Genomic DNA, 72,089 nt, shown 5'->3' with positions numbered 1-72,089 from the left:
TAAAATGAAGAGGGCAGTAGCACAGCGTTTTTGAAAAAGAGAGATTTGCTAACTTCATATCTTTTAAAAGTTAGGAAGTCTTTTTTGGGTTTGTTTGTCTGCAGAGAAATGCAAACGATAAATATTTCAGACCAGAAGAGAATAGAAGCTTTAGAAATGTGATGCTACAGAAGAATACTGAGCATTAGTTGAGTAGATCATGTAACGAATGAGGAGGTATTGAATAGAACTGGGGAGGTGCTGAACTGACTTGTGTCAAAAGCAAAATTTGTGGCACAACTTGAATAAAAGTATCTATTGATGGGACATATTATGGGACATCCAGGGACTGTCAAATTGCTAATGGAGGGAAGTGTCGGGGTTAAAAATTTTCTAAAGGAAGACCAAGAGATGAAAACAGTAAGTAGACTCCAAAGGATGTAGGTTGCAGTATCAGCTCTTCGAACACAAAGAGGCTTACACAGGCTAGCTTGGAGTGCTGTATCAAACCAGTCTTTTGACTGAAGGTCAAAATGACAACATCAATACAGATGACACTCCTGTGGACAATGAAGTACAGCATTTTGGTGGTGTAAAGGTGGGGTTAAATACGTCATGGTTGCAAAATACTAACATAAATTTTTTACAGAAGAATTGAAAAACTGGTAGAAGCCAACCTCGGAGAAGGTGATTCTGGAGAAATGTAGGAACACAGGTGAGGCAGTACTCGTCCTATGACTTATCTTAGAAGATAGATTAAGGTGTGGCGTCGATCCACGGATCGATAGCCCAGAACATCATATGTGTATTATGTCTTCAAGTTGATCTTTGTTTTGTATAATGCCGGCCTAGCCTTCGGCCTGTACATGTGTTGTGCAATAAAAGTATTGATGATTAGAAGAGAGAACCGAACCGTGGTCATTACCTTACCACCTTGATATCTCCTTCAGTCGTGACCCCGAAGTTCGAATAATCCGTCGATACGAGTACAAAGTGAGTACCTCGCCGGCTTCCGCGTTCCGCATGGATCTTCGTCCACTACACAATGGCCTTCTACAACACGCCACCGCCGCCCGGTTTTCACCAGCAACAGCAACTAAATTCAAGCACGCCAGCTGTAGTCGGTGCCCGACGTGAATTTCCGGAGTCCTATAGCCTCGAGAACCCAGGGACCTCGTCAGGTCCAGCGGTCTCCGACTCCGGCTTTGTTAGCCCCGAAGTGCTTCAGTTTTCGACGCACAGCAGTACAAGAAACCACTACACACTGATACCGAACTTTAATACAAGTACGGTAAGTAGTGGGGAGCATAGTTTTCATAATGTGCCACAACAGGACGCCTTTTTGAATGTGCAAGCTCCACGTGAGTATCACTCCGCACCAGTTGCACACTACTTGAATGACATTCGCCATCCTGTTACTCCGAGTGTTCATCAGTGCAGTAATTTGAGTGTGTCAGGTTCCACCAAGCTCATCAGTGACTCTGTGATGGAAAATTTCGATGCAGATGTGGAGGACCAATTGCATAGTAACCTGTCGAGCAACCGCCGTAACCAGTGTGACCTTCCGCCGCAACAACCGGTCCCGCTTCACTCCACGCCGGGCTTCCTGCAAACGGATTTCGCTTCCCCTCCAGCTACTATGAACACAGCCGGCACGTCTGCTTCCTCTAGACCGCCCTCTCGATGCAGAGTTAACTTTGACTTGCCTACTCCTGCGTTCGCGAGCGGCTGCCCACATTCGTCGACCGCCAGTTCGTCGAATCTAGCAAAACGTCGGGCATTCCAACCTGCCCACCCGGAATTCTGGTTCAACCTCGTCGAGCAAACTTTCAGTGTCTGTGCACTTGATGACAACGCCCCTTTCACATGCCTCATGAACCACCTCCACGGCCGTGTCGACTTAATTTGTGACCTGGTTAAGTCACCTCCTCCAAACCAGAAGTACGCTATGGCTAAAGAAGCAATACTGGAACGTGTCTCCAAGACAAGAAGAGAAAACGTTCGACGCCTCAGTGACAGATCTCCGTCCCAGCTCTGGCGATGCCTTCGACTTCTCGTCGGTGAGTACGACATGCCAGACGCCAGGCTCACCGAGATTTGGTCGAAAAGCTGCCTCTGTCTGTCCAAACGGCCATCTCCACCTACGAAGATAGACCAAATAGCGAACGCTTGCGCGCCGCCGACCGAGCTTACTTCGCCCTACTACGTGAACGCCGTGCCCAGCAGACCGGCAGCTACGCCATTTTCCAACCATAACCAGGGCCCCAACGTGGACGCCCCACTAAACCTAAGTCTGTCAAGCTCGCTGCACTACCGGCACCTTCACGTCCGCACAACAGCAGCACATCTGACTCCGCAGAAGATTCTGGGCCGCCGCCGCCGTCTGACCACTTGCAGGAGCAGACGTCCGCCCATAAATCTGTTTCTTCTATGCAAAATTCGGGGAACAAGCACGCAATTGTAAACCGCCGTGCTCCTACCCAAACTTTAACCACAGGTAGGCAGCGGCGCCACCTCCTGCGACGTAAACAACAGGCGCCGTCCCACGCTCCATTCTGTGTCCAACACTAATACTTCGAATGGACGAGTCCACGTCCGCGACTTGAACTCTGGCACAAACTTTCTCATCGACATGGACGCAGATGTTTCCCTACTTCCATCTCGGCTTGCTACCTAAAATAGCTGTCCTACGTGCTGTAAACTCATCTAGTTTGTCATGCTTAGGTCCTGCTTCATATGCAGTGTCCCTCTCGCCTGAGTGCAACCTGAAGTGGTCCTCCCTGGTATCTGACATCGACGATCCCACTTTGGGCATCGACTTTCTATGACACCACAAACTGTGGCCTGGCCTCGTCAAGAATACAGTGGTCTACCAACCTACGTAGGAACACATCCCATGTGCTTCGTCGAGTGTCAATAGTACTGCTAAACAGGTCCACCTGGTTAATAAGTGTAATAACCCCTCCTCCGAGCTCTTGTCATGGAACAATCACTGGCTCAGGGAGCGTGTCGAGTCTACACGCCTGCGCTTGGAACAACTTGAGCTACGCCGTCGCCTCGACGACTTAAGTAACGAGTTATCTTCGGCACGGCAACAGCTCGCAGCAGACGACGCCTCAGCAGCACACGAGGTTAGTCGGTGCCACTACAGTGTTCTCGCGCCCGAGTACATTTGTGACCGAGTGCCACATAAACTGTACAGTGTCCGCACTCCCGCCAGGTCTAACTGTGTTAATTCGAGCGCACATTCATCCCCCTCCTCGCTTGGGCAGCTAACTTTCTAGGCACAGGTTAATGTTTTTGATTTACTGCCATCAGCTGTTCATTCGCGCCCGCCACCGCCACCAAGCTCGACAGCGGCGCCTTTGGTTACTACTAAACAGTGTGCCAACCTTGTTTCGCGTAGCTCACTTGTTTGTCACTCCCAACCACCCAACAGTTGGCACATATGCAAACTTTCCCCGTCCGCGCCACAACCCAGCCTAGCGGCCGCCGCGCACACTATTATACCACAGACAGTCGCCTCGTGTACCGCGTCGCGCGTTTCCGTGGTTTCAGACGGCACCGCCCACAAACTTCGCTTGCAAGACGGACCGCGTATCTCTTGCTGACCACGCTATCTCAAGCCAGAACTCATGAAAGTGGCTCGCGAGCAAACAGACGATCTCTTAACAGCCGGCGTCATCTAGCCATCTGCAGGATGCTGGGCCTCGCCAATCCACTTCGTCACAAAAAGCGGCGGCACCTGGCCTATGGTTGGCGACTATACTAAGTTGAACTCTCGTACTATCATAGACAAGTACCCGGTTCCTATCGTCGTGGATTTTACCCATGCTCTTGCAGGCGCCAAATATTTCTCGGTAGTGGACTGTAGGGGGGCCTATCATCAAATTCCGATGGCACCAGAGGATATTGGAAAGACAGCTGTTACAACACCTTTCGGCCTTTTCCAGTACCGGTTGATGCCCTTTGGCCTCTGCAACGCTGCACAAACTTGGCAGAGATTCATAAACAAGGTATTGTTTCATCTGGATTTTTGTTTCGTTTACTTGGACGACATTCTTATTTTCAGTCCTATTTTGCAAAAAAAGAAGGAACATTTGCAGGTTGTTAAAGACACTCTTACCGCTGCTGGTGTTGAACTGAATAATAAGAAGCTCCAGTTGCACCAGACTTCAGTAAGATTCTTAGGCTACATCGTGTCAGCTAAGGACCTCACTCCTCCCGAGGATAAAATCAAACCTGTTTTGGATTTGCCACGCCCTCACTCGTTTAAGGAGCTGCGCAGGTTCATCGGAACAGTTAACTATTAGAGGAAGCACTTGCCTGTCGCAGCCGAGGTTCAGGCTCCCCGCAAAGACGCCCTTGCTGGCAAAAATACGACCGGTATTCGCCCGGTCCCCTGGACCCCTGCCATGGAACAAGCTTTTGACAAACTGAAGCACCTACTAGCAAACACAGCGACTATTGGCCACCCACATGCGGACGCTACGTTTTTTTATTACCACGGTTGCCAGTGATACCACAATAGGTGCTGTCCTCAGCCAAACCATCGGAGATACTACCTCTCCTTTGCAGTTCTTTTCTAAGCAGCTCAACGGCGCCCAAAAAAGTACTCAGCCTTTGAGAGGGAGCTCTTGGCAGTTTGCTAGGCTGTGAAATACTTTCGCGCCGAGGCTGAGGGTAGGGACTTCTACATTTTAACCTCCCATAAACCTTTGGTTGCTGCTCTAAAGAACCCCCCCACTGACCCTCCACCTAGACACTTCCGTCATTTCGACCTTATATTGCAATTTACCTCTGACATACGATACATCAAGGGTGCAGATAATGTGGTCGCAGATTTTTTGTCTCGTGTCGGCGCTCTCACAACTCTGACAGGCCTCTCTAACTTGCTTCAGCTGCAGCCTGCCGACACGGACACTATGGACCTTATTTCCGATCATAGCTCGTCACTCAAACCTGTGCGATCCACCTTTCACGGTGTCATATGCGAGGTTTGATGTGACGAATCAACTGTGTCCCTTCATACCAAAACCTCTACAGAGACAAGTGTTCGGCAAATTACACAACCTAGCTCGGCCAGGCGTGAGAGCCTCTACCAGACTTATTTCAGAGCACTTCGTCTGTCGCGACATGAGTCGCGACTGCCAAGCCTGGGCCCGTGCCTGCATTCTGTCCCAACAAAATAAAGTTTTGCATCTCACATCGACCCCACTAGGCAGCTTCACCGGTCCTCCCAGTCACTTCCAGCACATTCACATCGACTTGGTGGGCCCCCTCACCCCCTCTGAGGGTTACAGATACGTGCTATCTATTATAGACAAAACCTCTCGTTGGATGGAAGCAGCTCCACTGCCAAATATTACATCAAAATCAGTGGCACAATCCTATATAGACACTTGGATTTCACGCTTTGGCTGCCCTGTTTACTTGACGACCGACCAAGGCTTTCAATTTGAGTCTGCCTTGTTTTCTGAACTATGTAGGCTGTGCGGCTTCAAGAAAATTCATTCAACAGCATACCACCCCCCAAAGCAACGGCCTCGTGGAACGTTGGCATAGGACGCTTAAGATGGCCCTACGTTGCCATGACCTCCTTTGGACAGAAGCCCTGCCACTTTCGAGGAAGACCTTAAAGGCTCAGTGGCCGAGTTCGACTACGGCCAGTCCCTTACACTGCCAGGCGAACTTGTTGCTCCTACTCCAGTCGCCAAACCGTCCAAACTGCCGTCCTTGGTAGAACAGGTGAGGTTACACTGTAAGAACCTTCAACCATTGCCCCCTTTCAGCCACACTCTGCCCCACACATACACTCCTGGAAATTGAAATAAGAACACCGTGAATTCATTGTCCCAGGAAGGGGAAACTTTATTGACACATTCCTGGGGTCAGATACATCACATGATCACACTGACAGAACCACAGGCACATAGACACAGGCAACAGAGCATGCACAATGTCGGCACTAGTACAGTGTATATCCACCTTTCGCAGCAATGCAGGCTGCTATTCTCCCATGGAGACGATCGTAGAGATGCTGGATGTAGTCCTGTGGAACGGCTTGCCATGCCATTTCCACCTGGCCCCTCAGTTGGACCAGCGTTCGTGCTGGACGTGCAGACCGCGTGAGACGACGCTTCATCCAGTCCCAAACATGCTCAATGGGGGACAGATCCGGAGATCTTGCTGGCCAGGGTAGTTGACTTACACCTTCTAGAGCACGTTGGGTGGCACGGGATACATGCGGACGTGCATTGTCCTGTTGGAACAGCAAGTTCCCTTGCCGGTCTAGGAATGGTAGAACGATGGGTTCGATGATGGTTTGGATGTACCGTGCACTATTCAGTGTCCCCTCGACGATCACCAGTGGTGTACGGCCAGTGTAGGAGATCGCTCCCCACACCATGATGCCGGGTGTTGGCCCTGTGTGCCTCGGTCGTATGCAGTCCTGACTGTGGCGCTCACCTGCACGGCACCAAACACGCATACGACCATCATTGGCACCAAGGCAGAAGCGACTCTCATCGCTGAAGACGACACGTCTCCATTCGGCCCTCCATTCACGCCTGTCGCGACACCACTGGAGGTGGGCTGCACGATGTTGGGGCGTGAGCGGAAGACGGCCTAACGGTGTGCGGGACCGTAGCCCAGCTTCATGGAGACGGTTACGAATGGTCCTCGCCGATACCCCAGGAGCAACAGTGTCCCTAATTTGCTGGGAAGTGGCGGTGCGGTCCCCTACGGCACTGCGTAGGATCCTACGGTCTTGGCGTGCATCCGTGCGTCGCTGCGGTCCGGTCCCAGGTCGACGGGCACGTGCAACTTCCGTCGACCACTGGCGACAACATCGATGTACTGTGGAGACCTCACGCCCCACGTGTTGAGCAATTCGGCGGTACGTCCACCCGGCCTCCCGCATGCCCACTATACGCCCTCGCTCAAAGTCCGTCAACTGCACATACGCTTCACGTCCACGATGTCGCGGCATGCTACCAGTGTTAAAGACTGCGATGGAGCTCCGTATGCCACGGCAAACTGGCTGACACTGACGGCGGCGGTGCACAAATGCTGCGCAGCTAGCGCCATTCGACGGCCAACACCGCGGTTCCTGGTGTGTCCGCTGTGCCGTGCGTGTGATCATTGCTTGTACAGCCCTGTCGCAGTGTCCGGAGCAAGTATGGTGGGTCTGACACACCGGTGTCAATGTGTTCTTTTTTCCATTTCCAGGAGTGTATGTTCCCAAGGCACTCGACAGTTGCGAATTTATGTTCCTTCGCGACGACACTGTAAATGCCCTGTTACAGCCCCCTTACACAGGCCCATACAGAGTTGTCAAACGAACCAGTAACACAATGGACATCGTAATTAAGGGCTCCCTCAACAGGCTTAAACCTGCTCACATCGAGATTTCTCCTAACTCACCCACCGTTGAAGAGACCACGCTCTCTGGCCACCCTCGGCCTTCTTCCTCTGCTCATGATTCGAGTAAACTCACGCCTACACTGGCCCCGTCAACAAGCCCACATTAATTCCGGGGTTTTCCGCCTGCCGGCTCTCATAGCAGAGGCCCTAGCTCCCAGGGCTCTAATATAACAGTTCCATCTTCGTGCAACAGCATACCGCGCCGCTCTTCAAACCGTTGCAGCCCGCAGGTTCCTGCCACACCCACTCAGACCTCACCGTCTGACACTCACCCCTCTACCCGCAGAGCACACCGCCCTCACCGTGCTACGTTTTCCCCACCCCACCGGCTCAGCATACCTCTCCATTAGCAGGCGCCACTTACAAGCTCTCTACCCACGTTCATCCTAATGACATTTGTGGTTTATCTGCCATCGCTAGTGGTGATACCGCATTAGTGCTGCTTGCGTGTGACTATTTGTGTGACTCGTTAGGTGCTGTGTCACAACGTGTAGCGAAGCGTTTCAAAATCTCTCGAAGTGGTACGTGAGGCAACCTACGTGCCTACGTTAGGCCAAGTGGAAAGGTAATCATTAGGTTCCTTGCCGACGACACCCTTCCACACCAGTGCTCCTGCACCGACTGACGACTACGACTGCCGATGTCGCTTCAGCATCAGCATTCCAGGATTTGCTCCACGCTCTCCTCCCACATAGCCCATGCCGTTAGATGCAGAGGAACTCACTGTAACCCACTTAAAATCTCGCCAACCTCTCCCCCCCTCCTCACCTCCTGGTACGTACTCCATACTGCAGGGGGGAGGGAGCTATGTGGCTTCAATCCACGGATTGATAGGCCAGAACATCATTTGTGTATTATGTTCAAATGGCTCTGAGCACTATGGGACTCAACTGCTGAGGTCATCAGTCCCCTAGAACTTAGAACTAGTTAAACCTAACTAACCTAAGGACATCACAAACATCCATGCCCGAGGCAGGATTCGAACCTGCGACCGTAGCAGTCTTGCGGTTCCAGACTGCAGCGCCTTTAACCGCACGGCCACTTCGGTCAGCGTGTATTATGTCTTCGAGAGAATCTTTCTTTTGTATACTTCTGGCACCTCAGTTCCTGCCTAGTCTTCGACCTGTACATTGGTCGTGTATTAATTAATGATTAGAAGAGAGAACCATAGTCATTACCTTACCACCTTGATATCTCCTTCAAGGTTAAGTATTGACGGTTTGACAACATTCTCTATTCAGATGTTGACAGAGCTTCACGTATTGACCACTTGGCATTAGTTTTCTTTGTTTGATTTCAATTCGCCTTTGTTCATACCACACCTAAAATTCAATTTTTGTAGTGATATTTTAACATAGAACAATTTTAATAGACTGATGCGATTGTAATCACTGTATAAACCACTTTAGGATGGTAACTGGATGATTGATTCTCTATGTCACTGCTTACCTTAGTATAGTACAGGTTGATGAATTACATAGCAGTTCGAAAAAGCCCTTTCTGTTACAAAAATACGTCATATATCTGAAATGACTCGTAAGACATCCGCGAAAAGAATACCAGTTTCACCAAATTATTAATAAACGTAAAAAAAAGTTTTATGTCTGTTGCCTTGACGTATACTTGCTAGGCAGATATAATTGCTTCACAAGTTTCCCTAAAATTTTAGTAATTATCTTTGCTGGTACTACAGAACTACTCTCTGAGCATTCGAATGACCTACATGTCGCCAGAAATCACTTTGTTACTCGTAATTTCTCGTCATCTGAGACTGACTCTCTCGTTAACGTATGTTGCTTCTCTGGTTTATCTCGTCTCAACATTAGTAACTTGTTGTGTCGGTACGGTGCAGTACTCAACGGAGAAAAAACTTCTGGGTGCATGGTTCTGATTATCTGTAACTTAACACGGGGCCAGTCAGTCCTTTTTTCAACTATTCTTACACCCATTTCGTCTTTTTAATCTGTCATCCATTGCTTGCGAGCTGTAGCTAATACACTCCTGGAAATGGAAAAAAGAACACATTGACACCGGTGTGTCAGACCCACCATACTTGCTCCGGACACTGCGACAGGGCTGTACAAGCAATGATCACACGCACGGCACAGCGGACACACCAGGAACCGCGGTGTTGGCCGTCGAATGGCGCTAGCTGCGCAGCATTTGTGCACCGCCGCCGTCAGTGTCAGCCAGTTTGCCGTGGCATACGGAGCTCCATCGCAGTCTTTAACACTGGTAGCATGCCGCGACAGCGTGGACGTGAACCGTATGTGCAGTTGACGGACTTTGAGTGAGGGCGTATAGTGGGCATGCGGGAGGCCGGGTGGACGTACCGCCGAATCGCTCAACACGTCGGACGTGAGGTCTCCACAGTACATCGATGTTGTCGCCAGAGGTCGGCGGAAGGTGCACGTGCCCGTCGACCTGGGACCGGACCGCAGCGACGCACGGATGCACGCCAAGACTGTAGGATCCTACGCAGTGCCGTAGGGGACCGCACCGCCACTTCCCAGCAAATTAGGGACACTGTTGCTCCTGGGGTATCGGCGAGGACCATTCGCAACCGTCTCCATGAAGCTGGGCTACGGTCCCGCACACCGTTAGGCCGTCTTCCGCTCACGCCCCAACATCGTGCAGCCCGCCTCCAGTGGTGTCGCGACAGGCGTGAATGGAGGGACGAATGGAGACGTGTCGTCTTCAGCGATGAGAGTCGCTTCTGCCTTGGTGCCTATGACGGTCGTATGCGTGTTTGGCGCCGTGCAGGTGAGCGCCACAATCAGGACTGCATACGACCGAGGCACACAGGGCCAACACCCGGCATCATGGTGTGGGGAGCGATCTCCTACACTGGCCGTACACCACTGGTGATCGTCGAGGGGACACTGAATAGTGCACGGTACATCCAAACCGTCATCGAACCCATCGTTCTACCATTCCTAGACCGGCAAGGGAACTTGCTGTTCCAACAGGACAATGCACGTCCGCATGTATCCCGTGCCACCCAACGTGCTCTAGAAGGTGTAAGTCAACTACCCTGGCCAGCAAGATCTCCCGATCTGTCCCCCATTGAGCATGTTTGGGACTGGATGAAGCGTCGTCTCACGCAGTCTGCACGTCCAGCACGAACGCTGGTCCAACTGAGGCGCCAGGTGGAAATGGCATGGCAAGCCGTTCCACAGGACTACATCCAGCATCTCTACGATCGTCTCCATGGGAGAATAGCAGCCTGCACTGCTGCGAAAGGTGGATATACACTGTACTAGTGCCGACATTGTGCATGCTCTGTTGCCTGTGTCTATGTGCCTGTGGTTCTGTCAGTGTGATCATGTGATGTATCTAACCCCAGGAATGTGTCAATAAAGTTTCCCCTTCCTGGGACAATGAATTCACGGTGTTCTTATTTCAATTTCCAGGAGTGTATAACTGCAACACACACACTTCCTTTCTCGTATTTGACATCTTAGCCTGTAAAAACAGGTTGTCAACTGAGGATTTTTCTAAGTATTATTGATGATGTGAGGTCACTTCAGTATATTGCAGGTTTGACAAACTACTATTATCAATAAATATTGAGCACGTGCAGGCCCCTAACAGATGGCTACACTATGCTGCCGGCATATAGTTTAAAAATACTTGCATCATCGGGGTAAGAGTATGATAGTAAGTTCCAAAGTATACCCGAAATTCAGTTACAACATGACTAAAGTAACATACAACAACGAATTGACGAAGCTCAAAACCAGCTACGATTGAGTTATATTTATAATAACTGAAGATGATGAGTGGCGAAAGAAAATAAACAAGAGATTGAAAATGATTTGGGTTGCTGACCTGTAAAGTCAGGGGACATACAAAACTAAACTTCCGACTTGTCCAAAATAGAAGGTATATGAACAGTGCAACTAGGAGGTTGACTTTTATCAACGCAGTATTGCGGTGCTCGTTAAATGGGGGAACAGGAAAGCACATCATTGGGTCAGGGAACAAGCTGGGGTGGTAGACGTTATGAGGCGTGTTGGACGTAGGTTGGTCCAAACCCAGGAGGATGGCTTACATAAACGTACTGTACATCGAACAAAGGAGTTCCCTTTTGCATCCGAGGAAATATGAAGCACTTTATATTTTAACACAAGACGAGCTGTAACTAATTTAACGTTTGTCATGGCAACAAACTAACATACAGTACAGCGCATTACATTTTGCAACAATTGCATTGCATCGATGTACTGCGAACTGTTTGGATGGGTTTCTGAACTTTTATTGAGTGAATCAAAGCATGCCAAAATAAGAGTTGTGTATGGCACTGGCAATTCAAGTAAATTGCACATACAACATCTGAGCAAAAGCGGCAAAAGAAGTTTAAAGTAACTTTTAAATCAAATATACTCCAGGTTGAATGTATCTCTGATAAATGACTAAATGACAGACATTAGTCGTACAGCTGTATCGAGGTACTGAAGTATGAAACGGCACAATTATTGTTTTGGTGGTTGTATTAACATGGAATAGCTGTAAAAGATTTATACTACCTTTCTTTTAAAACATGCGAAAGTGTATAATTGCCACCAATAAAAAGATAAACGAATTAAATATTTTACTGTATTTCACTTGTAGGGTATACATTATTCATTGCCATTATTTACTTGATTTATGTGCTCAAGTTAATGTAATTTTATTACCTGTAGTTTGACGACTTCCCACCTTATTAGTACTATTCTGTCTGGTACCTATCAAGTTCTGTTTGTGACATTGTGAAATCTGTATTGCTGTCTGGTGTTCAAAGTTGGCAACATGTTCTCCTTCAAGCACATCTACAGTTATTATTACTGTGGCAGCTGTAACTTCATTAAGACAATGCGACAAGGGCAGAACTTTTTTGCATGTGCCTTCGTTCATTCCCAATTTTATTATTTATTTCCGTGTCTGGCTATTGTTTCAGCTGTGTTTCTGTAATCGAGGTGGATGTTTGGCATCGCCAAAAAGGAAAGGATGTAGAATGATCTGTAAATTCTACAGTCAAATTTTCTGGATTTCGGACAGATTTATATTGTAGTCTCTCTGCTCATATTTTGCATTGGAAATGATATATATCTCGTGTGAAATGTTCCATTTTGTGACCTAAACGAGTGAGGTGGCGCAATGGTTAGCATATTGGACTCACATTTGGGAGGACGATGGTTCAAATCCGCGTCCAGCCATCCTGATTTAGGTTTTCCGTGATTTGCCTAAATCGTTTCAAGCAAATCCCAGGATGGTTCCTTCGAAAGGGCATGGCTGACTTCCTTCCCCATCCTTCCGTAATCCGATGGGACTGATGACAAAGCTGTTTGGTCTCCTCCCTCAAATCAACCAACCAACCTAACTGCCTACACGACCGCACAGCATTCCAATATCAGTTGTACAGTTCCTCATGCTGTACTTCTGCATTGTGCAGGCTGGGACACAGGGGGCACTATTGGCTGTGGTGCTGTCCAGCAGAGCTCCTGAATGGTGGCTACTGTGGCAGTCCCTGCAGGTGCTCTGCTGAAAAGAGGCCAGGATGAGAGAAATCACTGAAGATCAATAGAAGGTGAAATGTAAAGTGACAATTTGCTGTCGCATCCTGCAGTATCAGAGATAAGATACACGCTACCTGCCAGCACATTTCATATTAGCAGCATTACAGCTCTCTGGGAACCACTCAATTGGAATGTCAACTGATAACCCGATTCCAGATGATAAGCACATAATGCATTGTGAATATTACTACTAATGTCAGATTATAATAAAAGACAAGAAGTACTGCACCACGTTTGCTGCGGATGTACAAGTAATTGCAGTCTGAAATCAGTGTGGAAAATTCTATCCCTAGAGATCATTCCTCATTAATCTGGGTGTGGTGCGATTATCAGTGGTTTCACGTACACAAAATGATCAAAAGTATCCGGACACCACCAAAAACAGATGTTTTTCATATTAAGTACATTGTGCTGCCACCTACTGCCAGGTACTCCATATCAGGGACCTCAGTAGTCATTAGAAATCGTAAGAGAGCAGAATGGGGGAGGAACTCACGGTCTTCGAACGTCGTCAGGTGACTGGGTGTCAATTGTGTCATACGTCTGTATGCGACATTCCCACAATCATGAACATCTCTAGATCCACTGTTTCCTATGTGATAGTGAAGTGGAAACGTGAAGGGACATGTACAGCACAAATGTGTACAGGTCGACCTCGTCTGTTGACTGACAGGGACCGCCGACAGTTGAGGAGGGTCGTAATGTGTAATAGGCAGACATCTACCCAGACCATCACACAGGAATTACAAACAGCATCAGGATCTACTGCAAGTACTATGACAGTTAGGCATGAGGTGAGAAATCTTGGATTTTATGGTCGAGCGGTTGGTCATAAACCACCCATCACGCCGGTAAATGCCAAACGACGCCTCACTTGGTGTAAGGAGCGTAAAAACTGGACGACTGAACAGTGTAAAAACGTTGTGTGGCGTGACGAATCCCGGTACACAATGTGGCGATCCGGTGGCAGGGTGTGGGTGTGTAGTGCCAACAGTAAAATTCGGAGTCGGTGGTGTTATGATGTGATGGTATTTTTCATGGAGGGGACTTGCACCCCTTGTTGTTTTGTGTGGCACTATTCACAGTACAGACCCATTGATGTTTTAAGCACTTTCTTGCTTCCCACTGTTGAAGATCAATTTGGGGATGGAGATCGCATCTTTCAACACGATCAAGCACCCGTTCATAATGCACGGCCTGGCATAATCTATGGTCTGGCCAGCACAGAGTCCTGACCTGAATCCTACAGAACACCTTCAGGATGTTTTGGAACGTCGACTTCATGCCAGGCCTCACCGACCGACATCGATACCTCTACTCTGTGCAGCACTCCGCGAAGAATGGGCTGCGATTCCCCAAGAAACCTTCCAGCAGCTGATTGAAGTATGCCTGCGAGAATGGAAGCTGTCGTCAAGGCTAAAGGTGGGACAACACCATACTGAAGTCCAGTATTACCGATGTAGGGCGCCACGAACTTGTAAGTCATTTTCAGCCAGGTGTCCGGATACTTTTGATCACATATTGTAGCAGGATATAAGCCAGCCTGATATACATGCTGTTTCAGAAATGTCTCTACAACTTTGAAAATTCATATTAATTCATAGTACCTACAGAGGTGATTGTAGTGTCAATTGGTAGGAAAATACATCAAGTTTTGTCTCTCGTAGCTCGCTAGTGCCGAATCGCACTGTACGGAGCAGTAGAGGCAGTTGCGTTAAAGATGGCTGCCTTCGTTGGACCAGAGAGTGCTAGCTGTGTGTTTTGGTTTGAATAATCGAAGTCGGCGAGCGTTATTTCCTCGACCATTATTTCCCTTTCATGTACGCAAAAGATCCTCCTAGTAAGCCTACAAGATGGTGCAACACCCCACTACCTGGCTGATGTCCGGGATTTTCTCAGTGACCGCTTTCCAAGTCAATGGATTGGTCGCGATTCCCCAAATGCATGGCCCACCACATCCCCCAGACCTCATACCACTCGACATTTTTATGGGGATTCATGAAGGTTATCGTGTTTGTACTACCTGTGCTGGCTTCTCTACCTGGACTTAGAGCAAAAATTTAGGCCGCCACTGATCAAGTTACACCTGCAATGCTACAGCTAGTTTGGGAAGAAATTGACTTCCAAAGGGATGTTAGTTTAAGGTTAAGAAAACTTAATGTGTTCTCCTACAAAGTAACACTAAACTCTGCTCTGCATCTTCTTTCAATAAATTTATATGAGTTTTTAAAGTTGTAAAGCCCTTTTTGAAACAGGCTGTACTTTTCAGTTACCAGATACCATGCAGTAGTTATCTTCATTTGCAGTGAAGTATTTATTTTTCAGTACTTGTTGACGTCTGCAAAGCTTAGCCTAGAAATGCATTTGAGTTTTTTTCTTATGAACAGAGGTAGTGTCTTGTATTTTCAATTCGTTTTCCAGAACCTCAGTTCCCACACGGTGCTAATAGAGTACTTTCATGTACTACTTAGATGTGGATGTAAATGAGTGACTGGAGAATTAATTTTTTACAATCTTTATTGAAAAATTATACAAAATAAATGTAGAGATGTGTTTAAATGTTATAGCAAAAGAATTTTTTGGATTGCATGCTTCATGATAGCATATCTGCAAGCTGCTGCTCTCTGTTCTGCATGGCTAGGTCCAGAGGTATGTGTCCGTGATCATCCCAGGCCCCTCTGTCGGCCCCCACATCGAGCAACACAGCCGCCACCTCTGCGTGGCCCTGCCTCGCTGCATAGTGCAACGGCGTCCGCCGGTAAACGTCCATGGCGTTGGGGTCACCAGAGGAGGCGGCCAGTAGCCGCACCACAGCCGCGTGGCCGCGGTATGCAGCCCAGTGCATGGGTGTGTTCCCCCTGCTGTCTCTGGTTTCGACGTCCGCCCCACCCTCCACCAGACACCTCACCACATCCTCGTGTCCCCTCACTGCCGCCCAGTGCAGGGCAGTCCACATGTCCTCGTCCCTCGCCTCCACATTCGCACCTGCCGCCAGAAGCGCCCTCAGCTCCTCCACCGCCCCCTCCTTAGATGCCTCGATCAGCCTCCTGCCACACTCCTTTCCGGGAAGGCGTCTGCAACAAACAGAAATATTCCCAGAGTTTACTACAAAAACACACTCACCTAATGAAGAAACCCATCACACACAAAAAACTCGAACAGCCCTGAATGCAGATATAATCACCTTAGATAGTAGAAAAGAGTGTCCAACACCGTTTATATTAAGGTACAGAGATTCTGTTCTATCCTACGATCAAAGTCTTCATCCCTTTTCCATTAAAAATTCCCTTATTCAGTCTCTCAAGAAACTGTGCTTCTCCTTGTTATCTGGAAGTCAGTTTATTCGACCTTAAAGCGCTATTGCTAACCAGTCGTTGACCTCTACTTAAACAGATGCTTCATACTACAGATACTAGTTATCTGTGTGTGCAGCAATCCTCCTAAAACTATTGTCGGTAACACGCCAAACAAATCACCTCTCCATGTATTTAAACATTTTCCTTAGAAGGAGCCAAAAGATTTCAGTCCAGTTATTGCCAAATTTCGTAACATAGCCTCCCCATAGCCATAGAAAAAGTTTCTCCTTCACACAAAACATGAATTTGCAGAAACATTAGGAAAAACACCAACAAACAAACAAACACACACACACACACACACGAAAACAAACACACACAAACAAACAGACACACACACACACGAAAACAAAGAAACGCACACACGAAAACAAACAAACGCACACACGAAAACAAACAAACGCACACACGAAAACAAACAAACGCACACACAAAAACAGACAAACGCACACACGAAAACAAACAAACGCACACACGCACATCCAAATCTACTTAGTGTATTCATCTCTCTGTCTCCTACCATTTTTACCCTCCACACTGCCCTCCGATACTAAATGGGTGATTCCTTGATACCTCAGAAGGTGTCCTTCTAACAGATCCCTTCTTCTGGTCGAGCTGTGCCACAAATTCCTCTTCTCCCAATTCTATTTAATACTTCCTCATTAGTTATGTGATCTACCCATCTAATCTTCAGCACTTTTCTGTAACACTGCATTTCGAAAGCTTCTATTCTCTTCCTTTCCAAACTATTTATCGTCCATGTTTCACTTCCATCATGGCTACACTCCATACAAATACTTTCAGAAAACACTTCCTGGCACTTAAATCTATACTCAATGTTAACAAATTTCTCTTTTTCAGAAAAGCTTTCCTTGCCATTGCCAGCCTACATTTTACATCCTCTGTACTTCGACCATCATTTTGCTCCCCAAATAGCAAAACTCATCTACTACTTTTAGTGTCATCTCCTAATCTAGTTCCTCAACATGACCTGATTTGATTCAACTATATTCCATTACAATAGTTTTGGTTTTGTTGATGTTCGTCTTATATCCTCCTTTCAAGACATTGTTCCAAAATACTAAATGCCTAATAGGAGTACTACAGGCAAAAAGTTTTAAGTTAGGAAACAGTTTCACATTTCGTCCAAACGCTCCTGTTTCTCAAGCATGAGATCGAAAACTAGTTATACGGAATTTTTACATTAATTTTGAATCGTTATATTCTTCCATATAATGTGTGTGATGTCCCCATTTCTTCCCCTTTCTCGTTCTCACAAACAATCTTGTCAGTAATTCGATAACTATTGCTACCACCATCAAAACGTATTCTCCGGTGAACTTCACCAATCCTGCTAGAATCACCAGTTCAGTTATCCTACGTTTATTCTCCAGTTAGGTGTTATTACGTGTTCGTACAACGTGTTTTCCGCGCTATTTCGAGAACAGAACTTAAGCGGACGCTAACCGAGGACTGTTCAAGCGGCCCTTAGTAGTGTAGCGACCTGGTAAAAATTTTATTCCAAAATTTCATTTTCTTGGAAACACTGAGGATTAATACGTAACCTTTCTCACCTGTAATTCCCATTAGTCGTTCATCTCCACTCTGGTAGTCTGAATTTATGAATTTCGCAAGTAATTACAACAAAGCTGATCATTCGTAAGGCAGTCACCCACATAACCCGCGACTGGCATTTAACCGTTCGGGTTTATTCGGCTCATCTCGTGTAGCACCGTCCCCTTTTGTATGTGGGACAGTTTTCATTCAAAAATCATTATTCGTTCAGAAATCAACTTAGAATGTGTTCGAAAACCAACAGCGATATGTTTTAAAATCATACAAATAATCGATAGACCGACATGAGCTGGCTGCCAGGTGGTTTGTGAAGCAAGGCTTTCTTTTCTTCAAAATTATGAATTTGGCGCCCTATGAAATTGCCGCCTGGGGCAGATTCTCTGGCTTGCCCACCCTTTCCCCCTAGATCTGGGCCTGCTAACTATGATGGTATTTCATTGTAGACCACAGAAAGCAGACCTGTGTGAAAGTCTAGTTGAAACAGCATAGAACTGTGAGTGAATCAGTCCCTAACATGTGGAATCAGAAGCTTTGGTATGCTTCAGCTACATCTACATGTATACCTTGCAAATCAGTGTGGAGCGCGTGGCAGAGGGTACATCCCAGTGTACCACTTATGGTTTTTCCCATTTCGTTTACGTTTGGAGTTTGAGAAGTCATTTTTAAGCGCGTGTGTGTGTGTGTGTGTGTGTGTGTGTGTGTGTGTGTGTGTGTGTGTGTGTGTCTGTGCGTGTGTGTGTGTGGTGATTAATCTTTTATTCAAGATCCCTACTGCAGTGGTACATAGGAGACTGGAGTATATTCTGAGTATTATAGTTTAAAGCCGGATCTGTAACCTCTGGAAGTAGGCTTCCTCAGGATAGACACAAATTATCCTCAGGAGTCCGCCAATTTAGTTTCACACTTCCCCATAGATGAAACAGACCTGTGACCTTTCATGCTACTGTGCTCTGTATACATTCAACACCTCCCGTTAGCCGTATTAGTATGTGTCCTGCATACTTGAGCCATATTGTAGGATGGGCTGCACAAGTGATTGCAAGAAATCTCCTTTGTAGACTGATTTCATTACCCCAGTATTCTACCAATAAATCTAAGTCTACCACCCACTTGACCCACAACTGAGCCTATGTTATTACAATTCATACCCCCCTACACAGTCCTACTACCACGTCTGTGACTCATTCATATTATATTCATAGATACAGAGATTTCCGTGTGTCAGCCTGCCTGCTTAGCTGGGTGGTACTGTGCTTACCTCCCATTTAAGTGGGCCCGGGTTCGATTCTTGGCCAGGTTGGAGATTTTCTCCGCCCGTGGAGTGGCTGTTGTGTTATCATTTCATCCTCATCACCGGTGTGCAAGTCGCCCAATGTGGCGTCGAATGAAATAAGACTTACACTTGGCGTCCGAAATTCCCTGGAGGGGGCCTCCCGGTCAACGATGCCTTACGCCATTTTCTTTTTGTGTGTCATAATGATATTGGACAGTAACAGGAATGGTAATGATCAGTGAAATTTAATGATGATATCTTACCACATACTCTCATCAATGAGCCGGCAAGGGTGGCCGAGCGGTTCTAGGCGCTACAGTCTGGAACCGCGCGGCCGCTGCAGTCGCAGGTTCGAATCCTGCCTCGGGCATGGATGTGTGTGGTGTCCTTAGGTTAGTTAGGTTTAAGTAGTTCTAAGTACTAGAGGACTGATGACCTTAGAACTTAAGTCCCATAGTGCTCAGAGCCATTTGAACCATTTTTTTCTCATCACTGAAGTGAATTTTCTGGAACCTACTATGCTAATTACTAACTACTAATTAAAGTTAGCAGCTCATTCTCGCCACATCAGTCGGCGTGCGAGAACCCCCCCCCCTCCCCCCACTGCTCCATTCCAACAGATTTTCAGGATGGTGCAGGTACCGGAAGTCTACATTCTCTACACTGGGACATCCATATGAGCTGTTCAGTGCCTCAGTGTTTTGGGCTGTTCGTAGAGTTGGAGGTATACTTGGCAAAGGCCTGGAGACGGAGGAGAATACCTGTTGGATTACATCATGGCCAGACAGATTCTGAAATCAGATACTGAATTGCGAGGAATATGTGGGGGGAGATGTAAACTCTGATGACATTTTTATTGTGATAATGAGTGAACTGAAGCTTAACGAAACCGTCAAGAGGATTCAGTTTGCAAATGAATGGGACTCTGCGGTAGTGAGGAGTAAAACGCGAATCGGAAGTTCAATGAAACTTAAAATAATGCGACAACGAATACCGAAACTAGAAATTCAGTCGAACAAGGGTGGACATCTCTAAAAGCAGAAATCACAGAAGATGGCAGGTACAAGGAAATGAACTGAAGAAATGCTGGCGAATGTGAAGTACGCTGAAATTGATTGACAAAAGAAGAAAATATAACAATATTCACGAAAAGATAAGACAACAGTGGTATAACCCTAGGTCACGATAAATGAAGCAAAATTGATGAAGAAAAAATTAGATGAAACCGAAAAATAAGTAGAAAGGGCAGCTTCAGCACAAAGCAAACTCGAAACACCCTTTTGTGAAATTAGAAGTGAAGGTTTCAACAAATTAATAATTAGAAAGGAATTCCATTAGTACACGCAGAGAAGAGAAAGGATGGATGGAAGTAGTACATTGGACACCTCTATAAGAGGGAGAAACTATTGGATGACATGATGGACGGAGAAATGGAAGACGGATTGGAAACATAACTTTCAGAAAAATATCATCCAGACGCTCCAGAAGCGAGCAAGGACCACTATGTGCGACATGTTTGGCACAATGAGCTAAACAGCTCATTTATAGGAATTACTGACAACAATATACAGAAGAATGGACAAGAAAGCTAAATGTCTAGTAGAGGATAACGCGTTTGGGTTTATAAAGGTAAAACGCCCAGAGAGGTAGATACGACATTGCATTTGATAATGGAGGCAAGAGTTAAAAAGCAAGGAACCTTCATTTTATCTGTCTACATTTAAAAAGCCTTTGACAATGTAAAATGGTGAAACACATACGAAATTCTCAAAAAAACCTAATTATAAGATATAGGGAAAGTCAGGTAATATACAAAATTGTATGCACGATAGTCAACAGGGAAAAATAAGAACGGAAGAAAGAAGTACTGTGATTAAAAAAGCGCAAGACAGGGATGCAGTGGTTCTTCCCAGTTGTTTAAAGTGAACATCAATGATCGATGGTGGAACAGAAGAAAGTTCCAGGAATGGAATTAAAATACTAAGTGAAAGGTTTCCGCTGTTACGATTCGCACAGGATTAGGATTTATAAACGAAGGGAAGAGTGAAGTATTGGCGGTAGGAGAAATAACATTGATGGCAAATTTAACATTAAAATTAGGGGCCACAAAGTAGACGAATTGAGGGCCTTCTACTAACTGGAAGCAAACAGACGTAAGAGACGAAGCAATGTTGTTACAAAAAGTAATGTAGCACAGGAAAATAGGGCATTCATCGAAAAACAAGGCCTCTAGTACCGAACATAAGTCTTAATTTGGGGAAGAAATATCTGAGAATGTATGTTTGGAACACAGTATTGTATTAAAATGCATCACGGATTGTGAGAATGATTGCATTCAAAATGGGGTGCTATAGAAGGACTTTGAAAATTAGGTGAATTCGTAAGAGAGGAACTGTAAGTTCTCTGCAGAATAGCTGAGAACAGCAATATGTGTAAAACAGTGACATGAAAAAGGAATAGGGTGATAGGACTTGTGCGAAGACATCAGCGAATAACTTGCACTGTACTACAGAAAGCTGTAAAGGATAATAAACAGGGGAAGACAGATTGGAATTGTATGGTACTTCAGGGAGCTGTGGAGGGTAAAAACAACAGGGAAAGACGGAGATTTCAATGGAATGAGGGATAAACACAATAGGGAGAGAGAGATTGCAATGGAATGGTACGACAGGGAGATGTTAACGAGAACAACAACAAGATAGAGATTGGAATACATGCGACAAATAACTATGGACGGTGGGTACAAATCACACGCTACAGTAAAGAGACTGAACACTCACCGTCCCAGAAATTCAGGAGGGGAATTCGAAAGTCTAAATTTCTTGCTGAAACAGCCAGAAACATCATCTACAGTGGGTGGAGAATCTGGAATGAGACTGATTGCTACGCCAAACTACGCCAGTGCGACCGGGGTGATCCACACCTTGAGATGGCGAGGTGGAAAAGGCTTCTGATTTTATTCCTGCGCAGTGCATTTCTTGTTACTAGCGGAAATATAACGCGGAATTCTAGCACGCTTGCTCCTCTCTCATTCCAGCGACCCCATATTGCTTCGTTACTCTGTGTTCAAACTTTCCCTTACTGCAGCATTCCAATACCGCGTGATTATTATATATTCATCGCTTTTTATATACGAAGTTAGCTGTTCATTGCTGTCATATACTCGTCCTGTCACTAAACTTTCCACACGTGATGCTGCATTATTGTTGACATCGGTTTGGAGATTGTGATGACAAATCACTGGACTGTTCACAATAACTCACTGTTTGCCCTATCTTCCTATTCATACCTAACCTTTCATGATACAACTCTCTCATCCTGTTCAAATATTCCGTTATTCGTCTTTCACTTCACTGAGCACGACTAAATCTATTGTTGCCAATTACATTTACTTTTTCGATCTTCTACCATCCCTACGACATAATGGTGGTGGTGGTGGTTTGTGTGTGTGTGTGTGTGTGTGTGTGTGTGTGTGTGTGTGTGTGATGAAGAATGTTTGCAATTTATGATACTGTGGAGTGTAAGCCGTTTTATGAGCTTCCTATTAATGCGCATACAGGCGGCGTGAATGCTGAATTCTAAGAGGAATTGATGTTAAGCGTACAACAAAAAAGCATAGTATTAATGTATGATGTGAAATTGTGCCTATACTGGAACAGTTAAATATTTTATTATTATTATTATTGAAATTTTACGCATCTGTAGCGTTTTAAAAGTAAATCAATTAAAGTTTGGGAGGGCAGGGTGTGAAGAAGGCACCAAAAGGGTGTGAAGTATTGGGCAGAGAATGATCTTATGTCATCAGTAACAACAAGAATCTGATGTACATCATTAAGAATAGAAGAGGTGGGAAAAAAAATCAGCCATCGAGTTTCAAACCATAGGTTTATTTCGCCCTTGGTCCAGGTTACGATATTTCTAAAAAATCTTCTTCAGAATAAGTCGGTCCTATAAACGTATACAAACGGTTACAAACTATTTTTACGTATCTAACAAAATATCAATAATCGCGAAATATTTGAAAGGTAAGTGTACTCAATAGTTGCACCACAGGGTGGTAAATTGCATTAGCTGAAGCTGAGCGGCTACTGCCTAATACATAATTGATGTGAAAACGAGAAACATCACATACCATGGCTTAGGGACAGCAGCCAGAATAAATTCAGCGTATGTCAGAATAAATGCACAAATGTATTCGCCCATTGGTAAAGGCTCTTGTCTATATAAAATTATAACGTGAGTCCAAAGGATAAAATATTTGGTAACCTAAGTATTCAGCATGTCAGAGAAAGGTCAACTGTTCACAAGTACAGGCTCAATCGACGACGAAAATATGGGATGCGGAGGGTGCTAAATACATGTGCGTAAGAAGTACGCTTGGATTGCGTTCAGTAACAGCATTTTACATTAAAGTAAGTGTTGTGGACTGACAAGACAGCCAGTCCACAGTGACGGGTAACCGAAATGCACGCTATAAGCTCACGTAGGATGGCGTGGGGTCTGAAACAGGATACGTAATGAATGCTATAAAGAAAAGTACGTAGCTTCTGGAATACTTAACTTTAATCCATCATTTGTATACATCGTTCTTGATGAGACATGCTTCATACGATAACTATCAATTGCTATGGCGCCTTGCTTGGTCGTAGCCATTGACTTAGCTGAAGGCTATTCTAACTACACTCCTGGAAATTGAAATAAGAACACCGTGAATTCATTGTCCCAGGAAGGGGAAACTTTATTGACACATTCCTGGGGTCAGATACATCACATGATCACACTGACAGAACCACAGGCACATAGACACAGGCAACAGAGCATGCACAATGTCGGCACTAGTACAGTGTATATCCACCTTTCGCAGCAATGCAGGCTGCTATTCTCCCATGGAGACGATCGTAGAGATGCTGGATGTAGTCCTGTGGAACGGCTTGCCATGCCATTTCCACCTGGCGCCTCAGTTGGACCAGCGTTCGTGCTGGACGTGCAGACCGCGTGAGACGACGCTTCATCCAGTCCCAAACATGCTCAATGGGGGACAGATCCGGAGATCTTGCTGGCCAGGGTAGTTGACTTACACCTTCTAGAGCACGTTGGGTGGCACGGGGTACATGCGGACGTGCATTGTCCTGTTGGAACAGCAAGTTCCCTTGCCGGTCTAGGAATGGTAGAACGATGGGTTCGATAACGGTTTGGATGTACCGTGCACTATTCAGTGTCCCCTCGACGATCACCAGTGGTGTACGGCCAGTGTAGGAGATCGCTCCCCACACCGTGATGCCGAGTGTTGGCCCTGTGTGCCTCGGTCGTATGCAGTCCTGATTGTGGCGCTCACCTGCACGGCGCCAAACACGCATACGACCATCATTGGCACCAAGGCAGAAGCGACTCTCATCGCTGAAGACGACACGTCTCCATTCGTCCCTCCATTCACGCCTGTCGCGACACCACTGGAGGCGGGCTGCACGATGTTGGGGCGTGAGCGGAAGACGGCCTAACGGTGTGCGGGACCGTAGCCCAGCTTCATGGAGACGGTTGCGAATGGTCCTCGCCGATACCCCGGGAGCAACAGGGTCCCTAATTTGCTGGGAAGTGGCGGTGCGGTCCCCTACGGCACTGCGTAGGATCGTACGGTCTTGGCGTGCATCCGTGCGTCGCTGCGGTCTGGTCCCAGGTCGACGGGCACGTGCACCTCCCGCCGACCACTGGCGACAACATCGATGTACTGTGGAGACCTCACGCCCCACGTGTTGAGCAATTCGGCGGTACGTCCACCCGGCCCTCCGCATGCCCACTATACGCCCTCGCTCAAAGTCCGTCAACTGCACATACGGTTCACGTCCACGCTGTCGCGGCATGCTACCAGTGTTAAAGACTGCGATGGAGCTCCGTATGCCACGGCAAACTGGCTGACACTGACGGCGGCGGTGCACAAATGCTGCGCAGCTAGCGCCATTCGACGGCCAACACCGCGGTTCCTGGTGTGTCCGCTGTGCCGTGCGTGTGATCATTGCTTGTACAGCCCTCTCGCAGTGTCCGGAGCAAGTATGGTGGGTCTGACACACCAGTGTCAATGTGTTCTTTTTTCCATTTCCAGGAGTGTATATTCTCTGCAAATGAGAAAGGCTTGGTCAGTGTAGTCAATAGCAAGTCGTCCGTACAACTGGGGCGAGTGCTAGTACGTCTCTCGAGACGTGCTGTGTGGTTGCGCTCGGTCTGCGATCACTGGCAGTGGCGACACGCGGGTCCGACATGTACTAATGAGCCGCGGCCGATTTAAAGCTACCACCTAGGAAGTGTGGTGTCTGGCGGTGACACCACAGTAAGAATGAAAATTTCCACTACCAGGCTACTAACAAGCGATAAATTTACAGATATACATTACGCATAAAATCTCTAACACATTTGCTGACAGTAGTACTGTATGTAAATTCAGCGTGCAGAAGAGAGTTCTATTTATAAAGCACCACTGTTACAAATACATGGGTAAGGAGCAAAGACAACGTCACTTAAAAGAGAAACTTACGCTTAACACTATGGAAGCTTAAGCAATAGGGAAAAATTGGTATACAGCAGGCGGTATATACTGCGTCTTGCTGGTAGCAATTAACGTAATTTTACATTAAAGCAAAATGACAATCTCTTATAGAAGATTAGTGATAAGCAATACTCTTAGAGGTATGCATTAAATACAAAATTATCTGTGAAACATGTATGCAGCAGAGTGGGACTGCACGTAAATGTCATGTGTAGAAGATAAGAATTCTATTATAAAAAATTGCTTCTGTTTCGGAAAGTGGAGGAAAGAATAAAATGGATAAAGGTACAACATAAAAAAATGAGAATCTTCTGCTTAACTCTACTAATTCAGTTTTTCTTTTCGGAATGCCAACTGTAGGAACATGTGATGAGAAAGCCATGAAAAACGAAACCCAGCGATACGAAATGTCAGTAGCTCAACAATAGAGAAAAAAATATTTTGAAGAAAACGGCGCACATTCGCCGATGTTAGTGGAGATCGGTAAACACGTCTTACGTGTCCGCGAGCGGTATTTTAAAGCCAGCAAGGGAGTATTGCAACAAATAGTTCAAAATGTTACCGTCTCTCTAACAGGATGTTCATAAATTTGAAGTTGTTCTAGTAAATCTAATTTTCAGTCTTATTTTCTTACGTAAAATTACGGTTTCTTCTAATTACCTTGGAGAATGGTGCAAGGTGGCTATTTTTTGATGGCGTTATTGAATGTAATGCATGGACACACTTTTGGACCTGTGTGAACCGGAGATTTATTACGAGGAGGAATGATGACTCAGAACAAAGGCTGGATAGCATACGGACATAAAAAATGTTTTGAAACGAAGAACAAGGTATTATTTGATGAGATAAAAGGTTTATTTTTATTTTTCTAGGCTTGTGTTGTTGGTCCACTTCCCCATCGTCACAGTCTAGTTGTTGATAATTATTCTATTGATTGATCTTCTGACTTAATTTACGGTACCATGGAAGTTAGTAAGTGAATTTTCATATTAGAGTTTATAACTGGTTTCTTTGACAGGTTCCATCCTAATTTCTGTACCCGTTGACATATCAACGCCTGTATGGAGCTAGGGGTATTCATTTCATTGTTAAGTCATGTGTATCATTGGCTCACTCTGTCAAGATTATCAACCCAATTTCCCTGCACCAACTATAGTTAGTTTTAAGCAGGATTTTTTCAGTTGTTGCTGAGTCTTGCTGTGTTGCTGTTTCTGCCAGTACTTCATTTGGCAAGTGAGATTCATAATATGTGATTGTTTCGTTTCCTTTGCGCAATGTAGGTTCTGTCAGTTTCTTTATTTTACCAAAGCCGTACGTCAGTGGAGAAATTTTCGTGTGTTTCAGGTTGCAGTGTTATACAGGTCGACATTACTTTTTTTTATACAGTTACGTTTTTTTTCTTGAACAGTTCGCACTGATAATGTCTACTTAGCGTGGAACTATTGGTTTGCTTATTTATTTGCTTATGAATAAGATCCGTTTTCAGAAACACAGCATTCTCTTCAGTTTCGTGCAAGTGAAGTGGCTTTGAGTGCAGTGGGACATTTAGGCTGTCAGTCCGGGGTTGTAGGTACAATAAAACACACACACACACATAAGTTTCCTCAACAATACACACACACAAATATAGGAGTGGGAAAAACAGGTGAGCATACTATGCTGTCAGAATGAGATTTTCACTCTGCAGTGGATTGTACGCTGATATGAAACTTCCTGGCAGATTAAAACTGTGTGCCGGACCGAGAGTCGAACTCGGGTCCTTTGCCTTTCGCGGGCAAGTGCTCTACCGACTGAGCTACCCAACCACGACTCACACCCGGTCCTCACAGCTTTACTTCTGCCAGTACCTCGTCTCCTACCTTCCAAACTTTACAGAGGCTCTCCTGCGAACCTTGCAGAACTAGCACTCCTGGAAGAAAGGATATTGCAGAGATGTGGTTTAGCCACAGCCTGGGGATGTTCCCGGAATGAGATCCTTTCTTTCAGGAGTGCTAGTTCTGCAAGGTTCGGAGGAGAGCCTCTGTAAAGTTTGGAAGGTAGGAGACGAGGTACTGGCAGAAGTAAAGCTGTGAGGACCGGGTGTGAGTCGTGCTCGGGTAGCTCAGTCGGTAGAGCACTTGCCCATGAAAGGCATAGTTCCCGGGTTCGAGTCTCGGTCCGGCACACAGTTTTAATCTGCCAGGAAGTTTGATGTTACGCCGTGCTTACCTGTATTCTGCCGACGGCTCACCGAGCAGCCGACTCACTTCGGCCACTTCATCGGGGTGGTTGAGGACTGCATCGGCCCAGCCCTGTGTGGCTAACACCTGCAAGTCGGCCTTTATGAAGGCGACAGCGGCCTCCGCGAGGCTGAGACACGAGTGACCGACTGCCAGCACCGCTGTGGCTGCCGCGTTCTCCACTGTCAGCTGAGCGGCCAGCTCCCGCTCACAGTCTCCCTTCAGCCCCGGGACACAGTCGGTGTCCGCAGCTGCCAGTAGGGCGGCCATACTGGACAGCCGGGGGGCCTGGAAGGAATACACGTAGACCGGCAGCTCCTGGAGTGCCGGACCCTCCACGCCGGGGACCGTGACCTCTCCGCCGCTGGCCTCCAGTCTGTCGTGCCGGAACGTGGAGGCCAACACGGGGCTCCCGCCTGCCTGGAGGCGCGCGTCGCCTGCCACCGGCGCCACCTGCTCACTGTCCCCCCTGCCTGCGGCCGCAGCCTCCTGCATCTCTTTGGCAGCTGCCATTGTGGACAGTTCTGAAACTAAATTAGAATCGTATTAATACTGTCAGCTGCCGACGGGCGTTGATATATATCGACGGGGACAGGTGAAAATGTGTGCCCCGACCGGGACTCGAACTTGGGATCTCCTGCTTACATGGCACATGCTCTATCCATCCTTTTTTTGTGATTGATATGTGTAATCACACCTCCATACTTATCAAGAAGGACACTTACTTGTCAATCACATCGCGATTACGGGCAGCGTGGGGTTCACGCCTGAGCCTCAGCACGTGCGCTAGCAGCGCATGTCGGGTGTTTCAAGCGTCAACTTCGCGTCTTAATATCTCGAGATGTAATGGGAATATTGCGATGCAATCAACGCCATTGTGTATGTGCTTTGTCATGCTATGGATTGCTGAAGAAAAAATATAGGAGGTCCATTTAAAAAAACATAAGTTTGTGTTAAAAACACATGTGCTTTCGTTTTAGAATGCTTCCAAATATGTACATTCATGGGCCCCAGCCCTACATTGATACCGGTGAAAGTCGTTTTCCAATAGCTGTTATTGTTCCAGAAATATTTTGGGTGGACAAGATAGCTGAGACAAACCGCTGCAAGAGCAAGATGACGGGTAGGGCAGGGGTCAACACCCGAAGCCTAACCATCACCAGGAAGAGGATGTAGTGGGTTGGTCTACGTTGTTTTATTTATTTATTTTTTTAATTTTTCTTTTTTTTAAATTTTTTTGTAACATTTTTAATTTTTTTGTATTTATGGATTTATTTTGGTTTCATTACAAAAAGGATCCTACAACCGCCGTAGTTGAGCGTCCGAGTCGTCTTCTCGTCTATTGGGAGGGGTTCCCCCGTAATCCGTCTGTAGAGGATCAATATGCTCCAGGATTCTTCTTCATTTTCAGCGTCTCATACCCGGAACGCCCCAGTGAGCAGGAGGATCCGCAAATAATGAACCTAAATAATTTGCGAAACGGGTTCTGTACTTCGGGTGGGGGCTGAAAGCTGCACATGTCGTCATCAATAGGGATCAAAAGTCGAGTGGGCCTTTGGGAGCTTCGCAAAACATGTAGTAAAGGGCCACGCCTTTTAGCCATCTAACGGCGTTCGTCCTGGTTGATGGAAAGTGTACGCCGTCGGGGCGCAGTGTATCAACCGGGGAGACAGACTCCGGCAATCGCCGCAAGAGCAATGCCAGCATGCGCTGCGTCAGTAGCCAGCACTCGCTGGTCGCGGCACAAGTCAGACGGTGTGTGATCCATCTGAGCCACCGAGGGCACACAGGATAGAGCGACTGCAGGGACCATCTCGCCCACGCCTCCCGCGAGACCCACATTCTCACCTTGTATTTCCACACTACGTACGTAGCGACCCACCCCAACACGCTCATTACTCGTGGAAGACATTTTTACCAAGTCCCGTAAGAGTTCGGGGAATATGTGTGCATCCGCACAGAAGAAGAAGGTCATGGACAGTATTTGCCACAACTATATATTTATATGGATATGGTGTCTGTTCTTTCGGACATGTCCGATAGAATATGGTTCTAAAAAGACAAAGGTCCCGAGTTCGAGTCTCGGTCCGGCACACAATTTTAATCTGACAGGAAGTTTCATATCAGCGCACACTCCGCTGCAGAGTGAAAATCTCATTCTGGAATATGATTCTAATTTCGTTCTAGGTGGCTGCAGGTCATCAATGGTGTCTGTCCGAAAGAACAGATACCATGTCCATAAAAGTATATAGTTCTGAAACAAGTCGTCAGTGAACAGGGCTTTGCCCTTATGCAGTACCCTCAGGCGCACGTAGACCTGTGACAAGCAACAAACAGTTGGCAAATGTAACCCGTTACCAAGTAAGTTACAACACTGTGTTATGCTTCTGTTTTAGGCAGATGCCACAGGTGTACAGCTACAGACAGCTACAGATGTTGAACAACACATTATCAGCTGTTGCGCAAGAGTAAAAGTAGGCCTACACGTTAACACCCTAACTTTTGACACCTAGCGGATTTATTGGTTAGTTTTCTTCGAATGCTGTTAAATGTAATCTTTGGTAATCTGAAATACGTCGCACTGAATCTATTGTGCTGTGTTGGTAAAATCTGGCATCAGGGTCGCGAGCACACCATCGGTTGGGCCCGTTTTAAGGAGCTTTTGCTCCAAATACATACAGAGTCGATAAACAATGTGCACAGTTCATGGCATGCACAGCTAGCCTTTACCATACAAGTTTGCGTCAATGCCACCAGGTGCTAGCAGATTTCTTAGATATTCCAATTCACTCACTATATAGAAAAGTTAGATCGGACATCAGTATGTGATATTTATACTGACAGAAAAACGTATTTTGTGGCATTCTGAGTAAGTTTTGGATTGCATCATACAGTAATCAATTGTGGCGCCGAGAACCTTAAAGCATACCATCGTCGATTGTGACAATCTAGCATTTATTTACGCTTCTGTTTGTAGACCCCCGTCGCCAGTTCAGTGAAGGCCTCGTCGCTATTGCTGTGGAGGCCCAGCTGCCACCGCTGTTACGGCAGGCCGAGCTCGTGGGCTCACGGAACAGCCCATGGTGCAGAACACTGGTAAGACAATTCCTCCCTCCCGCTGTTACGCAGCTATACCCCAGGGTCAGGTAAGAGGACAAGAGAACGAAGGTTCTGCAAATCTCCAACAAATTACACTACTGGCCATTAAAATTGCTACAACACGAAGATGACGTGGTACAGACGCGAAATTTAACCGACAGGAAGAAGATGCTGTGATATGGAAATGATTACCTTTTCAGAACATTCACACAAGGTTGACGCCGGTGGCGACATCTACAACGTGCTCACATGAGGAAAGTTTCCAGCCGATTTCTCATACACAAACAGCAGTTGACCGGCGTTGCCTGGTGAAACGTCGTTGTGATGCCTCGTGTAAGGAGGAGAAATGCGTACCATCACGTTTCCGACTTTGATAAAGATCGGATTGTAGCCTATCGCGATTACGGTTTATCGTGTCGCGACATTGCTGCTTGCGTTGGTCGAGATCCAATGACTGTTAGCAGAATATGGAATCGGTGGGTTCAGGAGGGTAATACGGAACGCCGTGCTGGATCCCGACGGCCTCGTATCACTAGCAGTCGAGATGACAGGAATCTTGTGCACATGGCTATAACGGATCGTGCAGCCACGTCTCGATCCCTCAATCAACAGATGGGGACGTTTTTAAGACAGCAAACATCTGCACGAACAGTTCGACGACGTTTGCAGCAGCACGGACTATCAGCTCGCAGACTGTGGCTGCGGTTACCCCTGAAGCTGCATCACAGACAGGAGCGCCTGCGATGGTATACTCGACGACGAACCTGGGTGCATTAATGGCAAAACGTCATTTTTTCGGATGAATCCAGGTTCTATTTACAGCATCGTGATGTTCGCATCCGTGTTTGGCGACATCGAGGTCAACGCACATTGGAAGCGTGTATTCATCATCGCCATACTGGCGTATCATTCGGCGTCATGGTATAGGGTGCCACTGGTTACACGTCTCGCTCACCTCTTGTTCACATTGACGACACTTTGAACAGTGGACGCTACATTTGAGATGTGTTACGACGCGTGGCTCTACCTCCATTCGATCCCTGCGAAACCCTACATTTCAGCAGGATAATGCACGACCGCATCTTTCATATCCTGTACGGGCCTTTCTGGATACAGAGGTAGTTCGCCGAGCAACTGGCTCGTCACAATACGCCAGTCACTACTCTTGATGAACTGTGGTATCGTGTTGAAGCTGCACGGGCAGCTGTACCTGTACACGCCATTCGAGCTCTGTTTGACTCAATGCCCAGGCGTATCAAGGCCGTTATTACGGCCAGAAGTGGTTGTTCTGGGTAGTGATTTCTCAGGATCTATGCACCCAAATTGCGCGAAAATGTAATCACATGTCAGTTCTAGTATAATATATTTGTCCAATGAATACCTGTCTATCATCTGCATTTCTTCTTGGTGTAGCAATTTTAATGGCAAGTAGTGTAGTAACAAAGTCACACAAATGAGTTAAAAACGTTTAATTACGTTTGTGACTTGTTGAATGATTAAATCTGCAACACTGCTTGTAATAAAACACAATAAAAGTCCCTCAATGGCTAAGAGAAAATAATTGTAGGTAAACTTCAAATGTAATTTACGATAATTGTCTGCTCAATTCTAAGACTTCACTAAACGATGTTCCCTGTCTAGGCCAGCCCTGGGCGATGATCTGTAACCACGTGGGTCAGACCTGCCCTTCTGAGTGGGCTTCTGTCCCTTGTCTGGTCATTGGCGGACTGTTCTCGGGCGGTAACTGGCAGACGTCGCCCGTGGCGGTGGTGGGATTCGCGCAAATGGAGAGTCTCTACGGCACAGGCTGCAGGTCGCATCTTTGCCCCTGTGGTGCTTTGGCCCTGGCTGTGTATTGTTCGGACGACACAGCACTTCTGACATCTGTTGATCTTACGGCGGGTCTGTTGTATCTGTACTGTAAGCCCACATTGTACGTACATATTAACATTCCGATAAAGCTGTCTCACTGGTTCCTCACTAAAATTTGGGATCGAAGACGGTGTACTTTTGGCCTTTATGGTTGTCAGCACCTCATTTGTATTCTAGTCAAGTGACCTTGTTGGTAGATCGTACTACCTGAACTTACTGATGTCCGCAAATGGCAGTTTGTGTCTGGAGTTGGTTGCTTCCTGTGCAGGAATCAGCTTTCCTGTGCAGTGTCGACCTGAACTCTCTTGAATCTGTTTTAAGTAGTCGAGGAAAGGGAAATTACCGGGAGAAGTTAGCCGCAAAGGAATTAGCACCACCCAGACCAGATCCGTTGCCTGAGAGAGTGACGAAAACAAATAACCATCACTACAAACGAACATTTAACAAAGAATTGTGTAAGTTCAGTGTAATTTAAGAATGCCTGATTTTCAACCCGGAAGTTAATTCAGTAACTAATACATGTATTGGTGATGTTTTACGGTTGTCTGATAAAATAAAAAATGCACAGAAGCCCCCACTTACACAAAAATGCGAAATGAAGAGTAGTGAAAGCTTAAACATTATTTAGTTCCTCCCACAAATTGCATTTAATTATGTACAAAACAACAAAATTCCACAAAACTTCTCTTTCTTTTTTCGGACAAGATATGCATATTATTATCGTCGAAATCGCCGGCTCAAGTTGAATACGTATGTTGATAAGCGCAACTGCTATGCAGCAGATGCTGTTGAATTGACGCTTTCATATTCATCTGGATTTAAAAATTTGTGAACACCCAGAATGTATACTTACTAAACGCTACTGACAATAGCAAACATTTTTTTTTTTTGCAGGATATGTCAACAGAAGGAGTAGAGATACTATTTCTATAAACTGTAGCTATAGTGCAGTGTCACATGATCACAAAGGTTTCCAAAATGGGCACCTAGCACAATGGAACAAGCCCAGAAGGGTCTATAGCGTTGTGTCACGGAAAGATTCACCTTCCTTATTATTCAATATATTTAGGAAAACGATATTTTACTACTGTAATCTAAACTAGTCTGCTCTTAACAACTAGTCTATGTTGCAGTGCGGGATTTGATAGGCACTGCTAACCGACCTACTGCTGCTGAAGTTTGGGGTTCTACACCTGGAAATGTTACCTCCGGCCAACTGCTCCAGTCCGTCTGCAACTCCTACTCAGCTCACCTGTCGTATACCAAGCGTGCGTACGACGAAATGTTGATCCAGTTATAGAGAATGTGCCCTCCACCAACTAACATACGTTTTAACATTTTGGACCTCCTCTCACATTACCACTGCCCTGGAGATGATACTGGTAAGAGGAAAGTTTTCACTTATATTAAAATCTAATGCTGCCCTAAGGTATACTCAGTTAGTGTAGGAACACAAAGAACGCCGACAGTGCGTGCGTGTGTGTGTGTGTGTGTGTGTGTGTGTGTGTGTCTGTGTGTGTGTGTGTGTGTGTGTGTGTGTGTGCGTGCGTGCGTGTGTGTGTGTGTGTGTGTGTGTGTGTGTGTGTCAGTTTGTCGCACATAGCGCTTGCCACAGAGAATGCTGGTCTGCCCGCCATTCACACCGTAGCAGAGACGCTACCAGTGGAACGACGTCCAAGCTCAGTTTTGTAGGCGTTTGTTCCTCACACGACCTTAAACTATTCAGTAAAAAAATTGATTCTTTGGTATCTTACAGAGGTACTCATCAGTAGGGGGACAAGGGGGGTGGCAGGACACTCTGCATTGTTGCCAAATTTATTCACGATGGCTGCAATGACGTCATCCGAGATGGCGGCATGTAGACCTGGCAACAGCGCATGACGTCATCCAAGATGGCGCATTTTGGTGGGAAAATAGGCCAATTCTGCTACATCCACTAACCCACTCTCCTGAAAAAATTGCGGCAATTTTTAATTTTGGTGGGAAAATAGCCCAATTGGGCTAAGTCCACTAACCTAAGCCTCCAGAAAAAAAATGGCGGAAAGTTTGAATTCCAACAGGATAATGCATGCAAAAAACCGTACTTGTCTTTATTATTATACATTATTATTGGCTATCTTCTATTAACATTCATTATCATTTATTATCATTCATTATCATTTATTATCATTTATAATTACTTATTGTTATTGACCTGCCTCCACTAGAAAATTCCCTCAAAACTCGAATTCCAACACGATAATGGCTGCAAAACCTTACTTTTGTTTATTATTATTCATTATTATTTATTATCATTCATTATCATTTATTATTATTATTATTTATTATTTATGTTAATTTATTATCATTTATTACTATTATTATTATTGGCCTACCTCCACTAACACAGAAAATCGCGCCAAGTTCAATCATTTATTATTATTTATTCAATACACCTCAGTTTGGCGGCAAGAAAGCCATTTCCGTTATAACCATAACAAAAAATCGGTCACAAGTTCAAATTCCAACACGATAATCGATCACACATACCAAATAGGCCACCTCATCGTACTTAGTTTGAATTTTCTCGCAGTCACTTATTGTTTCACTCATAAGCTATCAATTTCGTCAAATAATAATAATAAACTGCACTTCCACTAATCTAAGTCAACTCCTGTGAATTCGTGGGAAATGGGCTGAGGTCTTTATTTCAAACAGTACGGTCATCACCAGTAGTTCTCCAACATCACATCTTCGAGATCGCAGAAGCATCCACCGTGCTCGCTACGAGGTCTGGAGTCCAATTGTGTGTTAGTTCGTATCTCAGCCACCCGAGGACGTCCCCGTGACGTCATTTAAGATGGCGGCAAGAAAGCCAATTGGGTCACGTCCACCAAGTTTGAATTTTCGCGGTCACTTACGGTTCCACCGCTAAATTATTATAATCGCGCCACTTGTACTAACCTAAGTCACCAAGTGGGGAAATGGCTCTTTCTTTCAGGCATTACGGCCATGCAGGTGTGTCCCAACTGACTTCTCCACGCTCACACCACGAACTCCAGAGCGCAGCTGACGTACGCGCGGCCGGCTGAGCCCGCTCCATCGGCAGCTCCCTGGCCGGCTGACGTCAAGCGACCAGCGGTGCCCGCACAGCCCCAGGCCAGCGCGCCAGGTAGGCGGCGAGCGGCGCCTCAGGGTCCAGCCACAAACGGTCAGCCGCGCTCGCCTCAGAGTCCGGCTACGTACGCATCTTTCCGCGCCCGCCAGCACTTAATGCTGGGCAGGATGGAACCTGTCGACCACGTGCTGGACAAAGGACACGTTCAACCCCAAATTTATTTTTCTGAACAAGTTCGAACCTGCCGATACCTACCTCACACAACCGCCCCAGATGTTTGGAAAGTTCTATCACGTGACACGCTAAACGCTATATCGGTCCTAAAGTTCGCAAATTCCCAGCACCGACGGACGGGAACCGACATGCTTGCTTTGTCCAAACCACCCTCACTCCACATACCGCGCCACCAGCACGTATGATGGAGCATGGAGCACAAGGACGCCCTCATCCCCCCTCATCCCCATAAACTTTGCAATTCGAGACCGATAGACAGGAACCGACACGCTCGAACTGGAATGTTTTTTCTACCGAGTTGGAAACTTCCTTGACGTCACAACGCGCCATCGACCACGTGGCTCTGTCGGACAAAGAATGCTCTCACCAAGTTAACTGATCACCCGATTCTCATTATTCAGCCCACATGCTTCGATTATCTAATCCAGGATCTTGGCAAAAACACAAGTCCGTACACATGAGCCATCGCGCGCACCTAGCTTAGTACCTCCGCAAGTGAATGTAACGAAGTCCGCAGGACTATTTAATTAATCTGATCAATTAATTAACCTCTCTGATGCGGAAAACTGCCATGTCCTCCTAGACTTGGAATCAATTTTCGCCACTGCCACACCCACCCGGACGTGAAATGAAATAGTTAAAGTCCCTACCGACCACCACGTCCGACCCATGTTCGTTGCCTAAAATGTACTAATGCTTGCTTCCGTTTACTAACGTGCACTAACCTACATTAACTTATATCACATTCTGTCTATACAAATAAGCCAAACTTCGATTCTGATGGTCAGTTCGTGTTTAGCTACCAAACACAAGAAAATTGTGGCAAACACGTGCTTTGCCTCTCTCACACACCACGAGCGCGAGACCACTCAAAAAAAAAAAAAAAAAAAAAAAAAAAAAAAGGTTCAAATGGCTCTGAGCACTATGAGACTTAACATCTATGGTCATCAGTCCCCTAGAACTTAGAACTACTTCAACCTAACTAACCTAAGGACGTCACAAACCGCCAGTCATCACGAGGCAGAGAAAATCCCTGACCCCGCCGGGAATCGAACCCGGGAACCCGGGCGTGGCGAGACCGCCCACATCACAGTCTGTACCTTTATACTCGCATCGGACATACTCCTCTATAAATATTCTAGCTAAACTACGGCCCTAACACTGTTGTTCAATGCACACGGTCTAGCACATGGCCGGAGCACACCCCCAGTACCTAAACCGAGAACATTGCTCGTCCCATCTTTAGTTAACCGCTGAGAGACGGAGATATGCCGCAATCACATCCCTCGCGCTCTCGTAGCTACTCGCCTCAGCAATTCGATCTAAAAAAAACCTCCAAGTAGAAAAAATAACAACCAACTCGAACTCTCTCATATTCTATATCATCCCACAAATAGTTAACGTACATTTTATTTACGCATCGAGTATACCTATCACTCTCATACTAATCTGTGTGTGTGTGTAGATTGAGGGGGCTGTGGAGGTAATTTAGCAATCTCTGTAAAAGTAAGCACAGGAAGACTCACAAAGAAAAGCAGGATGGTACTTCGATAACAGGTCCATAGGAAATTAGGCCAGTAAATTCGGTAAGAAGGAATAAGAATGATTAATCGGTTGTGCTGGGATATAGGAGGGTTGAGAACATTTGCGTATGTTGAGAGCTGGAAAGGTAGGAGGTGGGGAGCGCATTCAGTATTGTTTTGGTGAAAAAGTTCTGGTAGGGTAAGAATATGACTTTACAAATAAGCTGCGAAAACACGAAAGCGAGCGTTACTAATTTTGGGGGCACTATACAATTTCGGAGAGGTTGACTGGGCTCTTTTTTTTTTAATTTTCACATGATGGTTTTAGATTGTGAGGGGAGAGAAGCTCTGGGATGTGTGCGGACGGTGTGTGTGTGAACTCGCTCTCGGCTGTTCTGACAACAGACGTGAAGGTGGAGATGTGTCGCATACAGGCCGGCAAGCAATGGAATGCGGCCTTAACATGTGTGTTGGACCGCACTGAGTTAGGACGGTGACGGACGACTCGCGTGGCATGGCTTGGATAGTCCTGTTGGACGTGTAGGTGATACGAATTTCTCAGGAGATAGGTGTGAACACGGCTGTCATCAAGTCATGTTTGATGGGTCGAACAGAGGCCTTTGAGCGAGTTGAGAGCTGTCGGACGTGTGACTTAGTGTGGGACAGGTTGACTGCGCGCGTCTGTTGAGTTATTTTGCTGTGCGTTATTTGGACAGATTACGAGTGCTGATGGTGTTTACAGTTATGTGTACTGCATTATTTAGGAGCAGTTTGATATTGTGCACTGAAATTTGCTGTTTGCGTGTCTGCCGACTGTGCAACATGACACCAGGTATATCAGGGATAGTGTTTTTTGTATGAGAGTGATAGGTATACTCGATGCGCAAATAAAATGTACGTTAAGTATTTGTGGGATGATATAGAATATGAGAGAGTTCGAGTCGGTTGTTATTTTTTCTACTTGGAGGTTTTTTTAGATCGAATTGCTGAGGCGAGTAGCTACGAGAGCGCGAGGGATGTGATTGCGGCATATCTCCGTCTCTCAGCGGTTAACTAAAGATGGGACGAGCAATGTTCTCGGTTTAGGTACTGGGGGTGTGCTCCGGCCATGTGCTAGACCGTGTGCATTGAACAACAGTGTTAGGGTCATAATTTAGCTAGAATATTTATAGAGGAGTATGTCCGATGCGAGTATAAAGGTACAGACTGTGATGTGGGCGGTCTCGCCACGCCCGGGTTCCCGGGTTCGATTCCCGGCGGGGTCAGGGATTTTCTCTGCCTCGTGATGACTGGGGGTTTGCGACGTCCTTACGTTAGTTAGGTTGAAGTAGTTCTAAGTTCTAGGGGACTGATGACCATAGATGTTAAGTCTCATAGTGCTCAGAGCCATTTGAACCATTTTTTTTTTTTTTTTTTTTTTTTTTTTTTTGAGCGGTCTCGCGCTCGTGGTGTGTGAGAGAGGCAAAGCACGTGTTTGCCACAATTTTCTTGTGTTTGGTAGCTAAACACGAACTGACCAACAGAATCGAAGTTTGGCTTGTTTGTATAGACAGAATGTGATATAAGTTAATGTAGGTTAGTGCACGTTAGTAAACGGAAGCAAGCATTAGTACATGTTAGCCAACGAACATGGGTCGGACGTGGTGGTCGGTAGGGACTTTAACTATTTCATTCCAAGTCCAGGTGGGTGTAGCAGTGGCGAAAATTGATTCAAAGTCTAGGAGGACATGGCAGTTAATTAATTGATCAGATTAATTAAATAGTCATGCGTACTTCGTTACATTCACTTGCGGAGGTACTAAGCTAGCTGCGCGCGATGGCTCATGTGTACGGATTTGTGTTTTTGCCAAGACCCTGGATTAGATAATCGAAGCATGTGGGCTGAATAGTGAGAATCAGGTGATCAGTTAACTTGGTGAGAGCGTTCTTTGTCCGACAGAGCCACGTGGTCGATGGCGCTTTGTGACGTCAAGGAAGTTTCCAACTCGGTAGAAAAAACATTCCAGTTCGAGCGTGTCGGTTCCTGTCTATCGGTCTCGAATTGCAAAGTTTATGGGGATGAGGGCGTCCTTGTGCTCCATACTCCATCACACGAGCTGGTGGCGCGGTATGTGGAGTGAGGGTGGTTTGGACAAAGCAAGCATGTCGGTTCCCGTCCGTCGGTGCTGGGAATTTGCGAACTTTAGGACCGATATAGCGTTTAGCGTGTCACGTGATAGAACTTTCCAAACATCTGGGGCGGTTGTGTGAGGTAGGTATCGGCAGGTTCGAACTTGTTCAGAAAAATAAATTTGGGGTTGAACGTGTCCTTTGTCCAGCACGTGGTCGACAGGTTCCATCCTGCCCAGCATTAAGTGCTGGCGGGCGCGGAAAGATGCGTACGTAGCCGGACTCTGAGGCGAGCGCGGCTGACCGTTTGTGGCTGGACCCTGAGGCGCCGCTCGCCGCCTACCTGGCGCGCTGGCCTGGGGCTGTGCGGGCACCGCTGGTCGCTTGACGTCAGCCGGCCAGGGAGCTGCCGATGGAGCGGGCTCAGCCGGCCGCGCGCACGTCAGCTGCGCTCTGGAGTTCGTGGTGTGAGCGTGGAGAAGTCAGTTGGGACACACCTGCATGGCCGTAATGCCTGAAATAAAGAGCCATTTCCCCACTTGGTGACTTAGGTTAGTACAAGTGGCGCGATTATAATAATTTAGCGGCGGAACCGTAAGTGACCGCGAAAATTCAAACTTGGTGGACGTGACCCAATTGGCTTTCTTGCCGCAAATCTTAAATGACGTCACGGGGACGTTCTCGGGTGGCTGAGATACGAACTAACACACAATTGGACTCCAGACCTCGTAGTGAGCACGGTGGATGCTGCTGCGATCTCGAAGATGTGATGTTGGAGAATTAGTGGTGATGACCGTACTGTTTGAAATAAAGACCTCTGTCTATTTCCCAAGAATTCACAGGAGTTCACTTAGGTTAGTGGAAGTGCAATTTATTATTATTATTTGACAAGATTTTGATAGCTTATGAGTGAAACAATAAGTGACTGCGAGAAAATTCAAACTAAGTACGATGAGGTGGCCATTTTGGTATATGTGACCGATTATCGTGTTGGAATTTGAACTTGTGACCGATGTTTTGTTATGGTTGTAACGGAAACGGCTTTCTTGCCGCCAAAATGAGGTGTATTGAATAAATAATAATAAATGTTTGAACTTGGCCCGATTTTCTATGTTAGTGTAGGTAGGCCAATAATAATAATAACAATTGATAATAAATGAACATAAATAATAATAAATGATAATGAATGATAATAAATGATAATGAATGTTAATAAATGATATTCAATAATAATGAATAATAATAAAGACAAGTACGGTTTTTGCATGCATTATCCTGTTGGAAGTCAAACTTTCCGCCATTTTTTCTTCTGGAGGTTAGGTTAGTGGATGTAGCACAATTGGCCTATTTTCCCACCAAAATCCGCCATCTTGGATCAAGCCATGCGCTGTTGCCAAGTCTACATGCCGCCATCTTGCATGACGTCATCGCAGCCATCTTGAATAAATTTGGCAACAATGCAGAGTGGCCTGGCATCTCCCTTGTCCCCCTACTCTCGTCAGCTTCACGACGAACTGCCTATGGTTTCACCAATGTTGGTAGTCATTGTGATATTTAGTGAGCACTTAACTCACTGCACCAAATTTCAATAGTGTGCAACGAAAAACAGAATCTTGGAATTTGCATTTGCTGCATGTTGCACCATACGTTATTGCAACGAAAAAATAATGCCAAGTTAAAAGAACACAAAATCCCCAAGGTTGGTAAAGTCTTACAGAAGTTCCAAATATAGCGCGTACTTCAATGCGAGATGCTTTTAATAACATCCACATCGAAATTCTGTCTCGAAATCTGGCAGAAAACCCAAAGAGATTCTAATCGTACATAAAGCACACCAGTGGCAAGACGCAATCAATACCTTCACTGCGCGATAGCAACGGCCAAGTCACTGATGACAGTGCCACTACAGCATAGCTATTAAACACGGTTTTCCGAAACTCCTTCACCAAAGAAGACGAAGTAAGTATTCCTGAATTCCAATCAAGAACAACTGTCAAGATGAGAAACGTAAATATCCTCGGTGTAACGAAGCAGCTTAAATCACTTAATAAAGGCAAGGCCTCCGGTCCAGATTGTATACCAGTCAGGTTTGTATCAGAATTGTTGTTGTTGTGGTCTTCAGTCCTGAGACTGGTTTGATGCAGCTCTCCATGCTACTCTATCCTGTGCAAGCATCTCCAGTACCTACTGCAGCCTACATCCTTCTGAATCTGCTTAGTGTATTCATCTCTTGGTCTCCCTCTACGATTTTTACCCTCCACGCTGCCCTCCAATGCTAAATTTGTGATCCCTTGATGCCTCAAAACATGTCCTACCAAACGATCCCTTCTTCTAGTCAAGTTGTGCCACAAACTTCTCTTCTCCCCAATCCTATTCCATACCTCCTCATTAGTTACGTGAACTACTCGTCTAATCTTCAGCATTCTTCTGTAGCACCACATTTCGAAAGCTTCTATTCTCTTCTTGTCCAAACTATTTATCGTCCATGTTTCACTTCCATACATGGCTACACTCCATACAAATACTTTCAGAAACGACTTCCTGACACTAAAATCTATACGCGATATTAACAAATTTCTCTTCTTCAGAAACGCTTTCCTTCCCATTGCCAGTCTCCATTTTATATCCTCTCTACTTCGACCATCATCAGTTATTTTGCTCCCCAAATAGCAAAACTCCTTTACTACTTTAAGTGTCTCATTTCCCAATCTAATTCCCTCAGTATCACCCGACTTAATTCGACCACATTCCATTATCCTCGTTTTGTTTTTGTTGATGTTCATCTTATATCCTCCTTTCAAGACTCTGAACAACCTCTGGTTTAGTCAGTTTATCCAGGTCCCATCTCCTTAGATTTCCACCTTTTTGCAGTTTCTTCAGTTTTAATCTGCAGTTCATAACCAATAGATTGTGGTCAGAGTCCACATCTGCCCCTGGAAATGTCTTACAATTTAAAACCTAGTTCCTAAAGCTCTTTTTTACCATTATATAATCTATCTGAAACCTGTCAGTATCTCCAGGCTTCTTCCATGTATGCAAGGACGAAGATGCCGTACGTTTTCGGAACAGGAACTACCGGTACTACGGCAGGATGCTGCCCTGGACGTTCGACAAATTGTCGTTTCAACTGCTCTTCCAAGTCCTTTGCTGTCTCTGACAGAATTACAATGTCATCGGCGAACCTTAAAGTTTTTATTTCTTCTCCATGGATTTTAATACCCACTCCGAATTTTTCTTTTGTTTGTTTTACTGCTTGCTCAATATATAGATTGAACAATACCTGTCTCACTCCGTTCCTAACCACTGCTTCCGTTTCATGTCCCTCGACTCTTATAACTGCCATCTGGTTTCTCTACAAATTGTAAACAGCCTTTCGTTCCCCGTATTTTACACTTGCCATCTTCAGAATTTGAAAGAGAGAATTCCAGTCAACATTGTCAAAAGCTTTCTCTAAGTCTACAAATGCTAGAAACGTAGGTTTGCCTTTTCGTAATCTAGCTTCTAAAATAAGTCGTAGGGTCAGTATTGTCTCACATGTTCCAACATTTCTACGGAATCCAAACTGATCTTCCCCGAGGTTCGGCCTCTACCAGTTTTCCCATTCGTCTGTCAAGAATTCGCGTTAGTATTTTGCAGCTGTGACTTATTAAACAAATAGTTCGGTAATTTTCACATCTGTCAACGCCTGCTTTCTTTGGGATTGGAATTATTATATTCTTCTTGAAGTCTGAGGGTATTTCGCCTGTCTCATACATTTTGTTCACCAGATGGTAGAGTTTTGTGAGGACTGGCTCTCCTAGGCTGTCAGTAGTTCTAATGGAATGTTATCTACTCCGGGGGCCTTGTTTCGACTAAGGTCTTTCAGTGCTCTATCAAACTCTTCACGCAGTATGATATCTCCCATTTCATCTTCATCTACATCCTCTTCCAATTCCATAATATTGTCTTCAAGTACATCGCCCTTGTATACAGCCTCTATATACTCCTTCCACCTTTCTGCTTTCCCTTCTTTGCTTAGAACTGGGCTTCCATCTGAGCTCTTGATATTCACACAAGTGGTTCTCTTTTCTCCAAAGGTCTCTTTAATTTTCCTGTAGGCAGTATGTCTTACCCCTAGTGAGATAAGCCTCTACATCATTTGTCCTCTAGCCATGTCTGCTTAGCCATTTTGCACTTCCTGTCGATCTCATTTTTGGGACGTTTGTATTCCTTTTTACCCTCGTCTTTTACCTACTCGATCCTCTGCTGACTTCACTACTTCATCCCTCAAAGCTACCCATTCTTTTTCTACTGTATTTCTTTCCCCAAGTCTTGTCAGTTGTTCCCTTATGCTCTCCCTGAAACTCTGAACAACCTCTGGTTTAGTCAGTTTATCCAGGTCCCATCTCCTTAGATTTCCACCTTTTTGCAGTTTCTTCAGTTTTAATCTGCAGTTCATAACCAATAGATTGTGGTCAGAGTCCACATCTGCCCCTGGAAATGTCTTACAATTTAAAACCTAGTTCCTAAAGCTCTTTTTTACCATTATATAATCTATCTGAAACCTGTCAGTATCTCCAGGCTTCTTCCATGTATGCAAGGACGAAGATGCCGTACGTTTTCGGAACAGGAACTACCGGTACTACGGCAGGATGCTGCCCTGGACGTTCGACAAATTGTCGTTTCAACTGCTCTTCCAAGTCCTTTGCTGTCTCTGACAGAATTACAATGTCATCGGCGAACCTTAAAGTTTTTATTTCTTCTCCATGGATTTTAATACCCACTCCGAATTTTTCTTTTGTTTGTTTTACTGCTTGCTCAATATATAGATTGAACAATACCTGTCTCACTCCGTTCCTAACCACTGCTTCCGTTTCATGTCCCTCGACTCTTATAACTGCCATCTGGTTTCTCTACAAATTGTAAACAGCCTTTCGTTCCCCGTATTTTACACTTGCCATCTTCAGAATTTGAAAGAGAGAATTCCAGTCAACATTGTCAAAAGCTTTCTCTAAGTCTACAAATGCTAGAAACGTAGGTTTGCCTTTTCGTAATCTAGCTTCTAAAATAAGTCGTAGGGTCAGTATTGTCTCACATGTTCCAACATTTCTACGGAATCCAAACTGATCTTCCCCGAGGTTCGGCCTCTACCAGTTTTCCCATTCGTCTGTCAAGAATTCGCGTTAGTATTTTGCAGCTGTGACTTATTAAACAAATAGTTCGGTAATTTTCACATCTGTCAACGCCTGCTTTCTTTGGGATTGGAATTATTATATTCTTCTTGAAGTCTGAGGGTATTTCGCCTGTCTCATACATTTTGTTCACCAGATGGTAGAGTTTTGTGAGGACTGGCTCTCCTAGGCTGTCAGTAGTTCTAATGGAATGTTATCTACTCCGGGGGCCTTGTTTCGACTAAGGTCTTTCAGTGCTCTATCAAACTCTTCACGCAGTATGATATCTCCCATTTCATCTTCATCTACATCCTCTTCCAATTCCATAATATTGTCTTCAAGTACATAGCCCTTGTATACAGCCTCTATATACTCCTTCCACCTTTCTGCTTTCCCTTCTTTGCTTAGAACTGGGCTTCCATCTGAGCTCTTGATATTCACACAAGTGGTTCTCTTTTCTCCAAAGGTCTCTTTAATTTTCCTGTAGGCAGTATGTCTTACCCCTAGTGAGATAAGCCTCTACATCATTTGTCCTCTAGCCATGTCTGCTTAGCCATTTTGCACTTCCTGTCGATCTCATTTTTGGGACGTTTGTATTCCTTTTTACCCTCGTCTTTTACCTACTCGATCCTCTGCTGACTTCACTACTTCATCCCTCAAAGCTACCCATTCTTTTTCTACTGTATTTCTTTCCCCAAGTCTTGTCAGTTGTTCCCTTATGCTCTCCCTGAAACTCTGAACAACCTCTGGTTTAGTCAGTTTATCCAGGTCCCATCTCCTTAGATTTCCACCTTTTTGCAGTTTCTTCAGTTTTAATCTGCAGTTCATAACCAATAGATTGTGGTCAGAGTCCACATCTGCCCCTGGAAATGTCTTACAATTTAAAACCTAGTTCCTAAAGCTCTTTTTTACCATTATATAATCTATCTGAAACCTGTCAGTATCTCCAGGCTTCTTCCATGTATGCAAGGACGAAGATGCCGTACGTTTTCGGAACAGGAACTACCGGTACTACGGCAGGATGCTGCCCTGGACGTTCGACAAATTGTCGTTTCAACTGCTCTTCCAAGTCCTTTGCTGTCTCTGACAGAATTACAATGTCATCGGCGAACCTTAAAGTTTTTATTTCTTCTCCATGGATTTTAATACCCACTCCGAATTTTTCTTTTGTTTGTTTTACTGCTTGCTCAATATATAGATTGAACAATACCTGTCTCACTCCGTTCCTAACCACTGCTTCCGTTTCATGTCCCTCGACTCTTATAACTGCCATCTGGTTTCTCTACAAATTGTAAACAGCCTTTCGTTCCCCGTATTTTACACTTGCCATCTTCAGAATTTGAAAGAGAGAATTCCAGTCAACATTGTCAAAAGCTTTCTCTAAGTCTACAAATGCTAGAAACGTAGGTTTGCCTTTTCGTAATCTAGCTTCTAAAATAAGTCGTAGGGTCAGTATTGTCTCACATGTTCCAACATTTCTACGGAATCCAAACTGATCTTCCCCGAGGTTCGGCCTCTACCAGTTTTCCCATTCGTCTGTCAAGAATTCGCGTTAGTATTTTGCAGCTGTGACTTATTAAACAAATAGTTCGGTAATTTTCACATCTGTCAACGCCTGCTTTCTTTGGGATTGGAATTATTATATTCTTCTTGAAGTCTGAGGGTATTTCGCCTGTCTCATACATTTTGTTCACCAGATGGTAGAGTTTTGTGAGGACTGGCTCTCCTAGGCTGTCAGTAGTTCTAATGGAATGTTATCTACTCCGGGGGCCTTGTTTCGACTAAGGTCTTTCAGTGCTCTATCAAACTCTTCACGCAGTATGATATCTCCCATTTCATCTTCATCTACATCCTCTTCCAATTCCATAATATTGTCTTCAAGTACATCGCCCTTGTATACAGCCTCTATATACTCCTTCCACCTTTCTGCTTTCCCTTCTTTGCTTAGAACTGGGCTTCCATCTGAGCTCTTGATATTCACACAAGTGGTTCTCTTTTCTCCAAAGGTCTCTTTAATTTTCCTGTAGGCAGTATGTCTTACCCCTAGTGAGATAAGCCTCTACATCATTTGTCCTCTAGCCATGTCTGCTTAGCCATTTTGCACTTCCTGTCGATCTCATTTTTGGGACGTTTGTATTCCTTTTTACCCTCGTCTTTTACCTACTCGATCCTCTGCTGACTTCACTACTTCATCCCTCAAAGCTACCCATTCTTTTTCTACTGTATTTCTTTCCCCAAGTCTTGTCAGTTGTTCCCTTATGCTCTCCCTGAAACTCTGAACAACCTCTGGTTTAGTCAGTTTATCCAGGTCCCATCTCCTTAGATTTCCACCTTTTTGCAGTTTCTTCAGTTTTAATCTGCAGTTCATAACCAATAGATTGTGGTCAGAGTCCACATCTGCCCCTGGAAATGTCTTACAATTTAAAACCTAGTTCCTAAAGCTCTTTTTTACCATTATATAATCTATCTGAAACCTGTCAGTATCTCCAGGCTTCTTCCATGTATGCAAGGACGAAGATGCCGTACGTTTTCGGAACAGGAACTACCGGTACTACGGCAGGATGCTGCCCTGGACGTTCGACAAATTGTCGTTTCAGCATGACGGTTGCCCAGCGTATTACTCAAGTGAAGCAGAGGAGGTATCAGACTACACTGGTCGCTGGATCACCAGAGGTGGCCCTATTAATTGACCCACTGGGTTGTCTGATTTGATGTTGCCAGATTTCCTTCTGTGGGGATATTTAAAAGATAAAGTGTACCAGCAAGTGCCAACAGGCCGTGAAGACACATTCGACTGCATCAGAAACGCCTGTGCCGAAATCCCCGCAGATATGCTTCTGTCCTGTGCACGATCATTTGGAAAGCGGATCATTAAGTACATTGAAGTTGACGGTACTGCTTTTGAACTCTTACTATTATTGGAAAAGGCACGAGCCGCGGCCACAGCGGCGCTTCGGGCAGTCCACTCTTCGATGTGTCAGAGGAATACAACGATGTGAATGGGGCTTCCAATTAGCAGTTAGGAAACACTGGCCCGTCCTATCCTCGCAGCACGGATTTGCGGTCTCAGATAGCATTGGATATTCAGGGCCATTGAGTATCTCGTCATAAATTACTACTGTGAATCCATTTCTGTTTTGCATCCACACAGATGCTCCGCAAGCCGCCGTACGGGTTGTGGCAAAGGGTACCATGTACCATTACTAGTCATTCCCTCCCCTGTTCCACTCGCAAATAGAGTGAGCAACAAACGACTGTTTGTATTTCTCCGTATGAGCCCCAATTTCTCGTGGAAGAATCGGGCAGTTCCCATTTGAATAGCAATCACATAACACGGTTCCTTGTAAACCTAAGACGAACTTACGAGTCCAAGTTAGCAATGTTTAAAGTATTTACTGCGGGTGTATAAGGCGTGAAGTGTATAGTGACGTTTACTTCGATGACAAAGCAGTATTGACTGTTTACGGTCTAATAAACGTATCATAGATTACGAAAATGCCTAAGGATGGAAAGAGAAAGCGTCAGTTTTCGGATGATTGCACAATAGAGTGGTCTTTTGTCAAAAAAGGACGTACGGATCAGGAAGACTGAGATTTGTAGCTGTTTCATCTCAGTAACTACACAACCAATTTCTCTAAGTAATCAAACGCTACGGCATAGAAAGTCATTCTCTCTTACTCAAATTTCGAAATCAAATTATTTATTGGTTTAGGGTTTTCATTCTTTAATTTGTTCAAAGTCAACTTGGTTTGTATGCCAAGAAAATTGGCAGTCTTCCTTTCATTCAGACGTCTTTAAGTCCCGATTAATAATTCTTATTCAAATTATCTAGACTTTATTCTTCTCCATGCTTAATATTTTTTCAGATAGATCCAAGTTTGTCTGCAGAAAGATGCAGTAAATTTCACTTATCGGACTACCAAGGAAGTCTGAAATCATTTTAGGAGGCCTGTCTTCATCGTCAAAAGATTGTTGGAATGGAATCCAAAGCTTAAGAATTCTCTCAGCTGTGGACATTAACGACAGCGATCTTGTTTTTGAGTGAGGTAGAAAAGTCTGATGACTGACGATGTACAAGCAGAACTCTTTTCAGATTCTCTGTCCTTAACGTGTACATTGAAAAATAATCAAACATTTTCCTGGCGATTATTAAACATTCAAAAATGGTTCAAATGGCTGTGAGCACTATGGGACTTAAATTCTGAAGTCATCAGCCCCCTAGAACTTAGAACTACTTAAACCTAACTAACCTAAGGACATCACATACATTCATGCCCGAGGCAAGATTCGAACCTGCGACCGTAGCGGTCGCGCGGTTCCAGACTGAAGCGCCTAGAACGGCTCGGCCACTCCGGCCAGCGTATTAAACATTTTCGTGATGATTATTTCAATGTCGACAGTGAAGACTCCAGGAGCGCTTGATACAATATTGTGGAGGATATGGGCAGAGCATCCTATTTATTCTACATTGTTTTCTAGCTCTTTAACACGTTCGCTGCGGCTGACGCTTATAAGCGTCTGCGCCCACTGTCGGATTACTCAGTCTAGTTGCAGCGTCTAAGCTAGCGTCAAAGCTAAACTTCTGTTTTGTGTGGTCAGTTACCGAACGTATATTGTCCGTAATGGCGGCTAATGAACCGACACCTGGACCTTCCAATGTGAAAAGGAGCAGGAAAAGTGTTAAACTTGCAGAGGAACAGTTACTTAGTGTACTAGACGACAGTGATTTTCTGTGTAGTGAAGAAGAGGCATACAACAGAGATTGTCATTTAAAGGTTGCAGAAGAATTGCAGAGTGATGAAAGCGTGGAAGCACAGCTTTCGAATCTGTTTCGTGGCAGTTCCGAATCTGACGATACGGATCACAACGACTGTGTCAGGAAATCGACGACGAAAAAGAGCCCGACCTGTCACACAGAGATAATCCAGTTGAGTTCTGGCATAAAGAACCACATAATATGCAGTATGACCCATTTACGAAGGAAGAAGTTTTGAAAATTCATCCTGCTGGTAATTCTCCTACGGATTTCTTCAGATTATTGGTAACAGACGAAATGTTGCAACTTTTAGTTGACGAAACGAACGATAACGCAGTCAACGTATTGCTGAGCTAAAATACAAAAGAGGGATCTGGGAACTGTAAATGGAAACCTCTAAGTATAGGCGAATTACTAGTTTTCCTGGGTGTTTCGTTACATATAAGTAACGTTAAATATCCGCGATTACAAGAGTACTGGAAGAAAGAATCGCTGTCTGAGAATAGAGGAATAGCGATGTGTATAAGCAGAGACCGGTATTTGATCATATTACGCTCTCTTCATTTTGCAAAAAAATCCACTTCCAGGAAACCCGAAACCAGACGATCGTTTATATAAGATACGACCTATATTGGATTATTTTAACACGAGAATGGCTCAAGTGTATTAATTTTTTTTTCCTTTATTGAGTTTCGATTCCCCTTGAAGGGGGCGGGCTGGCAGCAGCTTATTACGCCGCTCTTCAGCCTACAGAATTTGTTTTAAAAAGATGAAGATAACAAAAAAATAATAACAGTTGGCGATAAAATCGGTGACTTGTAGGTAAAATGCCAGTAAATTCTGGAGCTTAAAACATAAAACACAGGGTTGATGATGCTAATAAAATACACAGGAAGCAGAAAAAAAATAGACAGACAACTAAAAAACACGGCGACAGTCTGGGTTCTGTTCACAAGAGATATAAAATGCACACCCAGTGACAGCATGATTTCTGTTCGCGACACTGTGGAAAGACGCACAACACTGAACAGTCACTTAAACACTGCACTAAACAGTTGGCACAAATATGACGAACCACAGCCGAGAGCAGGTGGGGGGGAACTGGTCAGATGACGGGAAAAGAAGGGGGAGTGTATTACCCGGGAAGAGATTTATCAATAGATGAATCAACGATTCTTTGGAGGGGAAGATTGTCATTTAGACAGCATATAAAAAGCAATCGTAATAAATACGGCATTAAGATATACATGGAATAAAAATTTTTCCTGAATGCAGTCGATTAGTTGCTTGTTTGAATTGTATTTTTTGTCACATTATCAACAAATCACGGACATTTGAATGACGCCTGTAACCCGTACAGGTGTCAGACAGCAAACAGACTTTAAAAAAAAATGGTTCAAATAGCTCTGAGCACTATGGGACTTAACATCTATGGTCATCTACTTAAACCTAACTAACCTAAGGACATCACACCACACCCAGTCATCACGAGGCAGAGAAAATCCCTGACCCCGCCGGGAAACAGACTTAAAACTAGAGGTGTTCATGTTCCGCTTTTAACCCGCCCATGCTTGCCCGGTGGCCAGGCGGGCAGGCCGCCGCGCGTTGTCAACAGAACGGGCAGGCTGCTTCACTCCCAGCCAAGCCAAGCAGAACCCAACCCGGACAGGCTGCGGGAAACTTGCTTGCCTGTCCATATTACTGCTGAGCTGCGCTACGCAGCCGTTTAGTCTGCGCGCTTCATTGTCCTACTGTGAACGTTAATTAAAAGTTTTTATTTTACCTGAGCACCAAAAGGCAAACCCTAACATTATATATATATTAATTTCAGGTCAAAAATATTGGGTTTTATTTGTACATTCTTCCTTTACGCGTATATTTCGGGCTTATTATCTATATAAATAAAAATGAATTGCCAAATGCGTTGATAAGTGTAAAACTCGAGGACGGTTGGACTAATTCGGCAATTTTTTTTTTTTTTTTTTTTTGCTGTGTTCGTAATTCTCAGGACAAGGTTTTTACGAAATAAAATTTTTCGAAAATCGACCGAAAAATTGGAAAATTTGAGAAAAACTGAAAGTGTTTTTTCATTGTGTGCGTGTGTTTGTATTGCAAACAATCTTGATGAAATTTTGCACACTATACCTCGAAACCAAGAGGAATTCGGCAGATTGTACGTTTTTATTCCGATCTTGATGAAATTTGGCATACTTGATATTCAAAGCAGGATGAAGGGCGCTGTCTGCTTAAAATTCTGAATGGTACATGGCGGAGGGTACTTTACTTACACACTTCTACACCAACCTACAGTTTTATTCCGATCTTGAAGAAATTTTGCACGCTTGACCATCAAGAGGAACATTACTGTCTACATAATATTTCGGACAGTGCATGGAATAGAGTACCTTACAAAAGATTTTGACATCGTTTGTGGGTTACCATGAAATCCTTCTCCCTCTATACTGCTAAATGGTCTCAGGTCCTTAGCACACATTTCGACGCCCTTTTCGGCCACTAAATCTTTGTCCTCTTTCAAGATATTTACGGAGTGAGGGAACTGCTTGTCAAATTTGCACACATGTCGTAACATACTCGAGGTTCATAAATAAGTACTTAAGAGCTTTTTACATAGTTTGCATTGAGACACACCTATCGATTTATTTGAAGCGGCCTCATAAACACACGAAAACGTTTCCTATGGGGCACTTGTGCTCTGTTTCGTTACCAGCATGTATTCGCCAGTTGTCAATTTTTTTTCAGTCTCACTAAAGTCCGACCTATTCATTGTGCTGCCCGCACCGTTGCGATAAATGTACTGCGGGCTAGCTACCTGGCTACTCTAGTCACGGTAGCTTGACAGCGCAACCTGTTGTCAGGCGCAGCAAGCTGAGCGGGTCCCGTGAAGCTTGGCAGGCCTGCGGGAACCCGGGTAGCCCGGGCTTGCGGGAGCCCAAGTCGGTCGCATTACCCACTATGCCTCACTACATGCGTACTCATGTGTTTACGTCGCGGCAGGCTGACCTGCATGAATGGTTGCAGAGGAGCTAGGGGCAAGCAGGCTGCAATGGGAATTTGTACACCTCTGTTTAAAACATGACCACAATACAGTTGAAGCTTATTTGAAGTAATGCATGTAAGTTGTCATCAATAAGTCAGCATAGAACATGATCCTACAGATCTTACAAGGTCTCGACGTCAGCCTGTAGCTCGGGTGTGCTTAGGAGCGTCGGCTCCGAGCGGTGCCCGCCGTTCCAGAGTGTCGCCGGGCCGCACTGGAGAGTTGCGCGCCTGCACCGATGCCGCAGCGAAAGTGTTAATTTGGTGAAACACATCCCGCTGGTCGCGTCAATGAAGCCCTCCGATGTTGGTGTTCGTGTTGATATTGTCTCCGCAAATAGCGATTAATTTATCGAATGAGATTTGCAGTTGTCTGAAAGTGCCTAGACAAACCTTTGTAATTGTCTGCGATGTTTCGTTATTCAGCCAATCAAACTTCAACAGCTTTCGTTACATCCCGTCAGTTTCAGTAAACCATCGGACAACTAAAGAAATCATCTCTTCAGCCTTGTGGTTCGATGCATCGGTGTCTATGCCTTCGGACATTGAGTGTGGTGCGAGAATATTTTTAATAATCGCTGTGGCTTTGGTCCTGGCTGTCGGCTGCTTTCAGCCGACTTTGGTGTCAGGATACATTTTGGCATTCTGTTTTACGGTACAGTCAAAACAACTGAAAGAATTTATGATTCTTGACAATTTTATAAGCTGTGGTTAGTTCTGCAGCAGCAACGAGCAATTGCTCCTGAGTATCTTCTTTCATGACGAATGTACAAACAGGCTTTAATTGTTTTATTGCGTGTCTATTTGATTCTGCGTAAAAATGTGCTGCATCACATCTGCCTTACCTCCGTTAGTTACTTCGACGAAACAGCTACAAATTTCACCCATCGCTTCCTGATCCGTACGTTCTTTCCTGAGAAAGGACCACTCTTTTGTGGAATCATTCGAAAAGGACACTTTCTTTTTTCATGTATCCATCCTTAGGCATTTTCGTTTATTAGACGGTAAACAGTCGATAATAACACTAATCATCGAAGCAGACGTCACTACACACTTCGCGCCCTCTATACCCGCAGTAAACACTTCAGCCGTTACCAGCTTGCGCTCGTGCGTGTTACGTTCAGCAAGAAGTCTTATCAGATCGCTATTCAAATGGGAACTGCCCCATTCCTCCGCGGGGCGCTGCTTAAATGTTTCCGGCTCCGTACTACCGGAGAAGTCTTGTATTTTCTAGAATGATGGCGCTAAATGTAAAAGGTTCTTGCGTCGTGGAGGGAAGATACGCAACATGCAACTCCATCTATGAGCCGATCTTGTAATCATAAATATGTTGACATAAATAAAACTCAGGCTGCATTTACGTGTCGCGCCAACATATGGCGTTCCTTCAGTACCGGAGCCAAACTCTTAACGTTTATTTTCCTTTTTCTTTCTCGGAATATCGGGACAAGAAGCTCCATAACGGTGGCGGGACCGATACATGGAGACGGACGGATGGCAACCGTATGCCGACAAACCAGTTCCGCGCATTGCTAAGGTATTTCCTCGCACGTTTCAAGGTTGCAGCGAGACTGCTTACTGCAGCTGACCACAGCTGAAGGCATCTGGCGGATCGGACGTCTGTGCCCTGAAGGACGTTTCAACCTTCACCCACGCTTCTTACCGGATGAGCTACCCGCCCACGCCTTACGACGCAGCTTGAAACACATCTAGACGGACAGTGTTAAATTTAAAATGGCGTCAACTTTAAAACGAGGAACGGTGCTCTGAAGAGCTCACGATTTCTTTTAGATGACAATGAACATGCAAGGACTCATTTGTGTGGAAGATATTCGGGCATCGCGGCACACGCAGTAAAGCGAAATTAAAGCATTTGCAGTTTATGTGGAAACTTTTTCCGTTAAAGAAGCTGGTATGCGCGTGACAAATTTAAAAACGTACCCGTAGTAAAAGCGTTACGTTGACAGGGCAGCTTCACCTACATAGAAAACGATTCCACGTTTGTTTCAAGACAACTATATATTATCACTATAGCCGACATAATCGCCTAGAGAGAGCGAGCAACTGTACATATATAAGATAATTCTCATTTATTGTTCGCTCCCACTTATACATTTGTAATTACATTAAATGTTTCCATCGCTCTCCAGAACATCTTCAGATCTAAAACAACGTAATACGAAATAAGTAACATCTAAAATTTTGCAATAAGTTGAAAAGGAAAGAACTGTTGATAAATGTAAAATTTACCTAAGTAGTTGTACTTACTCAGTGCCACATATCAGAGTAATGTGTTTCTTAATTGCGGTCTTTTTATTTTAATACGTATATGTTGGAAGAAGGAAGAGATGGGGGAAGGGAAAGTGGAGTGAGGCTTCCCAGTCAGCCTCCCCCAATCAGCGATCCAAACATTCAATGTAATTAAAAATGTGTAACTGGGAGCAAAGAATAAATGAGAAATACCTTAAACGTGGTCCTACCATGATTCAGTTTAGAACCTACTGAAACACATGGGAAAACTAAATACGAACTAATCATAACGTGTAGGCTTTCACAGCCGGCGTCTTCATTACTCAAAACTACTGGGCTGAGAAGCCATGGTCGGTCTGTAAAACTACTTCCTGACGTTTCGTTGCCAACTGCAGTCAAAGACTGGCTGCCAGAAACCCATGTGTGTTTCGAAGAGCCAGCGTTCTGTCAACGCTCTGTCTCACGAAATGGTCCTATGTGTACGAATATGGCTTGTGTGTGGTACTGGCTTGGGGAGTATGACCCCAGGTGGATGATGTTAATGATGAGGGTGATGTTTATACTGATGGAGATGAGTATTTTGTTTTATAATGATGAGATGAAGTTTACCGCCTAAAGTGGCGATGGAGTGTATTGATTGGAGCTCTGAGTTAAAAAAAATGGTTCAAATGGATCTGAGCACTGTGTGACTTAACTTCTGTCGTCATCAGTCCCCTAGAACTTAGAACCACTTAAACCTAACTAACCTAGTACATCACACACATTCATGCCCGAGGCAGGATTCGAACCAGCGACCGCAGCGGTCTCGCGGTTCCAGACTGTGGCGCCTAGAACCTCTCGGCCACTCCGGCCGGCTTTCTGAGTCCAGGATGTGTGTTCCTTCCCAGAGTATTGATGAGATGATACGGTGATGAATTAGCTGATAGGCCGTGGAGGTCCCGTTTATATAGAGCGCATAGAGGGCACCACCATTCGTCACGTCGAGCCGGCTGTAAATCTCTCTCTAACGTCATTATTCTCGATCGAAGATAATCGATTGTCACATCGTTGGTGCAAATTCGACCGCATATCTTGTCTAACTTTAAGCGTTCCTCTTTTCTGCTGAAATTATTGTGGTGTTTCTGAATCCCTATAGCGTCTCTATACATACGTTCGTAATAATGCGATGTCTGTGCTAGCACACTCGTCTCATTAAATTTTATTTTCGTGATCACCGTCTTTAAAAACATGTTCCGCTACGGCTGATTTGTCGGTATGTCGCAGTCGACAGTTCCTTTTGTGTTCGGTTAAATGGGTATTGACACTTCTTTTCGTCGTTCCAATATAAACCTTCCCACAGCTGCACGGAATTTCATACACCCAAGGATTTGCTAAGCGGTGTCGAGCGACTTCCGCCGATCTTAAACACTCACTAATCTTCTTGGTGGGTCTAAAGATGGTTTCAGCCTGAAACTTGACCAGAACTTTGCCATTACGGTCTGTAATATTGCGGATAAGTGGAAGAAAAAACTTTTCCGTTTGACAGTTGTTATTGCTGATTGTTGTCAGACTCTTTTCTTCTGGGATGCAGTGTGCGATCTAACTCGTTGTCAGCGTATACATTTTTCTTAAAAGCCATTCGCAAATGATTTAACTCAACTTGCAAATAAACTGGCTCGCAGATACATTACTGGCCATTAAAATCGATACACCACGAAGGTGACGTGCTACAGACGCGAAATTTAACCGACAGGAAGAAGATGCTGTGATATGCAAATCATTACCTTCTCAGAGCATTCACAAAAGGTAGGAGCCGGTGGCGACACCTACAACGTGCTGACACAAGTTTCCAACCGATTTCTCATACACAAACAGCAGTTGACCGGCGTTGCCTGGTGAAACGTTGTTGTGATGCCTCGTGTAAGGAGGAGGAATGTGTACCATCACGTCTCCGACTTTGATGAAGGTCGGATTGTAGCCTATCGCGATTGCGGTTTATCGTATCGCGACATTGCTGCTCGCGTTGGTCGAGATCCAATGACTGTTAGCAGAATATGGAATCCCAACGGCCTCGTATCACTAGCAGTTGAGATGACAGGCATCTAGTGCGCATGGCTGTAACGGATCGAGCAGCCACGTCTCGATCCCTGATGGGGATGTTTGCAAGACAACAACCATCTGCACCAACAGTTCGACGACGTTTGCAGCAGCACGGACTATCAGGTCGGAGACTGTGGCTGCGGTTACCCTTGACGATCCATCAGAGACAAGAGCGCCAGCTATGGTGTACTCGACGACGAACCTGGGTACACGAATGGCAAAACGTCATTTTTTCGGATGAATCCAGGTTCTGTTTACAGCATCGTGATGTTCGCATCCGTGTTCGGCGACATCGAGGTCAACGCACATTGGAAGCGTGTATTCGTCATCCCCATACTGGCGTATCACCCGGCGTGATGGTAGGGGGTGCCACTGGTTACACGTCTCGGTCACCTCTTGTTCGCATTGACGGCACTTTGAACAGTGGACGTTGCATTTCAGATGTGTTACGACCCGTGGCTCTACCCTTCATTCGATCCCTGCGAAACCCTGCATTTCAGCAGGATAATGCCCGACCGCATGTTGCAGGTCCTGTACGGGCCTTTCTGGATACAGAAAATGTTCGGCTGGTGCCCTGGCCAGCACATTCTCCAGATCTCTTACTAATTGAAAACGTCTGGTCAATGGTAATGCCCAGGCGTATCAAGGCTGTTATTACGGCCAGAGGTGGTTGTTCTGGGTACTGATTTCTCAGGATCTATGCACCCAAATTGCGTGACAATGTAATCACATGTCAGTTCTAGTATAATATATTTGTCCAATGAATACCGGTTTATTATTTGCATTTCTTCTTGGTGTAGTAATTTTAATGGCCAGTAGTGTACTATTACCTCTGGCCACTAATGTTTTAATGACACCTCTCTTCTGCCTAGGACGATCGTTCGAATCCCTATGGAGGTAACGGTCGGTGTGTGTATATTTTTCTGTGCAGTGTATAACATACACTCCCATCTGCCCGTTTAATTACTGCTACATCCAAAAACTAAATTAAGCCCTCCATTACGCTCTTTCTGCATAGTAAATTGTATCTTTGGATTAATACCATTTAGGTGCAACAAGAAACCATACAATTCCCCTTCCCCATGGTTCCATACCACAAAAGTGTCATCCACATACCGATACCACTTCAGAGGGCTTTCACTGGCAGAGTCGAGTAGCTGCGACTAATTTCCAGTATGATAATGAGTTTTACGAACAAAGCGCCCTGAGTCCAGCTGTTGCAAATCTATTCATGGAATATTTCGAACAGCTGGCGCTGCCGTGTGCCAGTATCAGCCCTTTGTAATGGTTCAGCTTCCCATTTAAATGGAATGTCTCCTCATCACCAAACACTGTGCAAGAAAGCAGTCATCCTGTTATCTTGGCAAGAACGAAATTACATAACTCTAATGTTTGTCACCTTCACCAAAAGCTGGGAGTAGTTGAATTTTGTATGGTTTCATGTGTAAACGTCGACGCAACACATGCCTGACGGACATCGGGGGGCATGTGCTGTCGAGCTGCACGGCAAACGGATTTCTGCAGGCTCCTTGTGAAATATGGTAGATGCGTTCGAAGTCTGTGTCGGACACTCGGGGACGGCCCGGCTATTTGCCTTTACACAAACAACCTGTTTCTCGGAATTGTTCACGCCATCGTCTAATGCTCTGTGCTGTTGCAGGATCCACACCATACCTAGTGCGAAAGTCACGCTTAACAGTTATCGCTGATCCACACTGCGCAAAACGTAGAATACGAAACGGTTTCTATTGTTCAAAAATGGTTTAAATGGCTCTCAGCACTATGGGACTTAACATCTTAGGTCATCAGTCGCTTGAACTTAGAACTACTTAAACCTAACTAACCTAAGGACATCACACACATCCATGCCCGAGGCAGGATTCGAACCTGCGATCGTAGCAGTCACTCGGTTCCAGACTGAAGCGCCTAGAACCGCTTGGCCACTGCAGCTGGCCGGTTTCTATTGTCCCGACATCGTTTTTACCAGAACTGAAGTGGTCACACACTGCTGCTACCTAGCGGGAACCGTGTAAAACTCGAGAGTTTACGCTTGCTAACTGTACGTTGCTCACGCACATATGTCAAACATTTTTTTCATATATCTGATGATTCTTTTTGATACATCCTGTATTTTCAAATAGTTACTCAAAGTGGCCTACAGCAATGTAAAAACTGGAGCTGTAGTGGGAAAAAAATTTGGTCGGCTTTACCGATAATTAGTTAATCGAATGTACGGGGTGTTCAAAAAGTCTCTCCGCAGTGCCGTATGACTGTTCGCCTGCCTGGGTTACTTCCCTTCAAGTGGACTCTCCCAACATTACACTGCTTCGTTTATCTCAGCCAGCGTCAGTAGTATCGTTGGTGTGTGTCGTTACGTGTTGACGTGGACGTTTAAGTTTAGTTCCTTTGTCCGTTTGTTTCGTTTTTGTTACTGTTAAAAATGCTAACCACTGAAGAACGTGTGTTTTTAGTCGAACAAGTGTTCAAAGCTGGCGGTAAATACACAGTTTCAGTTCGTCAAACACTTAATTCAGTTTTCCCGGAGACAACACTCGCACATCGCGATACTGTGCGAGATCTGACTAACAAATTTCGAAGTACGGGTTCAGTGACAGATGCACCGAGAAGTGGTCGTCATAGTGTTTTGTCTGAGGATAAACTACTCGATATTTCCGATAAAATGTCGATGAGTCCGCACAAGTCATTAAGAAAACTCGCCTAGGAAATCGATGTAAGTGTCGGAACGGCCCACACAGCTGTAAGGAAAAAGTTAGAACTTTTCCCATACAAAGTGACAGTCGTGCGAGAACTGAAAAATACTGATCATGGCAACAGACTGCATTATTGTCAATGGTTCCAAAATTTCGTTCAACAAAATGGAAGGGGTATTCTTAATGAAACGTTCTTCAGTTATGAGGCGTGGTACATGAACTCGGAAAATTCTGGTCTGTGGAATAGTGCAAATCCATTGTGTATTCATGAGGAACCACATCATTCTGTGAAAATAGGAGTTTGGATTGCAATTTCTAGACGTCAGATTGTGGGTCCCATATTTTTCAACGAAACAATAAACGCACAACGATACTGCAGTGATATTCTGTAACCATTCATAGCCGGCCGTTGTGGCCGAGCGGTTCTAGGCGCTTCAGTCCGGAACCGCGCGCCTGCTACGGTCGCAGGTGCGAATTCTGCCACAGGCATGGATGTGTGGGATGTCATGAGGTTAATTAGGTTTAAGTAGTTTCTACACCTAGGGGACTAATGACCTCAGAAGTTAAGTCCGATAGTGCTTAGAGCCATTTGTACCCATTCATAGGAGAACTTGTGTTAAGTGAAATAGTGAACGGTTATTTTCAACAAGATGGTGCAACCGCGCATGCAGCTCGCGTTTCAATGTCACTGCTTGCTGATGTTTTCGGTGATCGCATAATTTCACACGGACTTTGGCCTCCACGATCGCCTGACCTTACAAAGAAAATGGTTCAAATAGCTCTGAGCACTATGGATCATCAGTCCCCTAGAACTTAGAACTACTTAAACCTAACTAGCCTAAGGACATCACACACATCCATGCCCGAGGCAGTATTCGAACCTGCGACCGTAGCGGCCGCGCGGTTCCGGACTGAAGCGCCTAGAGCCGCTCGGCCACCCCAGCCGGCGCCTGACCTAACATCACCTAACTTTTTCTTCTGGGGTGCAGCGAAAGCAACTGTCTATAAAAGCTGTCCAAAATCCATCGACGAATTGAAAACTGCAATATCCACTTTCACTGCTGCTGTTACAGAAGAGATGTTACAGCGTGTGTTTGGAAACATGATTAGACGAATTGAATTGTGTATTCAACAACAGGGGGGACACTTTCAACATTTAATTTGAACATTTTTGAGTAAAAATTAATATTCAATAAATCAATAACTTGTATTTCACTCAGTTTCATTTCGGTATACAGGGTGTTACAAAAAGGTACGGCCAAACTTTCAGGAAACGTCCCTCACACACAAAGAAAGAAAATATGTTATGTGGACATGTGTCCGGAAACGCTTACTTTCCATGTTAGAGCTCATTTTATTACTTCTCTTCAAATCACATTAATCATGGAATGGAAACACACAGCAACAGAACGTACCAGCGTGACTTCAAACACTTTGTTACAGGAAATGTTCAAAATGTCCTCCGTTAGCGAGGATACATGCATCCACCCTCCGTCGCATGGAATCCCTGATGCGCTGATGCAGCCCTGGAGAATGGCGTATTGTACCACAGCCGTCCACAATACGAGCACGAAGAGTCTCTACAGCTTTCAAATGCCCCAATAAATGAAAGTCAAGATGATTGAGGTCAGGAGAGCGTGGAGGCCATGGAATTGGTCCGCCTCTACCAGTCCATCGGTCACCGAATCTGCTGTTGAGAAGCGTACGAACACTTCGACTGAAATGTGCAGGAGCTCCATCGTGCATGAACCACATGTTGTGTCGTACTTGCAAAGGCACATGTTCTAGCAGCACAGGCAGAGGGTATCCCGTATGAAATCATGGTGGTGAATCGAGGAATTACAGTACAAACTGACGAAACTAAAATGAGCTCTAACATGGAAATAAAGCGTTTGCGGACACATGTCCACATAACATCTTTTCTTTATTTGTGTGTGAGGAATGTTTTCTGAAAGTTTGGCCGTACCTTTTTGTAACACCCTGTATATTCACAGCGGCATACGGCACGCGTGGCTATCATACGGCACTGCGGAGAGACTTTTTGAACACCCCGTATCCATAAAACGGGATCTGCATCTTTTCCAAATAACATTAAACAAGTCCGCGACACGGCGATTACACACTTCGTAATTTCAAAGGAATCCCACAAGCCAAGGTCACTCAACTTTGGCTTGGAATGTACCGGTTACACACAATCGATAGTAACATTTGCAATGCAATGTAAGAAAACACACTGTGAAACCGTTTACTAGTATTGAGACATGAGAAGTGTTTTTACTCCATCGAGTCTTAAAACATCCAGAGATGATAGTTATATGTGAAACAGTTTCGTGCTCCACACAGTGAATTACCTGCTCTGTACTCGCAGCACTGCGCTCTCCGCCGCGCCTCGCCAGCGACTGCCTGGCTGCCCAGCACAGCGCGAGAGCGCCGCAGCTCTGTCGTCACGTGACCCACTCTCTCTCTGGACGCTGGCGGAAATCGCGAGGTGCGGCCTCGGCGTTGCGCAACGCCCTTCTGAGAAACCAGCCGACTCGACTCTTCCTTCTGCGAAACACTGCCGTCGTTGAAACTTCCTGGCAGATTAAAACTGTGTGCCAGACCGAGACTCGAACTCGGGACCTTTGTCTTACGCGGGCAAGTGCTCTAGCGACTCAGGCGTGCTTGGGTAGCTCAGTCGGAAGAGCACTTGCCGCGAAAGGCAAAGGTCCCGAGTTCGAGTCTCGGTGTGGCACACAGTTATAACCTGCCAGCAAGTTTCATATAGCGCACACTCCGCTGCAGAGTGAAAATCCCATTCTTGAAACGTGCCCCAGGCTGTGGCTGAGGCCGGTATTACACTATCAAATTTGTTTGTCAAAGATTTGATCAAAGATGTGATCAAATATTCCGTCAAATATATTTGACAAAGATCTTTGACGTAGCGCTAGAAGGGGTATTACACTGTCATCAAATTTTTCGTCAAAGTTCAAGATGGCTGACAACAACTTGTTATTAACCGCAGCAGTTCCACGTACCGCAATTGCATTGTGTGCACATGCGGAAAAGAAGTGGGGGAAAAAAAGGAACCATACATACGAGGTTGACACTCTTAAATTCCTGGGACTACAACTTGATAATAAATTCAGTTGGGAGGAGTACACCACAGAACTGCAGAAACTCCTTAACAAATCTGTATTTGCAATTCGAGTGTTAGCAGACATAGGCAACATAAAAATGAAAAAGCTTGCATACTTTGCCTGCTTTCATTCCAAAATGTCATATAGTATAATATTTTGGGGTAAAAATTCAAGTCAAACAAAAATTTTCATAGTCCAAAAGCGTGTAATACGTATTATTTGTGAATTAAATTCACGGACGTCATATAGAAACCTCTTCAAAGAACTGGGTATACTAACCACTGCCTCTCAGTATATTTACTCCTTAATGAAATTTGTCCTAAATAATATATCTCTTTTTCCAACAAACAACTCAGTTCATACATACAATACCAGGAACAAAAATGATCTGCACAAGGACTTAAAAGCACTTACTTTACTTCCAAAAGGGGTCCACTACTCAGGAACACTCAGCTTCAATAATTTGCCAGCAAACGTAAAAAGTTTATTTACAAATAAAGATCAGTTTAAAAGGAGCCTGAAAGGCTTGCTAGTGGTCAACTCCTCCTACTCCATTGACGAAATTTTTAATAGAAACATGTGATGGCTTGTATTTATTGATACTATTAGTATTGTTATTTCAGATTTTTAAAAAAATTGACATGTTTCACATCCACGAGGATCTCCTCAGCATAGATCTATCGAACGAAAAACTAATCTAATCTCGGTCAAGCCGTGGGTTTTACGACGACACGATAAAAGCATTGAACAAAACTTGTTACGTGAGCTTACAGTGGAAGACGTCAAGTCGTACATCAGTTACTTAAGAATGGATGAGCATACATTTCTGTATGTGCTCAGTGAAGTGTATCTTCATATCACAAAGCACAATATTCACTTAAGAACTGCTACATCTGCAGAAGACAGGCTCACTGTAACACTCCGATTCCTTGCTACAGGAGAGGGTTAGGTTAGGTTAGGTCAGGTCAGGTCAGGTCACCAATCTTCTTAATCTATTTTTGTATTCAGGGTGCCTTACGTTGTAAAGCGCCTCATCAGCTTCATACATCTCTATTAATTTTGTAGTTGTCGGCACACACCAATTGTATTTACCGGCAATGTTTATAAAAACACTACAGACGACAGAGTACTGTAGTGATGCTAGCGCTCCATGTGGTAACATGTCACATTGCAGAGAACAGAAGACAAGCGATTTCTTTGATCAAATCTACAGCGAGGCCCTAGATTTGATCAAATATTGGACGACATTTGACAAAGTCCCTATTACACCATCAAATATGTTTGACAAAGATATTGGACAAAGAAATTTGATAGTGTAATACCGGCCTAATCTACTTTTTATGTCCTCCTTGCTCCATCTGCCATGCGTATTTCGCTGCCTAGGTAGCAGAATTCTTTGACTTTATCTACTTCATAACCACCAATCCTGATGTTAAGTTTCTCGCTGCTTTTGTATCTTCTACTTTTCATTACTTTCGTCTCTCTTCGATTTACTCTCAGTTGCTATTCTGTACTCATTACACTGTTCGTTCCACCCAGCAGATCCTGTAATTCTCCTTCACCTTCACTGAGGATTGCAATGTCATCAGCGAATCTTATCATTGATATCCTTTCGCCTTGAATTTCAGTTCCACTGCTGAACCTATATTTTATTCCCGTTATTGCTTTTTCGATGTATAGATTGAACAGACGGGGCAAAAGACTACATCCCTGTCTTCTTGTTGTTGTGGTCTTCAGTCTGAAGATTGCTCTGATGCAGCTCTCCACACTACCCTATCTTGTGCAAGCCTTTTCAACTCCTACTATTTACAACCTACATCTTTCCGAATCTGCTTCCTGTATTCATCTTTTGGCCTCCCTCTACGATTTTTACCGCCCACAAATACCTCCAATACTAAACTACTGATCCTCTGATGTCTCAGAATGTGTCCTATCAACCGATCCCTTCTTTGGGTCAAGTTTTACCATAAATTCTCCCCAATTCTATTCATCAAATCTTCATTAGTCACGTGGTCGACCCCTCTAATCTTCACTATTCTTCTGTAGCACCACATTTCAAACGCTTCTGTTCTCTTCTTATCTAAACTGTTTATCGTCAAAGTGCCATCTCCATAGATGACAACACTTCAGACAAATACCTTCAGAAAAGACTTTCTAACACTTAAAATATATCAAAACTGAACATGATTGTCTCAATGGGAATTCAGCGATCGTTCATTAAATAAAATATGGGGTTTCAGTCTTCGATCGCTATTCTTTATTTTCTTTATTTACCGGTTTCGGACTAGCAGCCCATCTTCAGATCATATATTGTAGTTACAGAGTAACTTGTCCGTACAGAACACTCGGTTCACTGTCATAAGTAAAGTAAATTTCAATCTGTTAAAACCTTATATCACAGTTTTTGAGAGTAACCTGATTGGTAACAGTAAAAAGTGCCCTCTACCTATAACAATTGTGCATCTGTTATTCTTTCACCGTATATATTAATGGCGAATATTCTTTTTAATAAAACAATTTTTAAGGTAATAACATATGAATAGTCTTTTTTGAGTGGACCCTGAAACGAAAAATTTTTACATTAATTTAAAATTTCTTTATAAAGAAACATAAAATATAATTGAAATGTAGAATATTCGCCATTAATATATATGGTGAAATAATACCAGATGCACAATTGTTATAGCTAAAGGGCACTTTTTACTGTTACCAATCAGGTTACTCTTAAAAACTGCGATATAAGGTTTTAACAGATTGAAATTTACTTTACTTGTGACAGCGAACCGAGTGTTCTGTACGGACAAGTTACTCTGTAACTACAATATATGATCTGAAGATGGGCAGCTAGCCCGAAACCGGTAATTGAAAATAAAGAATAGCGATCGAAGACTGAAACGCCATATTTTACTTAAAATATATGTTCGATGTTAACAAATTTCTCTTCTTCAGAAATGCTTTTCTGACATTGCCAAAGCATTTTTTATACGATCTCTACTTCGGCCATCACGGTTATTTTGTGGCCCGAATAACAAAACTCATCTACTACTTTAAGCGTCTCGTTTTCTAATCTAATTTCCTTAGCAACACCTGATTTAATACACTACATATCATTATCTTTGATTTGCTATTGCTGATGATCATCTTTTATCCTCCTCTCAAGACAGTGTTCATTCCGCTCAGCTGCTCATCCAAGTCCTTTGCTGTCTCTGGCACAATTACAATATCGTCAGCAATCACCAAAGTTTTTATTTCTTCTCCCAGAACTTTAATTCCTACTCCAAATTTTTCTTTGGATTCCTATACTGCTTTTTTAATGTACATATCGAATAACATCGAGGATGGGCTGCAACCCTATCTCATTCCCTTCTCAACCACTGCTTTTCTTTCATGCCCGTCGACTCTTATAACTGCCATCTGTTTTTTGTACTATTCGTAAATAGTGTTTCGCTCCATGTATTTTACTCCTGCTATCTTCAGAATTTCAAAGAGATTATTCCAGTCAACACTCGTCAAACGCTTTCTCTAAAAACGCAAATGCTGTAGATGTGGGTTTGCTTTTCCTTAACCTATCTTCCAAGATAAGTCGTAGGGGCAGTATTGCCTCTCGTGTTCCTACATTTCTCCAGAATCCAAACTGATGTTTCCTGATGTCCGCTTCTACCAGTTTTTCCATTCTTCTGTAGAGAATTCGTGTTAATATTTTGCAATCGTGACTTATTAAAGTAACTGTTCCGTAATTTTCAGCGACTGTGTACTATGTAATTGGAGTTACTACATCTTCATGAAATCTGGGGTTATTTCATCAGTCTCATACATTTGGCTCACCAGATTGAAGAGTTTTGTCATGGCTGGCTCTCCCAAGGCTATCAGTAGTTCTGACTGACTATCGTCTCCTCCCGGGGCCTTGTTTCGACTTAGATATTTCAGAGCATTCTAAAATTCTTCTCGCAGTATCATATCTCCCATTTCATCTTCATCTATGTCCACTTCCCTTTTTATAATATTGCTTTCAAGTGCATCACCATTGTATAGGACCTTTATACACTCCTTACACCTTTCAGCTTTCCCATCTTTGCTTATGACTGGTTTTTCATCAGAGCTCTTGACATTCATACAGCTGCCTCTCTTTTCTCAAAGGTCACTTTAGTTTTCCTATATGTATTATCTACGTTTCAGCTTATGAAATATGCTTGTAAATCTTTACATTTGTCCTCCAGCCATTCCTGCTTAGTCATTTTGCACTTCTTGGCAATCTCATTTTTAAAACGTTTGTATTCCCTTCCATCTGTCTTAAGCCATTTTTAATCCGAGCTCTTCGTTCTTGATCTTCCACTCCTATTATTCCCTCCTGGCTCTTGTACATATTGTATATTATCCGTCTTTCCCTATAGCTTACGCCTATTTTTCTCAGAATTTAGAACATCTTGCACCATTTTACATTGTCGAACGCTTTTTCCAGGTCGACAAATCCTATGAACGTGTCTTGATTTTTCTTTAGTCTTGCTTCCATCATCAACCACAACGTCAGAACAGCCTCTCTGGTGCCTTTACCTTTCCTAAAGCCATACTGAGCATCATCTAACACATCCTCAGTTTTCTTTTCCATTCTTCTCTATGCTATTCTTGTCAGGAACTTGGATGTATGAGCTGCTAAGCTGACTGTGCGATAATTCTCGCACTTGACAGCTCTTGCAATCTTCGCAATTATGTGGATGATGTTTTTCAGAAAGTCAGATAGTACATCGCCAGACTCATATATTCTACACACCAATGTAAACAGTCGTTTTGTAGCCACTTCCTCCAAAGATTTTAGAAAAACTGATGGCCTGCTATCTGTTCCTTCTGCCTTACCTGATCGTAAGTCTTCCAAAGTTCTTTAAATTTCTGATTCTAATGCTGGATCCCCTGTCTCTTCTATATCGATTTCTGTTTCTTCTTCTATCACATCAGACACATCTTCCCCGCCATTGAGGCGTTCAATGTACTCTTCTCCCCTATCCGCTCTCTCCTTTGCATTTAGCAGTGGAATTACCAATGCACTCTCAGCGTTACCGCCTTTGTTTGTAATTTCACCGAAAATTGTTTTCACTTCTCTGTATGCTGAGTCAGTCCTTCCGACAGTCATTTCTTTATCGATTTCTTCACGTTTTTCGTGCAGCCATTTCACCTTAGCTTCCCAGCACATCCTATTTATTTCATTCCTAGATGTATTTCTGTAATCCTGAATTTTCCTGAACATTTTTGTACTTCATTCTTTCATCGATCAACTGAGGTTTTTCTTCTGTTACTCATGGTGTCTTCTAATTACCTTCTTTGTACCAACTTTTTTTCTTCCCAACTTCTGTATATGTCCTCTTTGGAGATGTCCATTCCTATTAAACCGAGCTGCCTGTCGAGCTATCCCTTATCGCTGTATCTATAGCCTTAGAGAACTTCAAGCGTCCCTATTCATTCCACTCCTTTGTGCACTGATTTTTCCTGACTAGTCTCTTAAACTTCAGCCTACTCTTCATCACTTCTAAATTGTGATCTGAGTGTACAGGGTGTTACAAAAAGGTACGGCCAAACTTTCAGAAAACATTCCTCACACACAAGTAAAGAAAAGATGTTACGTGGACATGTGTCCGGAAACGCTTAATTTCCATGTTAGAGCTCGTTTTAGTTTCGTCAGTATGTACTGTACTTCCTCGATTCACCGCCATGATTTCATACGGGATACTCTACCTGTGCTGCTATAGCATGTGCCTTTACAAGTACGACACAACATGTGGTTCATGCACGATGGAGCTCCTGCACATTTCAGTCGAAGTGTTGGTACGTTTCTCAACAACAGATTCGGTGACCGATGGATTGGTAGAGGTGGACCAATTCCATGGCCTCCATGCTCTCCTGACCTCAACCCTCTTGACTTTAATTTTTGGGGGCATTTGAAAGCTCTTGCCTACGCAACCCCGGTACCAAATGTAGAGACTCTTCGTGCTCGTATTGTGGACAGCTGTGATACAATACGCCATTCTCCAGGGCTGCATCAGCGCATCAGGGATTCCACGCGACGGAGGGTGGATACATGTATCCTCGCTATCGGAGGACATTTTGAATATTTCCTGTACCAAAGTGTTTGAAGTCACGCTGGTACTTTCTGTTGCTGTGTGTTTCCATTTCATGATTAATGTGATTTGAAGAGAAGTAATAAAATGAGCTCTAACATGGAAAGTAAGCGTTTCCGGACACATGTCCACATAAGATATTTTCTTTCTTTGTGTGTGAGGAATGTTTCCTGAAAGTTTGGCCGTATCTTTATATCTGACCCTGGGAATTACAATCCAGTAGTTGATTTCGGAATCGCTACCTGATCACGATGTACTCTAACTGAAATATTCCTGTATCTTCCACCTTTTCCAAGTACACCTCCTCATCTTGTGATTCTTGAACAGGGTATTCACTATTACTAACAGAAAATTATTGCACAATTCAGTTATTCTTTCTCTTTTCTCATTCCTAATACAACCCCATCTTCTTCCATAACCCTTTCTTCTACTCCTTCCCCTACAGCCTGAATCCTGTCCCGCCATGACTATTAGATTTTCATCACCCTTTATGTACTGAATTACCCATTCAATATCCTCATACAGTTTCTCTTTCTCTTGATCTTTCACTTGCGACGTCGGCATGTATTTCTCAACTGTCGTTGCTGGTATTGTTTAAAGTCGACTCTGATGAGAAGAATCTTATCACTGAGTTGTTCATAGTAATTCACTCCCTGTGCAACCTTCCTATTCATAACGAATCGTGCTCCTATTATACTATTATCCTATACCCATTTGAGCAGAAATCCTCGTCTTCTTTCCATTTCACTTCACTGTCCCCAACAATATCTAGACTGAGCCTTAGCATTTTCTTTTTCAGCTTTTCTGGCTGCCCTACCACGTTCAAACTTCTGACGTTCCACGCCCCGACTCGTAGAAACTTATCCTTTCGTTGGTTATTCAATCTTTTTCTCATGGTCACCTCCCACTTGGCAGTTCGCTCCCAGAATGGGGTACTATTCCGGAATCTTTTGTCAATCGAGAGATCATGAAGACTGTTTTTCAAATTACAGGCCACATGTCCTGTGGATACACATTATTTGTCTTTAATGCAGTGGCTTCCGTTGCCTTCTGCAGTCACAGATCTTTAAGTGAAAAAGGTTGCCTCTGTATTCATGATAAAGTCTGTACTTTGTATATGTGCTCTGCTTTTTTTTCAGTACTTTATAAAATTATTGAGTGAATAATTGCGATACGTTTCAGATACGATAAGTTTGGTGTACTTTACAGCAAATACCTTGAACTTACGACCCATTCTAAAGCTCACTACATCGGTTATATAAAAGTGTGGCATTTTTTAAAATCTTGTCCACTTCTACAGATATTTCTGTGAACGTCCATGATTGAAGTGCTGTCTTGCAGAGGGTTTACATTTCCGATATAAGACATATTGGATAAAGTTTCTCAGGTTGAACTTATTTGGTATGTGTGTGTGTGTGTGTGTGTGTCTAGGGAAGTGCTTGTAATCGATATATCGTTATGCTTGTTGCTGTATAGTGGACAAATTGCACCCTGATTGGCAACAGTAACAGCTTATTTAATATATTTAAGTTAGCACGTGTATTTTTGTTTGTATGTACACAAAATGATGTCATTTATTGCATTTAAATTCTTGAACTACACAGTGAAATCAAAGTGTCTCCAGTATCAGATTACTAACACCATAGATTACTGACTATGACCATAGTGTACTATCTCTCTCAGAACTTCATTGAAGCAGTTACCAGTTTTGCCAACCTGTGGGATTTGTCTCATGTTGTGGGACATTTTGACAAATATTTTGCCTGCCGTGGTGGCCGAGCGGTTCTAGGCACTGCAGTCGGGACCCGCGCGACCGCTACGGTCGCAGGTTCGAATTCTGCCTTGGGCATGGATGTGTGTGATGTCCTTAGGTTAGTTAGGTTTAAGTAGTTCTAAGTTTTAGGCGACTGATGACCTCAGAAGTTAAGTCCCATAGTGCTCAGAGCCATTTGAACGATTTTTGAACAAATATTTTTTCAGGAAGTGGCAAAGGGTTTTTTATGCAAAAAGTGAGATGAATATGGGGCAGTTAGTTACTGCTTCTGACTTAATGTAGTAATGGTTATGGCACATACAACAGCAAAGATAAAAATTTCACAGAAGCTAAGTACATGGCACCCAGCAACTGTCATTTGTATAGCCAGCAGTCAGCATTCTCACTATGTTTGCTTACACAGCCGTAAAACATATGCATTGTTACAGGTATGATTGTCACATACCTCGAAAATAAGGTAAAAACAGCTCACAAAAGTAATTATACGACACCGGTTGACTGTCATTTGTTCAACCACCCGTCAGAACTTCCATTGTAGTAGCTATTGTTAGTTCAAATTTACTTTGGTATGCACGAATTAAATGCAGGTTTATTTATGAATGAGTAGCACTTGTGAAATTCCCGATTAAATAATGCATCTCAGAATGCATGTTAGACGGGAGGTTAAGTCAAGCGGCATGTTAAGCTGTATGGTATTGTCTGAACTAGTTTAACTTACTCAGTTCAGTTTACACGAAGTTATTACACCTTGGTTGTCACTTGGGGTCTTGGTTCAAAAATGGTTCTGAGCACCATGGGACTTAACATCTTAGGTCATCAGTCCCCTAGACTTAGAATTACTTAAACCTAACTAACCTAAGGACATCACACACATCCATGCCCGAGGCAGGATTCGAACCTGCGACCGTAGCGGTCGCGCGGTTCCAGGCTGAAGCGCCTAGAACCGCTCGGCCACACCGGCCGGCACTTGGGGTCTTGGATGCGAATCTTGATCTTACTAAGTAGTAATTGTTTCTGAGTGGTTTGCCTTTGACTGTGGCAGCATACACAATCATTAACTCGACTTCAGGGAGATAGGGTCCCATATTCTTCCACTGGGGTAATTCTTGGTTGTCAAGTCCACGTTGCGGGTGTGGGAATCCTTCACTTCAGCAGGTCGGAGTGATAGGATGGATGAGTTCAGGCAGGGACCCAACCCCGTGGGGTATAACATGGAACCCATGCCAGGA

General features: G+C 44.5%; 1 protein-coding gene across 2 annotated transcripts; it reads right to left on the bottom strand.

The window, feature by feature from the left end:
• Window positions 1-15,461: 15,461 nt before the first annotated feature.
• LOC124720326 (60 kDa lysophospholipase-like) lies at window positions 15,462-62,238 on the bottom strand. Of its 2 annotated transcripts, XM_047245636.1 has the most exons (3): window positions 62,212-62,238; window positions 27,913-28,453; window positions 15,462-16,036 (listed from the first exon to the last, which is right to left on the bottom strand). In XM_047245636.1, exons 2-3 carry the CDS (start codon window positions 28,434-28,436, stop codon window positions 15,556-15,558), a joined length of 1,005 nt encoding a protein of 334 aa, XP_047101592.1. In that variant the 5' UTR covers window positions 28,437-28,453; window positions 62,212-62,238; the 3' UTR covers window positions 15,462-15,555. The 2 variants fall into 2 exon arrangements, with proteins under 2 accessions (XP_047101592.1, XP_047101593.1); XM_047245637.1 differs by lacking the exon at window positions 62,212-62,238 and having other exon boundaries at window positions 27,913-28,518.
• Window positions 62,239-72,089: the final 9,851 nt, after the last annotated feature.

Source organism: Schistocerca piceifrons, chromosome 11, assembly GCF_021461385.2.
Source record: "Schistocerca piceifrons isolate TAMUIC-IGC-003096 chromosome 11, iqSchPice1.1, whole genome shotgun sequence".
In the NCBI taxonomy this organism is placed as follows: Eukaryota; Metazoa; Arthropoda; class Insecta; order Orthoptera; family Acrididae; genus Schistocerca; species Schistocerca piceifrons.
The sequence above is the reverse complement of the archived record's forward strand: the minus strand, read 5'-3'. Positions and strand labels throughout refer to the sequence as shown.

What these genes read in the sequence shown, in the direction of transcription:
- LOC124720326 (XM_047245636.1), bottom strand. Translation starts at nt 28,436, where the DNA reads ATGGCAGCTGCCAAAGAGATGCAGGAGGCTGCGGCCGCAGGCAGGGGG. An exon ending in GAGCCGTCGGCAGAATACAG is followed by an intron (nt 16,037 to 27,912) that starts GTAAGCACGGCG and finishes TGTTTGTTGCAG; the next exon opens with ACGCCTTCCCGGAAAGGAGT.